Source organism: Monodelphis domestica, chromosome 4, assembly GCF_027887165.1.
Source record: "Monodelphis domestica isolate mMonDom1 chromosome 4, mMonDom1.pri, whole genome shotgun sequence".
NCBI classification, from domain to species: domain Eukaryota; kingdom Metazoa; phylum Chordata; class Mammalia; order Didelphimorphia; family Didelphidae; genus Monodelphis; species Monodelphis domestica.
The window spans coordinates 435,866,870-435,934,714 of NC_077230.1; the positions used below are offsets into that span (position 1 = coordinate 435,866,870).

The 67,845-nt window shown below is 42.5% G+C and overlaps 2 protein-coding genes and 1 pseudogene across 6 annotated transcripts in view; 1 reads left to right on the forward strand and 2 right to left on the reverse strand.

The window, feature by feature from the left end:
* Positions 1 to 5,421: 5,421 nt before the first annotated feature.
* On the reverse strand, positions 5,422 to 7,414 carry LOC130458838 (inositol monophosphatase 1-like; annotated as a pseudogene).
* Positions 7,415 to 10,967: 3,553 nt separating this feature from the next.
* LOC103099874 (zinc finger protein 383-like) lies at positions 10,968 to 41,728 on the forward strand. Of its 2 annotated transcripts, none has more exons than XM_016422393.2 (5): positions 10,968 to 11,155; positions 12,602 to 12,710; positions 33,063 to 33,189; positions 38,559 to 38,654; positions 39,635 to 41,728. In XM_016422393.2, the coding sequence occupies exons 1-5, from the start codon at positions 11,124 to 11,126 to the stop codon at positions 41,113 to 41,115; spliced, it is 1,845 nt and encodes a 614-aa protein (XP_016277879.2). In that variant the 5' UTR covers positions 10,968 to 11,123; the 3' UTR covers positions 41,116 to 41,728. The 2 variants fall into 2 exon arrangements, with proteins under 2 accessions (XP_016277879.2, XP_056681745.1); XM_056825767.1 differs by lacking the exon at positions 10,968 to 11,155 and adding an exon at positions 11,793 to 12,337.
* Positions 41,729 to 65,617: 23,889 nt separating this feature from the next.
* Positions 65,618 to 67,845, reverse strand: part of LOC130458837 (translation initiation factor IF-2-like) — a 9,573-nt gene continuing 7,345 nt past the window's right edge. For all 4 annotated transcript variants that reach the window (XM_056825771.1, XM_056825770.1, XM_056825768.1 and 1 more), the window contains one exon: positions 65,618 to 67,845. This exon is cut by the window's right edge and continues 256 nt beyond it. In XM_056825771.1, the coding sequence (XP_056681749.1) occupies positions 66,879 to 67,805 (927 nt within the window). In that variant the 5' untranslated portion in view covers positions 67,806 to 67,845 and the 3' untranslated portion in view covers positions 65,618 to 66,878.

The window sequence follows — 67,845 nt, forward strand, 5'->3', positions numbered from 1 at the left end:
TCGCAGTGACCCTGGGCAAGTCATTTAACCTTCTATCTGGTTTTCCCTGTCTGCACAGTGGGGTGTTAGGAGCTCCTACCTCTCAGGGTTGAGAGGAGGATTAAGTGAGAAAACATTTGTACAATGCTTTGCAAGCCTTCAAGCGCTGTGGAATGCTGGCTTTTGCAATGAGTATCATTCCTTGGAATTCAAGTGGCCTAGTAAAGACAGTAGGAGAAAGAAAACACGTTGACACTGTAGTGGCCTCATTTTTCATTCAAATTGATATTCAAGAAAGAGCAGAGGAAGTAACCAATGGACAGGGCCCTGGACGTAGAAGTGGGGACAACCTGGGTTCACATAATGCTTCCTACTGTTATGCTTGAAATTGTCTTGAGAGACTGACTTTGGGACAGAAGTATCAGTTTATCGATTATACCGGCTTATTAGTTAGACCATCATCATTCCTATCAGGTGACAGGTCAGCAGCCCTCTTGAATGACCAGAGAGCCCAGATCTGGCTCAGGCAGTTTAACAAATAGTTTGAAGAGTCGTTATTCAGCTCCTTTGGACATCCTGAAACATCTGTCTTAGAACGACATGTATAATTTGCAACTCCCATTAACTTCCTCTCACTCTCTTCTGAACTCTACGGGCTGCTTTTGACCCCAGTAAACTGAAACGACTTACCAGTGATCTTGGAATCCAACGGTCTAATGGCCTTTGCTCAGTCCTCGTCACTCTGGAGGGCTATGAAGCCTTTGATGCTTCTCTCTCTTTGTGTTCTCCTCTCTAGTACTTTGTGGCAATACTTTCTTATGCTTCTCCTTCTACCTATCTGACTACAGCAGGTAAATAATGGTATGGGCATATCTGTGACCATCAAGGGAAGTAATTTACACTGGCATGTCTGAGTGGTAATAATGTTGTGGAAGCAACTTCAGGAGAGATTGAGAAAGCAAAGTATGTGTTATACTTGCTTATAAGGGCTAAGTGTTTGATGTAGTCCCTGAAGGAAAAATAAGGTCATTTCATACCCAATCATGGTGGTTTAGAATCACTGCACAAAGAAACCTGTTAGACTTCCAATATACATATGCTTGTCCCAGAGAGGAAAATATATTGGCAACCAAACTGCGCAATTTGTCACTCCATGAGTTGCTGTTAAAGAATTTCAAGCCAGAACCCTTGGACATTATCATGAACTTCCAAACATCTCATGCACCTCTAAATGCACATGGTTCAAGAGGACCGATGCTGAGTCATGCAGTTTACTTCCTGAGAGAGGGATGATGGACTGACTATAGAGTATGAGAAATAATTCATGAGAGATGATGAAATAATTTGAATATTGAATATGTGTGCAGCAATTGCAATTTCTTTGCATTCTAAAAGAAAAGAAGTAAGTTTGCATATAAATTGCCAAAATTGCTGCAAGACAGTTAAGAAGAGTAACCTATTCTGAGCTTGGAATATGGAATTTCCAAGAATAGCCATGTGATGGCACGTCCAGAATAATCAGCACAGAATGTCAAGGAAGTTACCTGAGACTGACAGAATTATAATCAACAAGAGGCATTGAAAGGAAAGATAGAAAGGGTAGTGGAGAAAGACTGTCTAGTACAATGGACAGAGCATGCTCAGTCATAGAGTTTGAGTTGTAGTCTAGCTGCAGGGAGTTTGGTCAGGCCATTTCTCCATTCTGAGCTCAGGTCCTGAATTGTGAAGGGAGATGAGAATGTTCAGCCTGCCTGGGCCACAGGTGTGTTGTGGGCATTCAGTGTCATTGTATGTGAAGGCATTTCTAAACTAAATAAGCCTGTAGATGGGACCAAATCTTGTTTTCAAAAACCAAGTCTGCCTACTTGAGATTGAAAACTCTTCTTGACTGGAGAAGCAGAATAAAAATCAGGTTACTTATCCATCAGAGGAAAGAACTTCTGTTTCCATTGTGTATGTTTTTCTATGTATATATTATTTGTTTTCTTCAGATTCAGAGACCAGGTTTGAAGTAAATGAGATGACAAAAGAGCTGAGCGTTTTGTGGAGGAATCTGGTCATCAAAGATTCATGAGTGATGTTTCCTTGACTTCGGTTTGGGAGAAATCTATGATTAATGTCAGCATAGAAAAGTCCAAAGAGTGACTGTGAATCTGATGGAACTGGAAAGAGATTCAGACAATATTCAGTCCCAACTCAGTATGACAGTGACGTCAGGGAGTGACTCTCCTCAGGATAATGAATGTAACAAGTTCTTTCCTGAACAGGTGGAGCTTCTTCAGTCCCCTGGGAAACATCCTGAAATGCCCAGGAATCAGGAAAAATATAAGGGAAACAGTGACTACCTGGAATGTAGACCTCATTAGATGTCAAGAAAAATTCTCCTAGTAAAATGTTTCATGTGAGTAATAAATGTGGGAAGGTTATTAGTCAGAACTCTGAGCTTGCTGCATATCCCATAATCCACACTCAAAAGAAATCTTATGGATGTAAAGAACGTAGAAAGGCTTTCACATAGAGGGACAGTCTTATAGCACATTGGAGACTCCATTCTGCAGAGAAATCTTATGAATGTAAAAAGTCTGGAAAGGCTTTCCAATGGAACTCCAGTCTTATAAACATTAGAGAATCCACACTGTAGAGCAAGGTAAGGAAGAGAGAGAAAGTGGGGTTGAGGAATGGGGATTGGGAGCTCTCAGAGTGAATGTGGCCCAGATGGAATTCTAGCCCTGAGGACCAGTTTGGAGACCAGAATTCAGACCATTCCAGAGTCCAAGGCATTCCCCCCATTGGAGGGCAGGGTTTGAAGAGGAGAATTAGATGGGATCCTGAAATCCTGCTCTGGGTGTGATTGCTTCTTCCATTGGGGCTGAACTCTCTCTGTCTTCTGGAAGGCAGCTCTATGTATTCAGGTAGGTCTGAGGAAAGACTCTTCCTTGAACCCTGCTTCTGCTGGCTGCCTTTTCCTTTGGGCCTTATATTGCCTATCTTACCTCTTGGTCAGTGTCCTGACAGTGTCCTGCCAGGAGCAGGCCTCCTTTCTAGGCCTGGATCTTGGGTCTGCATCCTGCCCCTGCTACTTGTCCAGGCTCCTCCTCCCATCCCAAAGGTCCTGCAGTGCCATCCCCACCTTGACCACTTGGCCACAGTTGCCCATTTTTTATGTCTCACCCACAGTATTACAGGGCGATCTGAATCAGGGGCCATTGATGTTGGAACTAGTCTCATTCCATCTGGGATCCCAAGCCCTTTCTGCCTCTTGCTTCTATGTAGAAGTTGGGGAATGAAGGCAGAGATGGGGTTAGAGAAGTTAGGATGTCTTTTTCCCATTCATTACAACTTCATTTACAAGTCTGACTCTCCCTGATCCCCTCTTGTTGGGTAGAGTCTCCTGAGGCCAGGGGAAGGACTGTCATAACTCCTTTGGGATTTCCTTTTCTGTAATTTCCTGTAGACATACAAAGAGGAAGTCTCCCCAACTTGGGGATCCCACTTCCTGAAGAAGGCCAAAGACTGACACAAGGAGAGACCTGGAGCCCAGGGAATCACCCCTCAGACCCAGAGACTCCCAGCCCAGATGAGTGCAGTCCATCCCCAGCCCTGGCCAAGCTCCCCCAAGGTGGAACACAACAAAGCTGAGGAAGCTTCATCCTGTTAGACTCAGCATGGCCTTGGCAGCACTGTCCCAGAGCCGAAATTGTGCTCCGAAGTCCCTCCCTTTTACCATTTCTCTGGTCAAGTCAGGAAGCATTTAGCAAGTGGCTGCTCTGTGCCAAGCACTGTGCTCTCCTCCTGGGCCTGCAAAGGAAGGCAATAAACCCAGTCTCTGGCCTCCGGGAGGTCACAGTCTCATGGGGAGAAGCCACATGAGCATGTGTGTCCAGAGAAGCCCAGGGCAGTGTGGATGGGAGCCCTCTAAGATGGCTCAAGCACTTTCAAGAACCCAGGAAAAGCTTGGAAAGGGGCCGAGTGAGGAGATGGGGGGTCTTGGCCAGGGATGAGCCAGCAGCCCAGTGACCCAGGTCAGAGAGGAGGTGGAGGGGAGGAAGGTGGAAGGAGCTTGGAAAGAGGGTTCCAGGCTGACTATGTGGTGTCTGCTCTGGGCCACCAGCCCTCTCAGGATGATGGTGTTTTGTCCTGTAGGGAGAACTGTCAGGGTTTGGAGAGATCTGCCAAGCCTGGAGGTAGGTTTATTTGTTTTTTTATTTTTTAAATTTCAATGTTTTTTAGTGATGTTTTCACAAAGTGAATTTTTTAAAAAACCAAATCCATCTGGGAATAATAACGTACATGATGGTTTAAGTACTTTTACTAGTCAACTGTGTAAGTACAGAATTATAATACTTATCCTTCAGAATCACCTGTATTCAACATACATGACAATGAATGAATGAAACTCCCTTCCCCGAACACTTTAAGCATTGAAACACACTAAATTAAGAAAAAGCTTCTATATTCCATTTACATTCCAGGCGACAGCCTTCAATAAATTAATTCTTTTAAAGTATTTCTTCATCGGTGCAATTTTACTCTTTCTGAATGGAAAAGATTGCTGAGGAAGGTTGAAGCTACAGGCTCTACTGGAAGTGGAACAGAAGACACCAAACAGGTCAATATGTGTCTATTTGCACTGCAATGTTCAATACATCCAATATGACTAGAATCAGTCAAAATGCTGAACTGGATTAAAGGCTCTTTGGAAGATCAAAATGGCATCAGATACCTAATCCAAGCGATTTTTCCTAATTTTTCCATTGTTCATTTTGGCATCCTTTAAATATAGTCGTATTCCAGCAACTGCACTGCAGTAGGATAGTCAACAAATAGTTAAAATAAATTCTCCCTGTGACTGTGTGACAAGGAAATCACTTTAAAAGACTGATATATATTAATTTAAGGTCGCCAAGGAATTCCGCTATGTAATTCCTAAATGAAAACTCAAGTCAGCAGTCAATCTTTTATGGAGTTTTTAATTACAAACAGGAGGAAGAAAGGTATTAGAGAGAGAGAGAGAGAGAGAGAGAGAGAGAGAGAGAGAGAGAGAGAGAGAGAGTAAGTATAGGATTTCTCCCGCCTGGCCTTTGCCAGGGGGAGTTCAAAGACCTCCACCATGAAGTCTCTGAAGAACATTAGAGGCTTTCCCAAGAGGATAGAGTTTGGAAGGTAAAGGAGAAAAGAATCAGCCTAAACTCCAAGAGAGCTCAGTGAAGATGCCTCACCTGAACTAGGCTACTCAGCTTCTCCCAGTATAGTATCAAGGAAAACTCACTGCCAAAACCGGACAATAGCTGCCATCACGCCAAGATGCCAAAATGCTCAACAAGCTGCCACCAGCCACCTCTCCACTGAAAGAGGCCAGAGAGGGGAAGTGAAGAAAAATATATAGACCATTTTTACATCACTTCCTGTGTCTCACATGTACCAATGGTAACTGAAGCTTGACTTAGGACAGCCCAGGGGTCTGTCAGTTGTTTCTGATTTGTCATTTGCTAGCACATGTCTGTCATAGGCCATCCTCCTAAATACTTAATCCTTAAGTATGGGTGTAGATATTCCTGTTTTTGTTAGACTAAGTAGGATGGAGTAATCTAAAGTTCACAAAGTGACACAGGGAAAAGCAATCTACAATTAAACCATACACTCAAATCATTGCAATTACTCTTCATCATCTCGCTGAAGAGGTATTAGCTGAATTTCTTTGGCAATTCTTTCTGCTAAGACTCTGATGCTTGCAGCAATTATTCTTCATGACATCAAGTCAAAAGGTCCCCCTGTTATATCCAAAAACACTCCACCAGCTTCATTAATGATAACACCAGCTCCTGCCGTATCCCAGCAGTGAATGCCCATTTCCTAACATGCATCTGCTCCTCCAGTTGCCACCAGGAACAGATTTATTGCTGCTGTACCAGCACCCCTTATTTCATGAATAGGAATATAAAAAAGTATCTCCATATTTGAAAGAAAAGTTTTTACCACCTCTGGTTGTCGGTTAACTACCAATTCTGTCACCAATTTTAGCAAAATCTTTTTGTCCTGACACATGAAGTTTTTGATCATTGCAAAAAGTCCATTTTCCTTTCCTGCCAGTGTACATTTTATCTTCTATACAACTGTATACAACTCCAAATTCCATCTTTTTGCCCACATCAAAGCCAATGGAAATAGCTACAAATGGAAATCTGTGCACGAAGTTAATAGTTCCATCAATAGGATCAATTATCCATGTGGGATTATCAGTCAAGACACTGTGGTCCCCAGCAGCCACTGATTCCTCACCAATGAAACTGTGAGAAGTGTGGAAAGGAAAACTAAAGCAAGCTCTGCACTTTCTGCCACTGAGTTGGAACAGCAGTTGGAGTGTTAGAGAGAAAATATTGACAAAACTGCCAGTTAGTGGAGGAAAGGGCAACTGGGAGGGGCAGTTGGTCTTGTGACTCTCTCTCTTCCTGGCCCTGGAACTGAAGGAGCCTCTCTCCCTGTCTCTGGATAGAAGTGCCTCTATTCCTGAGTTTACCAACTGTGTGCTCTCCCTGTATTCCTGTGATCGTGTTCATCGGACAAAAGGACTTAAGGGAAGGGACTGTAAATCCAGTCTTTAGGGGCATCAGCCTGAAGAAACAGGCCCAACCAGCTCTTAAGGTCAGAACTTTCTTCCTCTTGCTGTCTACTGCTAAGACTTTGAACTTAAGAAAACTAGCACAGATTAGCATAGACAGGAATAACAGAACCCCTTCACCAGCCTGTGAGGCCTGGCCTCAGCTCAAAAGCTGAGACTCAAACCTCATCAAGGGACATCCCTCTTCCCTCTTTCCTGATACCTCCCCAATCCAAACTTGTTATTAAAATTTATCTTTATTTGAACATCTCAGTCAGATAAGAGGACTAGCATTTCAGGGGACATAGAGGGAACTGAACCTCAGGATAGCCAGTCAACTATAAACAGCCCTTATTGGATCCCTGCTGGGCGACTAAGTCTGGGGGGGGAGGCTTGTCCCTCAGGAGGGTCTGTGCTTACCTACTCGGGGGTATCTTCCACATCAATTCAATAGAGAAGACGTCACCTGAGGCTATCATAAGTGGCCCATTTCTCTGGAACCCCATTTTTCAAAAATAGTCTCTTGGCAGGGGGCATCTCTCTCCTTTTACCTCACCAGCAGCCATATTCTCTCTCTTCCTTCAACTCCTCCGTTTCCTGTAACAAAACCTTCAGTATCCCTTGTTCTTCAATCCTACCATGACACCTATAAGTATTACGGAAGGAAACCTCTCCTTTATGGCAGAAAGCATCATTTTTTCAATGTTTTGGTCAGTGGCTGGAGAACTCTTCAACATGACAGTCATCTCGTTTTTTAGAGCTTCTCAAACCATCTCTTCCTGCTTTTCTTGCTAAGGATATTGCCTAATCCATACATTCTTGCCAAGGATCAGCCATTTTCTCCTTCCAGTCTTAAGCTCCTGGCTGGGGCTCTCTGGAGACAGGTTTAGAAGGAAGTTTGGTGTCAGATCAGTTGGGGCACATAGAGGGGAAAAGGTACATTTTTACAAAAAAGAAGAAGAAGAAGAAGAAGAAGAAGAAGAAGAAGAAGAAGAAGAAGAAGAAGAAGAAGAAGAAGAAGAAGAAGAAGAAGAAGAGGAAGAGGAAGAGGAAGAGGAAGAGGAAGAGGAAGAGGAAGAGGAAGAGGAAGGAGAGGAAGAGGAAGAAGGAAGAAGGAAGAAGGAAGAAGGAGGAGGAGGAGGAATTTGTTAGGGTCAGAGAAGTCTGTGAAGAAGGCCTGTAATAACTCCAAATGTAGCATCCAATGCGGCCAGCTTTGTTCTCTCCAAATTCACTTTTGACATTGGCTCAGTGGTAAGTTCTGGGGGATGTGAATGGGAAATACATGATTGGGCTTCCCTGAGTCCAAGGAGGAAAGAGACCGGGAGGCCAGGCTTCATGAGGACCAGAGCAGCATCAGGGGAGAAGGCCTGGGCCGGTTGAGGAGAATTGACTGCAGCGAGGGGGCAGGTCCTCTGGATGGGAGCCGGAGACCTCAGTGAGGCAAGAGCAGGGCAGGATGGTGGCCTCAAAGAGCACGTCTTGTTCTTGGAAGTCAGAGTCCAGGGAGGCCGCCTCTCTGGTCCCGTCCCTTGGCTCTAAGGTGGAGCTCTCAGGTCAGCAAGAGGCAGGACACAAGTCCCTTGATGAGCAAGAGGCAAGAGGCAAGATGCAATCTTTTTCCTCAGGGGGTTGGTGGAGACAAAGTTTTGTTCATGGGCATCTCATGCCCTTGTTAATAACCCACAATGCCTTGGGGAAACGTCCTCCTATTCTTATTGGTTGAAATCCGACCGCTACATAACAAAACAGTTCTACAGGCTGACAAAGTCCTAATTGCACCTGATAATTGCTGACCATCTAATCAGAGATATTATTCCCCCCCTTTTAAGAAAATTTTATTTGGTCAATTTAGAACATTCTTCCTTGGTTACAAGAATCAGATTCTTTCCCTCCCTCCCTCCCCTCCCCATCCCTTCCTGTAGCCCTGAGGCCGCCCCTCCAGACCAGGAACTTTCCCAGCCCAAAGCCCCCTCAAGGCTCTTCTCAGGAAGTTCAGCAGCTGAATGCAGGGAACATCTCTTCTTCATGGTGGATGTAGCCGGCTGTGGGCATCTCCTTGGCTCTGGGCAGGAGGAAGAACCTCATCAATGATTTCTATGCAGAAAAGGTCCCACCCCCTCCCGGTCCTCTCCCTTGGGCTCCCCCTTCCCCCCCTCCCCACCCCCAGCCTCCTGGGAGGATCCTCAGACACAGTCACACAAGAAGTGGCAGATCCAGGATCTCCTCTGAGGGAGGGAAGGAGGTGCTGGTTGTCCTGAAGGCTGTTCCCCATGAGAGATTCATTCAGAGGCCCTGGGTTCAGATTCTGCTCTTCTGCCTCCTGGCCTCCCTATCCCCGTCTGACCTCTTGGCCAATGTCTACCAGTGATGCCCAGGTCAGGCCTCCCCACAAGGCCCAGCTCCCAGCCCCTCCCTGCCCTTCTTGTCTAGGCCCCCAGCACACCCCAAAGGCCTCCTAACCAGCCTTCCCCATTGGCTCACAGCTGTCCCGCCTTCTTATGCCCCATGAGTCAGGGGTCATGTAGGCTCATCCTGGCCTCAGCCCATTGGGGGTCCCCAAGCCTCTTCTGCCTCCTGGTCTCTGGGGGAAGATGGGGGAGTCCCCTGAGGCCCAAGAGAATGAGGCTGAGATGGAGGCCAGGCCTCCTCCTGTTCACTTACTTCATCTCCCAGCTGGGTCCCTCCATGCTGCCTCCCCTGAGGGCAGGCCCAGTCACCTCCCTGGAGGCCTCCCCCTCTGGGCCTCCCTTTAGGGCTCCCTCCCAGCTCAGCCTGGACAGGCCCAAAGCCTGGAAGAAGAGTCTGGAGTCCAGGGAAGACCCTGGGGGACCCCCAACACCCCCATCCCAGGGGAGGGTAGGCCATGCCCATCCAGGCCTGTGTATTCTCTCCTCCTGAGCCCCAGAGACAGCAGAGAGGAATCCAGAGCAGCAGCCCCAGCCCTGAGGCCAGAAAAGGAAGAATTGTCCAGGCAGAGAAGCCCTTCCAGGGCCTTTAGCCCCTCAGAGCCTGCCAGAGCTCAGGGCCTGGAGTCAGGGAGGCCTGAGATCTCCCCCTGAGAGACCCTGGACAAGTGACTTTACTCTGTTGCCTCAGTTTCCTCCCCTGACAAATGAGCTGCAGAAGGACATGGAGAAGCCGCCCAGCCTCTGCCCAGAAAGCCCCAAAAGGGGGGAGTCAGACAGGCCTGAACAGCCTGAGCCCAGCAGCCCTGCAGACAGACACACAGACACCCCCAGACTGTCCATCAGGGCTCCGAGCCTGGTTCAGCGGCTGTTGCTGCCTTCTATGGCCTCCTCCAGGGCAGGAGGGGTTCCTGGGCCTCCCCCAGGCCTCTGGAGGGTCTTTGGGCCTCTGGGCTGGGGCGGTGCTGAGAGACCCGGAGGAAGCAGCTCTGTTCCCCCCACCCCCATCCTCTCTGGACCAGCTTCACCACAGCCCCCCCTCAGGCTCTTATTGTCTGGATTTCTTCATGGGGGAAACTGAGGCAAAGGCTGGGGAGGGCCTTGGCCAGGCTCCCCCAGCTGGGCACTGTCTGAGGCCACGGTTCAGCCCAGATCTTGGGGGTTCCAGGCCCAGGAGGGCAGCTCCTGAGTCCCCTGATTCCTCCTCTGGGGAGAGGGTTGGCCCCTCTTTGGGGGAGCCCCTGAGGACCCCTAAAGCAGGAGGAGCAGCAGGAAGTTCAGAGAGATCCCTGGAGGAGGGGAAGCTCTGGGAGGGGGCTGGGCCTGGGCCCTGGAGGGTCAGCGGCTGCCCCGTGCCTCAGTTTCCTTCTGTGTCAGGAGGGGGCTATGTGTTGCTTTCATAACAGGTTTTCTGAAAGTCTGCAGACAAGCAATATGGGAGCTTCAAACATGCTGATTAGTAGATCGTTCTGTTTCCTCCTCTGATCCGGGGACCCACTGCCAGGCTGTGAGGAGCACCGATCCATGGATCAATCAATCAATCAATGGGCATGTATTAGGCACCTGCTGTGTGCCAGGCTCTAGCCTGAGGCAGCTTCCAGCGTAAAGAAACAGCAGGGCAGGGCTGGAAGCAGAAACCGGAGGAGAGGGAGAAGGCTGCGGTCCCCACGTCGGGGAACATTTCCTTTAGTACTCCCCCACCCATTGCGTGTCTAAGCCCAGGCGGGAGGACTCCATTTCCCAGAATGCCTGTGTAATGACAGTAAACAATTTTTGGCCCGCCGCATGAAGGACTCCATTTCCCAGAATACCATTTCCTGAAAACACTCGTCTTGGCTCCTCCCCACTGGGGCAGCCCCAAGGCATGCTGGGAATCTCCTGTGGTCAGTCTCAGCCCCTGGAAGGTGCACAGGTGTTGTTCTTGGACTTCTGTGGGTCAGCGGGATAGGGGAGGGATTCTAAACTAAACTAACACTAAACCGAGGGGTCCATTTCCCAGAATGCCTCGGTCATGATCTCACGTAAGCCATGACCCTCCCCTGTGGAAGACTCCATTTCCCAGAAAGCTTGCTATGTGACGTCACCCAAATCTTGGCTTGTAGTTCTGTGGCAGCCGCAAGGCATGCTGGGAAACTCACATGGCCAGTCTCAGCTCCTGGAAGGCTCACAGGTGTTGTTTTTGACCCTTTGCTGGGTGAGCGGGGGACAGGAGGGAGTCAGTGGACCGGCGCTGGGGAGCTTTGGGGGAGAGAGGGGACCCCCTGCTCTGGCAGCTGAGACTTTCTGCTCCCTAATTCCTGGGACATTGGAAGCCTGGGGTGGACCGGTTCCCCGTTAGTAAGCCGGGGAGTGTGGGCGAAAGCGTGTGCGCATGTGCCAGTAGAGCGGATGGCCTGGGGTGGTGTGCTGAGGTGTAAAAACTGTGTATGGGGGGTGGGGAGAGTCCGTGAGTGTGTGTGTTATTAGGGGAGATCCCAGCCCCGCCTGCCCAGGCCATGGGGAGCGGCGGTCCCTTGATCGATAAGTCAGTCAGTCAGTAGACATTTATTAGACACTTGCTGTGTGCCAGGCTCTAGAGGCAGCTTCAAGTCTAAAGAAGCATCAGGGCAGGGCTGGAAGGGGAAACTGGAGTGGGAGGAAGAATCCCCCCCCCCCCCCCCCCCCCGCTTCCCATTCCTGTATAGTCTTCCCGCTCCACCACCCCAGTAGCCCAGGCAGAACTCCATTTCCCAGAATCCCTGTCATGACCTCATGTAAACTATGCTCCTCCTCCCTCCCCGTGGGAGACTCCATTTCCCAGAATTCTCATCTCCCACCCTTGGCTTGTCCTCCTATGGCAGCCCCAAGTCATGCTGGGAATCTCCTTTGGGCAGTCTCAGCCCCTGGAAGGCTCCTAGCTGTGCTGCTTGGACTTATGCTAGGGGAGAGGGGGAGAGGAGGGAGTCAATGCGCAGGCGCGGCCTCGGCTCTCTTCTCTGTCAGCTGAGACTCTGCTCCCTAAATCTTGGGGACCCGGAAGACTGGGATGGACCAGTTTCCCCTTTCTTAGCTTGGGAGCAGGGCGTGGCTTGTGCGCATGTGCAACAAGAGAGGAGGGGCAGGAGCTCTATACCACAGGGGAAATGCTGGGGGGGGCGTGTCTCCATCACTTTAAAGGACCTAGAAAAAGGGACAAACCCGGAAGTGTCCCAGTAGACCTGGGAAGCTCCTTGTAGACCAGGAACCTTTGCGGGGCTTTGCTTTGGCTCCCTCACCCCCCCCCCCAGATCTCCAGAATAAAGCCGCTGGGGGAGGGGTGCAGTCTCAGGATGGGGAGGGGCTGGTCGGGCTTTTCTCCAAAAGGGACATTCAGGTCAGAACACAGGGGAGCTTGGTCAGGGGCCAGCGGGGGTGCCCGTGCCCTGTGCCGGGGAAGGAGCCACGATGTTGGGCCCTGCACAAGTGCCAGCACTCTCTCCCCAGCCCCCACCTGATGCCCGGCTCCCCCTCCAGAGAGGATGGGAGGCTTCTTCCCGGACAGTCCCAGGCCCTGCCCAGCCTGAGACTCCGGGTTCCCCCCTGAGGCCAGGGAAAGCCTGGCAGCCCCCCTGAACCCTCCCCCTCTCCCCCCCCTCAGGCGCACACAGAGGACGTCTCCCCCCTTGGAGCTGCCACCCCCTGAAGCACCCCAGGGTGGCCCCACAGCCAGAGGAATGGCCCCCGGGACCCCGAGGCCCCCCTCCAAGGTGAGTGCAGCTGAAGGAAAGGGCTGGAAGGGCTGCAGAGAAGGGCTCCAGCCAAGCCATGGGGTCAGCTGCCACCGGGCCTTTGGGCCTTATTGGACAGTGAGATGGGGGGGAGGGGCCGGGGGCGGGGCGGGGCGGGCGCTGCTGAGCCCATCCAGCACCTTGTTATGTCCTCCCAGGGCGGGCCCTGAGCTTAGTCCCCGCTCAGAGCCCCTCCCCCCTGGCCACAGGAGAGCCTCCCTGGTGGGGGATGGGGGATGGGGCGGTGACAGCCAGCGTTGGGCTTCCCCAGCCCCAGGAGGAAGAGCCTGGCAGGGCTGGCACCGAGCTGGGCACAGGGTTGCCAGGGGAGGGGGCTGGGCTGGCCGAGGAGAGCTGCCCCAGGGAGGAGAGCAGGCCTGGGGGGGAGCCGGGGAGGCGGGGCCTGGCACGAAGGTGCCATCAAAGGGCTCTTGACAGGGCGGCCCCCTGAGCTGGGTGAGCCCCGGCTGTGCCCGGCTTGGGGGGTTCCTGCAGTTCCTCCGTGTTTGTTCCCTCCGTGGAGAACATTGCGAGGGTCAGAGACGTCTCTGGGCCATTTTTCTGAGCTCAGAATCTTAAATCTCATTGTGGTCAGTGGCAGCTGCAGGTGGCCCCCAGCCCACCCCCCAAAAGGGTCCCCAGAGCCGGGGCAGGTGTTTGCAGGTGTCTGATGGATCCTCAGCAAAGTCATTGCCAGGCTGCAGGGTGCAGAGGAGGGCAGCGGGCGGGCAGAGGGGTTTGGTCAGGGTCGGAGCCTTTGATCGAGAGGAGGTAAGAGAAGAGAATGGACTGAATCCTGCAGAGCTCTCAGACTCCGGAGGCCGGAGGAGCCTCTCCCAGCCGCAGTCCTGGGGGAGCTCGAGGTTGGCCTAAATCTTCCCAGGCTCGAAGGGCCCCTGATGGGCCAAGCTTGTCTGCAGGATCTTCTCAGGCCAGTGAGTCCCGCCATTCCCGGGGAGCCCAGCTCCTCTGCAGGGCCTTCAGCTGGGATTCCACCCCCAGAAGCCTTTGATGTCTGACACCCCAAACTCCATCCCTTCCAATAGTGCTGTTGTAATGGACGTCTGCTGCGTGGCTTGTGCCCTCCCTGGGCTGACTCTTTCCAACTGCAGTTACTTACCCAAAGGCTCCTCCTGTGTGATCACTGGGTTCTTGGTCAGTGATATGCAGGCAGTGCACAACCCCCCTTAGTCAGCATCCTGTGAAGCCCTCCGGAGGGCGCAGATGAGGAGTTCTTCACCCAGAGGGCTGTCCAGGACAGGCATCGCCTTGCCAGGATACAGAGCACAAATACAGCCTCAATGATAATGTCCAGTTAGATTATTTTCAAGTCAAATCCAGTTTCTCTCCTCGATTCATGGCTTGATAGAATGATGGAGCTGCCTTTGGCTGATGCACAAGTGTTTTCTAGAGCGTGTTAGCTTTCCTTTTAATCATTTTTAAACTTTAAAAATTATTTATTTATTTGTTTTTAGGGGCCTCACCTTCCATCTTAGAATCAATTCTGTGTATTGGTTCTAAGCCAAAGAACAGTAAGGGCTAGGCAATGGGATCAAGTGACTTACACAGTGAAATAAAAAATGTAAACTGAGGGAAACTATTACTTGGTAAGATAGAGAAGGTAAACTTAGGGGAACCTGTTTCTTCACAATGACTGTTGTTCTCTGGCTTGTGATTAGAATAGCTGCTATAGGGACCTGAGGCTGCTTATTAGTAATGGAGGCAGAGCAGAGACATGATGGGGGATACTGCCACACAGGGAAACTACTCTGGATAGATACTGGGGGATATTCTGGGGTTTGCCTACTGATCCCTCTTGATCGCTGATGGATCAATCTATTTCCTAACTTCCTTCCTCCCTCACTCCCTCCCTTAACCAACCTCTCCCTTTTGCCTCCCCTACTTCCCAAATCTTCTTGAAGCCTTTGGCTCTTTCCCTCCCTCCTGAGTTGAACTATAATGATACTCTAGTTGCTTTCTCAGTGAAGGGGTTTATTGGGATAACAGGATGGGAAACTGACATAAGAGGAATGAGGAATTTCCCTAATCTAAATGATTTAAAATTGAGGGTTTGGGGAGTCACAAGTGTGACTCTTAGACAGTTATGAAGATGGAGGACAATAGCAGTTCAAAATCTTCTTTCTTCTTCACAAAATAGCCAGATCTCTCAGCTTAACCCCAGGAAGAAACAAAGTTCAAAGTCTCTCCTTTTCTCCTGGCCAGCTCAACTCTCTTATAGAACACTCAAGACTTCTCCCCTGGTCAGCTTCCACTGCTCAGAGCTAGAGATAAAGGCCAAAAGCCAAGTCAGCCTCACAAAAGTCTCTCAGCCAGCTTCAAACCTCCAGGGAGAGAAAGTGTGTTTCTCCCAGTCAGAGACAAAGTCCAAAAGCCCAGTCAGGGTCCTTTAAGCCAGCTTCAAACCTCCTGGGAGAGAAAGTGTGTCTCCCAGTCAGAAACAAAGTCCAAAAAGCCAAGTTTCTCTCCTCAGTGTGTGGCCAGCAAACCCCCAACTGCCCCTCCTGGGGACCTTCCATTGGAACCCGGGCTCTTGCATTCTTTGCATCTTGGTCCACAAGTCCTGCAAAACCTCTCCATGTCTCTATCACAACAGTTAGGAAGTACCTGAGGTGTAATGATAATTTTAGTGTTTTGACTTAAAATCTAAACAAGTGGTCACCATGGGAAATTCCCAAATATGAAAATACCCAAGTCAACTGGGAATTTATGGAGATTTTAATTAATAAAGAGAGAAGGAATTAAGGGAAGGAGAGAGAGAGAGAGAGAGAGAGAGAGAGAGAGAGAGAGAGAGAGAGAGAGAGAGAGAGAGAGAGAGAGAGAGAGAGAGAGAGAGAGAGTGAGAGTGTTAATTTAAACTGCTCTGGCTCAGGCTGAGCGAAGCAGTAGTTAAAGGCCTAGGCTAAAGTGGCCTCCCTGAGACTAAGGGAGAGGGAGCCAGTCTTATTACTCACCACAAGACTATCTCCAAGTAAGTTCCAGTCCTCCACTGAATCTTCTGAACTGAGTTTTGAATCCAACTCCACACGGAACTGAATTTAGCCAACTGACTTTTTACCCCTTCCTTTTAAAGAAAATTTCTCTTATGTCACCTCCCCTACATTTTTATGTCTACCAATCATAGTAGACACTTTTTTCCAGGACTGCCCATTCTTAGTTCTCATCTTCTTTGGTTCTCCCTTCTCTGGTTAGATTATATCTTCTGAGTACTTCACACCTCTTTGTTAAGCTTGCCTTTTGTAAGTTACTTGACCTTTGTGTGATTAATTTAACCTTTGCAGATACTTAACACCTTTTTGTTTTAGATCTAAAAATAGACCTATCTTAAGGTTCTAGCTTTACTATAAGGTATGAGTTAAGTACCTTCATTGGTCAATCAGGAGTTTACAACTTTATCTTCCCCTAAGGCATTGTCTGAGTAGGGTGGAGTAATTTTAAAAGTTCCCAATACATTTCTGATTCTTGTTAGACCAAGTATCTCCATTGTTACAATAAGGGAATAGCTAAATGAAATCTTCTAAGGTACAGTTGGAGTAGTTTTTAAGATTCACAGAGGCCAGATTTGAACCTAGGACCTCGCATTTCTAGGCCTGACTCTCAATCCATTGAGCCACCCAGCTGCCTCTATTTATCAATTCTTAAGTATTTTTCCATAGTTATGTAATTCTTTTTCTCTCCCTTCCCTTCCCCCTTCCCCCCCCTCCCGGGCTATACATGTATTATCACTCAATACCTATTTCCATATTATTCATTTTGTAATAGTCCTCTTTTAAAACCAAACCCCAAATCCTATACCCATATAAACAAGAGAGAAATCATATGTTTTTCTTCTTTTTTCTAACTTTAAAGCATTGAAACAATGGCTTCAAGGCCCTATTTTTTAACAAACATGTCCCACAGCCTCTGGAACCAAGGACATTCCAAATTTAATACATTTCTTTTTCTTTAAAATTTAATCAATCAATTAATTAATTAGAGATATTTTTCTGTAGCTACATGATTTGTATTCTTTCCTTACCCTCCTCCTTCCCCCTTCATGCCAACAAACATGAATTTAATACATTTCTTAAAGAGTTGAGCTGGACATTTCCTATTATTGGGAATACTAGGGCATTCCTCAAGTTTATTACACATAAATGAATATTGTTTCATGGAATTCCTTTCTAAAAGGACATTCTTCATGATATACAAACAAATGCTCCTCAAATCCAAATAGCAGGACACTCCCCACAGACCTGATAAGGTCCTGCAATTGATGGATAATTAGGTATCACATCAGTACTAGAAAACTGAGATGCTCTATTAAATGAGGAGGAGGTGAAGTCTCTACTGGATATAGCTAATGCCTGTGTTTGGGTACCAGGTTTAGTCAACACCTGGCAGCTTGAACTGGACAGACTCAGGAAAGAATTCCTCTTGCAAATCAGAAAATGAATTCCATGCTGAGGGTCTTAGTCTGACATAGTCTAAAAGAACACACAGAGTTTGGCTAGAACCAACAGGCACTGGAAATACAATACTCTGGTCTATGACCCTTATGTGGATTAGAATCCAATGTGTCATACCTGGGTGTTCCTATTCATGCCAGACAACTTCATCAATGTCATCACTAGTTACAAGAATCTGTATAAGAGAGGCTTTTCAGTGTTTTAACTGACTTCAGGCAGCCTTATAAGATTTGGTTAGGTTGATCAGAAACCTGCCATGGCAGTGATAACATCTCAAAACAGGAGGTTCACAGAGAATGAGTAACTTGCCATGACTAACAATTTGGAGATATCAGTTTACAGTGCAGGATCCCAAATATCAGGTAAATATATTTGGTTATAAGTTTTATATAGATGAATTGAACCCTGGCCAGCTTTCTTCCAGGGCACAGACAGTGTGGACAATGTTAGGCTCCCTGTCAATGGGCAGCAGCTGCTCTGAGATACCAGCAACTACTTAGGCTGAGATGAGCAGGGATGCTATTGCTTTAGGTGGCCCAGAGTAGGCTGCAGAGGTTCAGGACTCACCCTTCTGCTTATACCCTTAGATGGAGTGACTTACATCCATCTGGGAGGTCAGAGGTGGAGAGCAAAGATTTCTTTTGAAAATGTCAGAAGTAACTAGTGCAGCATCCTTTACCATGGGCAGGATGGTAAATGAGAAAACATGGGTTAAGTCCTCTTGCCAGTGAAGAACTTACTCACTTGGGCCAAACAGGTTGGGGTTTCTTTTATTTTTGAAACACTTACCTTCTATTTTACAATCAACACTGTGTATTTGTTCCAAGGCAGAAGAACAGTAAGGGCCATGGGGGTTAAGTGACTTGCCCAGGGTCACACAGCTAGGAAGTGTCTGAGGCTAGATTTGATCCCAGGAACTTCCGTCTCTAGGTCTGGCTCTCTATCCACTGAGCCATCTAGCTACCCCTGTGTCTTTAGGCCAATAAAGCAGAAACAAGAATATCATTTGCAGTCTTGTCAAAAATCTCAGTTCCAAATGCTAAAGTTTCAGAAGGTTCACATTGTGTAGTGTAAAATTTAAAATTATATCTTAATAATAAAAATAATATGGTTTTGCAGTTTTATTAAATGATCATTAGAAAAAAAAGGAATAAAGAGGATACAAAATAAAAACCACATGCCCATGGCTGGTTGGCCATTTTAAAAATCCCTACTCACCATCACCACTGGCTGCATTCCAAAAAGAGGTAGAGCAGAACTTTCCCCTGGATATGTATTCCCTGTCTACAGGAAGTACGTAATGACAGGAAGTCAGTGGGCTCTCAGGAAATGTAGTTCCCCTTTAGGGTAACAGATTTTCAGTTATACATTCCTCCTCTGAGAGCCAAGGAAGACTAGTCTCTCCAGTGGGTCTTATAAACATACTAACTTTGAAATTACAATAATTTGAGGATAAGAAGAAAAGAGAACAAAACCAATGATTGCTAGGCACGTTGACAAAAAGCCAGTTGGGGGACAGTCCCCTTTGGCATAAGAGTATACATGCAAAACAAATGCATTCAACTTCACACAGTTCAGATCAGCACATCCTAAAGTTCACTCTGGATCTTCTGGTGCAGTGTGTGGCCTGTGGAGGCATCTTCACAGTGCCCTCTCCAAACAGTTCACTTTCTGGATTCAGAGAGGTAGCAAATTTCTTAACCTAAAATTACTCTCAAAAAGAATGTGAACTTTGCAATTTAGAATAATTATACATTCCCTCCTGAAGAGGGTGTTGAAAGACACAGGGATCACTTAGGAATGAATGGCTTAGTTATGAGGTGTATGAATCAATTGGCAAGAGAAATCAAAAACATCAAAAAAAAATCCAAATAAAAGAGAAAGGTAACTTCTGGATGAAATATAGATTATCAAAGTCTTATGTGTAAAAAATTCAAGTAAAGGAAAATAAACCTATAATAGGTCCTTGAATCAGGGCCCAATTTAGCAAATTTCTAACAGGCCCTTATAATAGGGTCCAGTTAAAGTAATTTCTATCCCACAAGTCTGTAGGACAAAATGCAGTAATATTTCACTTACCCATTTGCAGCCAAGACTACAGGAAGTTGTCACATTATGAAAGACAGAATAGGGCCTAGATTATAGGAACCAGATTGGAGATACTTGGTAGAAGGTGGGACAAGGAAGACCTGCCTTTGACATATGTCAAAATAGCTGCAACCTCGAATCCCAAATAAGTTCAAGTCCTCTTGTCTTGGCTCAAATTTTCATCAATCCCATTGGGATTGGTTGGTCTCTTTGACCTTGTAGTCAATTGGCACTCTGTAGTTTAGCTTTGTGCCTCCTTGGCATTGTGCAATGGTTCTTTTTGTATTCTCTTGTCGTGTAATCAGACAATCATTAAGCAAAGTCCCATAATTTTTTAAAACAATCAATGGCATCATTTTTACAGTCTAAAGCTTTTTGGGTATGTATTGACATTAGCAAATATATTTTATACTTATATTACTGCAAAATCAAAAAAGTTAAAGAAAATTTCAATACTGGTGACATGTGCTTCACATACAAAAAGGAGAGAAAAAATAAAACTGAAATAGTATATTGCACATGCAAGCAAGAACAATAATAAAAAAAAGTTTTAAAAATAAAAAAATGTATAGCTTATAATCATTGACACACTTTTTCAGCTAAGGAAAGGTAGAATACAAAGATTTCTCACCAAAAATGAGATCCATTTACTATTCAAACCTGGCCACGATCCTCTGTGAGTGCAAGCAAATGATTTTCACAAAGTAACAATTTTTTATAAAGAACAGTAGTACAGCATGTAATACACATTCAAAAAGTATCAAAAATCTCCAAAGTTATAATAGCCCATTTAATGACAATAGCAAACCAATCCACTATCATATTTTACATGAGTCTGCTGTATGACATTTAAAGAAAAGAAAAAAAAACCTTAGAAGCTAATGGATACTTGTCAGAAGTTTTTTAGGTGTAGCAATGTTTCAACCTTGATTATTTAAAAAAATTATTACTGCCATCATTACAAAAATGTGGCAAAGGAATCTAGGAAAAAACCAAATATCTGTACTGTTGCTGTTGAGTCTAAAAATATCACCATGAATCTAGATCATTCTGGTGAAAGGTAAAGTTAGATGAGGAGTTACAAATGGGAGATTGCACCTCTTTTGGGAGCCATCCAGGGGTACCATGCCCTGGGATCAACTTCCCAGCTCCTTTGGTATGAAACTAATGTCCCATTCATTTACATTTTTACAAGTGCAGGAGGTGGGGATTATAATTGTACTTCACTTCAGCTACTAAAATGGACCTTACCTCTTGTTACAAATAACTCAGGCAGGCAAAATGATCAGAGTTGATAAAAAAAAATCTAAAATTCCTGTTTGAAGACCCCTTAAAATCAATTTGAGATGTTTAGCTCATTAAATTTTCCAGAGGTTGTTATACAATTGTAACCAGTTTTGATGAAGTACATCTTCTTTGTGACAATTTACAAAGCCAAAATAGAAGAAAAAGCTGTTTTTTTTTTTTTTAAATATGGGCTTAGTCAATAATATTTGTTCAGTATAGTTATAGGGAAAAGGTAACAGAATATAACAGTAGTTAAAACCCAGTACATCAAAATGATTCAGTAACAGAATAGTATTGAATGCATTAATATATGAACTTAAAACCACAAAATTAAATCTTAAAACAATCAGCAAAATGCAATAAGATTCAGAGACTTTCATTTTTAAAAAATGGAGTCTGAAAAGGCTTAAAAATTTTAACTTCCAGGCTCTTTAAAGTTCCTTCTTCTATCCGTTCAGATCCCTTTTGTCACTACTGTGGGACCTCTCATAGCGAGGGAGAACATGGGTTTTAGGAATCTCAAACTGGGCAGGCCCAAAGGCAAAGAGTTGAAGGGAGATGAAATCTCCCCTGAATCTCAGGTAAGATAAGTAAAAGGATCAGTGCACTCCTGAATGGTAGAAGCTGTTTGAAATAGGCAATACACTACTCTTTCATAGACTATGCCATGCTTGTAATCAATTTCCTATTTGGAAGAGTAACTTCCTTCTTCCCTCCCCCCACCCCCACCCCAGGTCCCCTGCCACATGGAGGCTCATTGTTGCCTAAGGAAAGAACACCCCAGTTTTTACCAGTTGGCTTGTGATTCTGAAGACATGGTGGCAGCTACCAGCAGCCTAAGACCTGGGGCTAGGGCTGGGCGATCTGGGTCAGAGGCCAGCGATCAGGAACAGAGTTGCTAGGGGCTTGGGGTTGGGCCAAGGCTGGGTGAGCGATCTGGGTCTAGAAGGTCAGAAGTAGATGGCTGGGACAACCCAGGAGGCAGGATTGGGCAGCAGGAGCAGGAGTAAGAGTAGAAGCAAACTGCTGGGATTTAGCAGCAGGAGCAAGCGGAATCAGGAGAAGTGGATTATCTCTTCTCCACCAAGAATTCCCCAGCTAAAAGTAGCTTGGCCAGTAGGGAGAGCAAGTAACCAGGCAAAAAGCAGGTAAAGAAAAAGGCAGCAGCTTCAAAGAGAGTTCGAGGTCTCTTGGTGTTTGCGAGGGTGGGTGGGTGGAGAAGCCTTGGCAGGAGAAATGTGGCTAAAAAAAGTTATCTAGGCTATTAAAAAAAAAACAGAGTTTTTCTCATCCCTTCTGGTTGCCAACTGTAAAATGTAAAATTATAGCTTAATAATAAAAATAATATGGTTTTGGAGGTTTATTAAATGATCATTAGAAATCAAGGAATAAAGAAGATTCAAAATAAAAGCCACATGCCCATGGCTGGTCAGCCATTTTTAAAATCCCCACTCACCATCACCACTGGCTATATGCCAAAAAGGTAGAGCAGAACTGCTCCCTGGATATTTTTTCCCTGTCTATGGGAAGTATGTAATGACCGGAAGTCAGTGGGCTGTTGGGAAATGTAGTTCCTCTTTAGGGTAACAGATTTTCGATTATACAGCAGGTCACTCAAGGGAGAGTTGTCAACAAGACAGAAGCAGAAGAAAATTCCAAAAGAATCAAATGAAAGTACACAAAAGTGTTTTAAAAAATAATCATTAAAAAGAAAAATTTGAGTTTCATCACATAGATTCCTTTTTCTTAGAGAAATAAAGACAAAATATGAGGTCAGCAGGAGTGGGTTTGGCCCAAGGTATTACTATGATGTTCTTAAATGTTCTGTTTATCCTCTCAACTTGTAAACAGAAGAAATGAGTGTACAGAGAGACTAAAGCAAAGGTCTTCCAAGAGCAATTGACAACATTAATATCAGGCTTCTTTGCAATGAAGTCGTCCATCCTCAATGTCAAGAAACTGTCTGAGATCTGAGATGCCCCAGGTAGTTGTTTGAAGTTCAGAAACCATCTTAAACAGTGAGGGACTGGTCTCCTCTTTAGTAGATTTGCTTCTTTGGTTCTCTGTTGCTTGTAGAGATTCTTTAGATGTTCCACTAAAATCTTTTACAAAGCAGATCTCAGGACATAATAGTATGACTTTTCAAATGTTATTAAACTATCAGGAACTTTGAGTGTACTTAAAATTCAGAAACTTTAGGTATTTCCATGTTCTGTTAGAATCATTTACATTGAACATAACAGGATTATCTAATATTTTTTATTTCAATTCCTTTAGGAGGATGAGATGCATTTGGGGTCCTAACCTATAGATAGAAACATAAGCAACAATCCTATTTGGCTCATAGATTTCTTCACCACCATTCCCACCCCCCAACCTCCAGATTCTGTGATTCCAAAAATGAATCGGCTTACAAGAGACTAATTATACTCCAATTAAAACAAAAATGTGGGTGGAGTGAAGATATACTTCAGTAATTCCCCATTGTATATAGACAAAAGTGGTTATCCATTGAGTTGCCTGTAGTAGAACATATTTGGTTGTTGATTACATTCAAATGGAGAAGATATTACACATTAATTATATTGAGGAAGAAGAATGAGATATTCCCTGGGACTCCATCTCATATATAATTTCTATATCATTTTACATATGATTATCATTAACAGGCAGTTCAATGACCAATTCACTTGGTTGTTTGGGATATGCATTGACCACATTATATTGAAAACAGTTATATATTAAAATTGGAATTAGGCTCTTATTTTCCACTTTATAGCCAGACTCAGGAGTAATCAGGTGGGAAACATTCCTTTTCAAAAGGAATGGGCAAAGTGGGGATACTGAGTCATAAAGGAATTCTACCCTCAGATGTGCTAAGAATCATCCCCTTCAGTTCTGCCAGATAAGAATCTTCACCTTTGACTTTTCCAGATCACATTCCTTCTGAGTAACTTGTGGCTTTTCTCTGGAATGTTAGATTACTGACTTCATGATCAGTGATCCATCAGACAAATATAGCCAAACTCAAGACTGAAAATAATTATTAGTGGCAGTCACAAAAGCTTTTACCGCAAATGGCAAATTTTAACAACCACTGTTTGGAGCAGGAAATTTTTGAGGATACACATGCTGAGAATATAGTTCACCCCACAAATTTTTCTGATTTTCTTTTAGATAGAACTCATCCTGGCATAAAGATCGATTAGTAGAAATCATTGTTTTGAAAACTCTTCCTTGTTTTCTTGTTATTATTTAATTGAAGAAGTAATCAGTGTACTCTTAATACACTATGAAACTCCTTAAGAACTTCATTAAGATGCTTGATTGTAAGACTATGTCAATTCCTGCTTGTAAATTATGACATTGTGAGACCTGGCAATTTTATAAAATTAAGCCTTCCCAGGCATCACAAAAGTTCTTGTGATTTAATTTTGAATTTTCACCAGCAGAATTATGTTTTGCATCCTCAAGGGTTTCTTAAGATCACATTTTCTAATAAATTCACTAATAACTACTTTCTTTATCAAGAACTTTCCCTAAGTGTGATAATTTTGTGGTTCAATTTTAGATTTTTGATCATCTTTTTTTGGTCAGTACTATGTTCAGATTTTCTGTTTTGATGTAATTTAGGAATGTTTTTTCTGTTAATTATCTTTGCAAAGTGTATCACTTTTCGCTATTGCATATTTTCTATAAGTTTGACCATAGTGACATCATTCATGCTCCTATTTATTCTTTTTTTAAAATACCAATCTGGTAATGACAAAATAGAGAAAAATATATGCAAGTCTGATCCAAAAAGAGAGTGAAATGATCATTTCTTCCTAGGGTAGAATTTGTAACAATAATGAATCTCCTGTTAGAGAAGAGATTAAGTCTGTATCTTTGAAGATTTAAGAAATAAATAGAAAAAGGTAGGTGAAAGCTAAAGTCTTTGAAACTTCTTTCCATATGATGATTTTAACTTTTTGATGTAGTGTGGTGTGTCTATTCAAAAAAGTTTCTTATTTAGTATTGTGAGGAATGCTTTTATCATTGACATTTAATTGAATAATATGGTTAAATGAATTAAAAGACAGAAATCCTTAGACTTAATCTTCAAAGAATCATAGTATTAACCCCAGCCATTAAAAGAGTTTAAGTTGTTGAACATATCTTAACTGGTGTCCATCTTGGTAAATTAAAATTAGTCTTGGCCGATGTTGAATCATCCCTTAGTAAAATATCCAGTCTCCTTATAAGAGATGTGTGAGGATCAGCAATTTAGACAACAACCAAGCCCTGTTATCAGCATAGGGAGGGAAAGTTGTTTTGAGATCAACAAGCAATTAACTTTAGCTATTAAACCAGATAAGAGCAAGTCTGGAATCACTAACTGCTGAGTTAAATGCATTAATTCAACAGTCTGTAATATTAGAAATTTATTACCATCTTTATAGAAAGAAGAAGCAATTAAGCAGTAAGATTTTTCATTCATGGAAATGTTTACAAGTTCCTTTACTTATTTAGAATACTGACAATAAGGGGGAAGCTGGGAAGCTCAGTGAATTGAGAGCCAGCCCTAGAGTTGGGAGGTCCTAGGTTCAAATCCGACTTCAGACACTTCCCAGCTGTGTGACTCTGGGCAAGTTACTTGACCCCCATTGCCTAGCCCTTACCACTCTTCTGCCTTGTGTGAGATTTAAAATGATTGAGGTCTTAAACTGTAGTGATTAAAATAGTGGAAGATATAAATTGTGATAGATATAAGAGAGGGTGAGTAAATTTTACCGCAGAAAATATGTTTCACTACAGTGTATTGGTTTTAAATAAAATATAAGGTGGTCGCCAGGGAAATATTCCCAATTATTCAAATACCCAAGTCAATTGGTTTTTATAGAGATTTTAATTAACAATACAATGAGTAATCAAAGAAAGAGAGAGAAAGTAAGAAAGGAATAAGTATGAAGGGCCTCAAGCCAATATGGCCTAGACCTGAGCCTTAAGAGAGAAATCAGTCAGTTTTTTAACACTCACCACAAGGTCTGACTAAACAAGGATTTTAGTGACACCAGGCCAGCTCCATCTTAGCTGACTTCACCAGAGAGAGCTCCCAAGCGATCCTCATCAGAGATCCTCCAAAAGGATTTCTCCAAAAGGATATATCTCCTCAAGAGATTCTGCTTTTTCTTATATAGCGGTTTTTCTCCCATGTCACCTCCCCTAAGTCCCTACATCTACCAATCACTATAGACGCTTTCCAAAGGACTGCCCATCTGAATTCCTGCTAAGTCGACAAATCTCCTCAGTAAGTCTGAACCAGTGAAAACACAGCTGAGTCAACTAATCTCATTAACATAAAACTTGCCCGACCCTTTTAGGTACCTAGCATCTCATTGTATCAATTCTAAAAACAGGCCTGGCTCAAAGAACTCCTTGCCCCACCATAAGCATGGATCCAAGTACTTTCTTTGTTTAGCAAGGAGTTTTCTGCCCTAAAGCAGTCTTAAGTATGGGTGGAGTACAGGTCCTCCCATTTCTGATCCTGGTGAATTCTCACATCAAAATGGGGAATGTTTCTCAGTAGGGAATTTGTTCCAATTAAGAATTCCCCGATGGGGAAATTTTTAACATTCACAAGTCTAAGAGATTTCAAGATTTACAATCCCCCCTGATGATCATTGGGAGACTAGTCTCCCCATTGATCATTTAACATAATCAATTTGTAATCCTAAATGCACTTCTAACTATAGATATACACGATATTCAAATTTCTAAGAGGAATTAGAATAGTGAGAGAGGAATAGTAAAGAAAAGAAAGCAAAACCAATGTTTTGCTAGGCACATTGACAGAAATCCAAATTAGGGGCAGTCCCTTTTGGCATAAATGTGTACATTTACAATAAATGTTCAATCAAAGTTCAGTTCAATCAATCATATCCAAAGTTCATTCTTGATCTTCTTGATGAAGTGTAGGTTTTCAGCATCTTTCTGCAACAGTTCATTCTCTGGATATAAAAGTTTCAAGCTTCTTTCTTGAAGATCTTTTCTCAAACAAAATCAAATCTTGAATTTTTATAAAAGTACAATCTTAAACAAAAAATCAAAATTCTTGGATTTTTATAAAAATACAATCTCAAACAAAAAATTCAAAATTCGAAAATTCTTAGATTTTAAATGAAAATACATTCCCCCCTGAAGTAGGTGTTAAAAAAAACATTCAGTTCAACTCAGAACGCAATGTTGAGTTATGGGGGTGTATGAGTCAATTATCAAAAGAAGAGAACAATCAAAAACATAAGGGAAAAAAATTCAAAATAGGCCTTTCTGTAGGTCCAATTTAAAGTAATTTCTATCCCACAAGTATGTAGGACAGAATGCAGTAATATTTCACTTAGTCAATTGTAGCCAAGACTACAGGAAGTTGCCATAATATAAGAAAGAAAAGTAACTTGAATTCTATTTTGATAGGGAAATGTCATTCCCTTGTCTGACTTTTTTGTCATTCTCAAGGATATAGGGAGCCAGCATGATAGTCAAACTTTGTACTTGTATGAGTACTTCGTAAAGAGTATAGATACAAGGAAGTCCTACGACTTAACATATGTCAAGTGTCGCAACCTCGAGTCTCACATTAGTATTTCCTGTGTGTTCTTTTTTTGGCACTTTTCAGGTTAAGTCTGTGCTCCTTGTTTTTATCCCATTTTCTGGAATCAGATGCAAACATTAATCACAGTCCTATAATATTTTATCAATGAATGTCAGGTTCCCATAGTTTAATGCTTTTAGGTATATATTGATATTATACCAAGAATATATATATATATATTAACTTCTATTACTGCAGGAAAAAATATTAATATTAATTATGTGTACCTTCAGTAAAAAAATGAGAAAAAAATCAAATATTCTAATCAAAATAAAGAAAAGAAATAATAAAAATAAGGAAAAAATCAGTAATTCAATGCGTTCTCAAAAAAAAAAAACAGCATCCACTTGTCTAAGGATTATTATCTCTAATGCATGCGATAGGTTTCAGTCAGTCAGTCTCAGCAGAAGATGCTTTCTTCACATGTAAGCAGTGAATCCAAGAGTCCTTTTCTCCAATCTTTATGGATGTTGGAGTAGTTAACAATATTTGGAATGGTCCTTCCCACGAAGGCTGAGTTGCTCCAGTACGCTTGAAATTCTTAATATAAACTTTATCTCCTGGGTTCAGGTCATGCAGAGAAAAGTCTAATAGTCCAGCTTGTACTGCAGCTCCGGATTCATGAAGTTCACGTAGTTTGTGCTGTAACTCCTGTATATAGGAAGCAATAGTAATATCTCCCCCTAATAGCAATGTATAAGCTGGGGAGAAAGGCTTAGCCTGTATAGGCAGATGTCCAAAAAGCATCTCAAATGGTGAAATATGTAAGTCTCCTCTAGGCCTGCTTCTAAGATAAAATAGGGCCAGAGGGAGAATTTCAGGCCATTTTAAATGGGTCTCAGTGCATAATTTTCCAGTCATAGTTTTAAGTTCTTTGTTCATCCTCTCTACTTGGCCTGAGCTCTGGGGATGATATGGAACATGAAATTTGGGAGTTATTCCCAAGCAATAATATATCTGATTTAGAACAGAATCAGTAAAATGACTCCCCCTATCGGAATCAAAACGTGCTGGCAGGCCAAAACGAGGAATAATTTGTAAACCTCAAATTTCCTTAGACTTATAAATGTTGGAAATTTCACCATTGGGATATTTCATACTTGGAAAATTTCTTACTGATAGTCTATTGGAATGGGAACTCCATTGGCATGGGAGGTTCCTTCTCTTCCCTTCTTAAGATTTCTTTAGGACAGAAACCCTTTGCTGAACAATGGAAAGGACTTTGACCTATGCTTGAGCATAGAACAGGAATTTCTTTGAGTCTTGATTGATTTTAGAATTGATACAATGGAGATACTTGGAATAAATCTCCACCTTATTCAGTCCTAATAGGATTGAGTAAGGGCTGCAGCCTAGATCAAAATTTAATTATTCCAATCTCTACCATACTCAAGTTAACAGGATTTAGAAAGGGCTGTAGCAAAGGAGTATAGATTTAATCATTTGAAAATATGACCTTCAACAGACATGTGCAAAAGCCAGAAACCTCTGGGCGGTCCTGAGTTAAGCGAGAGCCTCCATTGACAGGGAAATTGATGAAGAGTGATTGGTAGATGTGAGGACTGAGGGGAGGCAACTTGGATGGTGTCCTTAAAGATAGGAGGGTCTGGAGACTCGGGGGGGAGAGGATTGAGTTTTGGTCGGTGTGGTTCCTGGGCTCTGAGGAAGCTTGCTCTGAAGGAAGCTGAAGGTGGGGGCCTCTGAGACTGTTTCTCCATTTTGGACACGTGAGTGAAAGGGACTGATCTCTTTTCTTTGCCCCAGCTATCTAAGGGCTTGGGCCTTTTGGGCCCAGCCTAAACAGAAGGGGTATTTAAGCCCTATTCCCTTCTCTCCCCTTTCTCTCTCTCTCTATATCTCTAATTCCTTTCTTACTCCTATTGTAATTAAACTCCAAAAAAAGCTGACGGCTGACTTGAGTTTTTCATTTAGGAATTACATAGCTGATTCCTTGGCGACCTTAAATTAATATATATCAGTCTTTTAAAGTGATTCCCTTGTAACAAATTTCCTTTAAAAGTATCTTTGCAACAAAATCTGCCGTGGCTCGGGTCGCAGGAAATGCTTCCAACCATCTGGTTAGTTGATCTACAATTACTAGACAAAATTTATAACGTCCAGCCTTTGGCATCGTTATGAAATCTATCTGTAGATGTTCAAAAGGTGTGTAAGCCAGAGGACGTCCACCAAAGGCTTTTCCACGAAATGCATGTTGGTTATATGCCTGGCAGGTAGAACAGGCTGAACATACTTTAGAGGCTATGGTAGTTATACCAGGGGCTATCCATACTCTCTTAACAGAGTCCACGATGCCCTGGGTGCCAAAATGACCATTTTTATAAATAGATTGGCAAATTTGGTTATAGAAACTTCTAGGGAGCAGGGGTTTTCCTTCAGATGACACCCACACTCCATTAATCTGTTTTGCTTTGAATTTTTGTTTCCATTTTTCCACTTCCTTTTCATTATAGGAAAGTGGTAAATTTAAATCATTAGTAGTTGTTAATGTTAAAATTAATTCAGGCCCTTCTATGTCTGCTAGCTTTGCAGCGGCATCTGCTCGATCATTTCCTCTAGAGACAGGGTCAGTGCCACCTGTATGGGCAGAACAATGAACTACAGCTAGGGCTTCAGGAAGCTGAGAGCAGAAAGAACTTCATTAATAATTTCTGCATTAGCTATAGATTTTCCAGCTGAGGTTAAGAATCCTCTCTGGAGCCATAGCATCCTGACTGAGTGACAAATGCCAAAAGCATATCTAGAATCCATATAAATTGTTACCTTTTTATCCTTGGCAATTATACAAGCTTGCTTCAGATCTATGAGTTCTGTTCCTTGAGCGCTAATGTTAGAAGGTAGTGAAGCTGACCATTCAGTGGCAAATTCTGAGACTACGGCAGCTCCAGTGTAACGTATGCCATCCCTCATAAAAGAGGAACCATCGGTAAATAAAATCAGATCTGCATTGTCTAAGGGAGTGTCCAAGAGATTATCTCGAGGCTTTTCTGCCATGGACACTAATGTTTCACAATTGTGTAATGGTTCTTCTGAAGTTGGTAAATCTGGAAGCAAGGTGGCAGGGTTAAGAGTAGTACAACATTTTAAAGTAATGTTTTCACTATTTAATAAGGTTATTTCATATATTGTAATTCTCTGATCTGAGAATGCCTGTGTTCTATGTTTTATCAATAATGCTTCTACCTCATGTGGGCACATTATTGTGAATGGACGTCCCAATACTAAATCAACAGTGTTTGTTACTAGTAAGGCTGTAGCAGCTACTCCTCTAAGACATGGTGGTGCTCCTGCTGCTACTGGGTCTAGTTGGGCAGAATAATAAGCAATTGGGCGCTGAGAAGGTCCCAAAGTCTGAGTTAACACACCAGAAGCTACTCCTCTTTGCTCATGCACATACAAAGTAAATGGCTTGTTGTAATCTGGGATGCTTAGAGCAGGGGCAGACATGATAGCCTTTTTTAGATCTGATAGAGCTGACAAGGGTTCAGGCTCTAATTTGAGGGGTTCAGGAACCAAATCCTTTGTTAATGCTATAAGGGGTTTAGTAATTTCTCCATAGCAAGGAATCCATTGTCTGCAAAACCCTGTTGCTCCTAAAATTGCTCTCAACTGTTTCTTAGTAGTAGTAGCACTTAAATTTTGAATATTTTCAATTCGTTTTGGAGAAATATAACGAGCACCTGCAGTCAAGATGAATCCCAAATATTCTAGTTTAGGGAGACACCACTGAACTTTATCCTTCGAGATTTTATGTCCTCTTTTGTACAATTCCAAAAGAAGGTGTTTGCTATCTTCTTGACATGTTTTTGTGTCTGTTGAAGCCAAGAGTAGATCATCTACATATTTGATTACTATTTTTAAATGTTATATTGTCTGTGTCTTGGCTCAAAATTTGCTCAAATAAACTCGGAATTTCCACATAACCCTGTGGGATCCGACTCCATGAATATTGTGAGCCCTTCCAGGTAAAAGCAAAAATATGCCTGGAGTTCTCATGTATAGGTATGGAAAAGAAAGCTGAACACAAGTCTACTACTGTAAAGTATGTAGCTGTGCTAGGAATAGAGGAAATAATAGTATTTGTGTTAGAAACTACGGAGTGTCTCTTTATAACATGATTATTCACTGCCCTCAGATCCTGTACAAATCTATAGAGGTGCTTGCCATCGGGCCCTCTTTTTGTTTTTTTAACTGGCAGGATGGGCGTGTTGTATTCAGATTTGCAAGGGATTATTATTCCCTGTTCTATTAATGAGTTAATAACTGGTGTAATACCCTCAATTGCTTCCTTTGAGAGGGGATACTGAGGGATGGAAGGAGGTGGGCTAGATTTAGTTTTTATCTGCACAGGAACAGCAGATTTAAGTAAGCCTACATCGGAAGAAGATGTGGCCCAAAGAGACTCCGGTATATCCTTAAGTATTTCAAAAGTGGAAGGCTTTTTTTGCCTCCTGGTTTTCTGAGAGAAGTACAGGAAGTAAATTTAAAGATTCCTCTGGTACTTCCAATGATAAAGAACCATCTGGTAAACAAGTTATTGTGGCTCTGAGTTTGCATAGAAGGTCTCTCCCCAGCAAATTTAAAGGGGAGTCAGGCATTAAAAGAAAGGAATGTTGTACCTCTAGGGGTCCTACAGACACCATTCTAGGGGCAAGTTTTTCAACTCTTTGGGGTATTCCTGATACTCCCATTACACTTTGTGAATCAACAGAATAACAATTTAAATCTGGTACATTCTTCAATACAGACCTGATAGCTCCAGTGTCTAATAGACAATCATAATAAGTATTACCCACCTTTAAGGTAACATGGGGTTCATTAGTATGGGGAGGGCAGTGGATAGGGACAACGGGTAGTAGGACATCAGGGTCCGGAAAATCAAAGGTTGTATCCTCTGATTCCTGTGCCCTAGCCCCCCCCCCCCAGACGCCATCATTGTGTTTGGGATATTCCTTGGGCACCCCCCTGAAGGGCACCTCGACTATTTTTTGGACAAGCTCCATGTGCTCTGGAGGCTTTGATTGGATTAAAATCCAGCAGTCTATGAGGGAGGGGTGTTGGAGCTTGAGCTTCCCTGACCTCTGAAGACTGTTGATGGGATTAGGTCCTGTTGGTTGGGCTGGATGTGCCCCGAGGCCAAAACCTCCTGGAGGGGGGGAACAAAATGGAGGGTCTCCGCTGCTGCAACCAGGCTGCCTGCTCTGCGCTCTCTCTCCAGCTCCTTCCCCACCACCTGTGGTCGATGCTCTGAGCATGGCACAGCCCTGCCCACAAGGTACTCCCTCCAGACAAATGCCTTTGCCCACCTAGAAGTTCTAGCTACTGCTGGAGGCTTAGCTCTCGGGGGTGGGGGTGGGGGGCTCCTGAGACCTTTCTTCTCCCTTCCCCTTAAACCCGAGTGTTTTCGAATTCCGGCTTTTGGGGGGGCATACCTTTTAAATTGAGTACAGCAGGAGGGTTCCTTGGCTCTCTCTTGTTGTTAGGTTTGATTTTCAGTCCCCTGGGAGCATTTAGTTTGTAATTGGTAAGGAAGGGTTTTCAGAGGTCTGAACTTTCACTGCCTCCACGCCACCATCTTGACTCCACCCTGGGAAAAGCATTTCAGAGTAAGACACTTCCCCACATTCACAACATGTATCTCACTTCAGACATAAAATGCCTTTGTCAGTATTCCATTGGATTCTGAATGACTGGTCTCCAGTGCTGGCTCTGCCACTCTTCAAGGTTAGGAGCTTGGGAAATACCTTGTATGCTTCAGTTTCCTCCAGTGAGTTAATGAGGGTTGTATTACATGAATTGTGAAAGTTCAGCTTTTAAATCTTGTGACTTTTCCTGGTTTAGGGGTCAATAACATTCAAAGAGGTGGCTGTAGACTTCAACCAGGAGGAGTGGTGCCTGTTGGACCATTCTCAGAAAGAGCTGTACCTGGAGGTCATGCTGGATAATGTGCAGAATCTACTCTCTGTGGGTAAGGTCCATTTCCTCTTTTAAATCTGAATCTGCCATTAAGGGAATGTCTTCATTCCAAGCTAAATGTACAAGATTTTGAGCCTTTGTTAATGATTTTAAAAAACCAAAGTGCTGATCTCTCCCCTGGGTTCTCATCCTTCATGCTTATCATAAAAATAAAACAAAGTCTTTGAAATATGTGATTGGAAGCTTGGACTTTTCTTTCTTCCTTCTGAAATGTCTCTGCTCTGTTATAGATAGCTTTAGGTGAAAACTTAAACCTATGTTATACATTTACATTCCTAAAGCTAAATCACAGAAGTCATGTAGTCCACCCACTAATTACACTTGAATTTTGCATGCAAAATCTCTGTTTATATCTAGGCAGCTTGTACTTGAAGGTGAGCATTGAAGGGAGCCTTATACCTGCCAAGGGAGCTCCTTCCCCTTTGGGATGGGTCTAGTCTTTAGAAAGGATTTCTTCTTGTTAATGGGGGAGGTGAAGCCAAGAAGGTAGCATAGCAGAAGCAAAAGCTGGAACCACCCTGAGAATCTCAAAGCAACCTTAAAATATGCTTTTAAATAATAAGAGTCATAGAATGAACATGGATAAGAGTGAGCTTTCTCTCCTGAGGAAAATAACTTGAAAGTTAGGCAGATAGGATCTCTTTTGGAGGATGAGGGGAAATAAAATTGCACACAGAGGAGTGCAGACAATCTATCCCCCATCTATTACTCTAGGTTCCAAACCTGGGCACAAGCCAACTTTGAGGTCTGGGCATTCTTTAAGCCTATGTTATTAGGGCATCCCACACCCACCCCTTCAAATACAAAGGCCTGGCACAAGGCTGTAGTGAGGCCCCAACATCATTTTTCCAGTTCAAACCTATGGTGAAACCTCTGGCCCCAGGGCAAAGTAACTGCTAATTTTCTGATCTCTGCAAGCAATCAGCAGTCCCTAGAGGAGACTAAATCACCAGCTTTCAGAGTGCCTAGCCTATAGGCCATGGTACTACCTTGGAAGAAATAAAATTTGTAGAAACGCAGAAGTACAATTGAGGAGAGTAGAAAGGAAAAACTGAAGTTTAAAAGAATGAGATAGAAGTCAAAGTAGAAAAAAAAAGTTTGGGAAAATGAGGAAACAGAAAAAAAAAATCTAAGTATAGAAAATGTCTAAGGAAACAAAGAATAGCAAGACAAAGACTCAGGCAGGGATTGGGATAGAAAAATAGCCATAAACAGAACTTCAAATAATAATGTGACTTGATCTTAGGTGCTGAAAGTGTTAAAAAAGGAATTTCAAAATCAAATGAGAAAAGTAGAAGAAAAATTGGGGAAAATAAATGAAAGTAATGCAAAAAGAAAATAAGAGCTGAAAAAGCAAAATTGGTCAAATGACAAAAGAAGCATAAAATCCAAAGGTGAATAGAGACCAATAAAAAGTAATTGACCAACTGGAAAAAGAGAATAAAAAATGTAATGCAGGAAAGAGTTTCAGGAAAAGTAAAATGGACCAAATGGAAAAGGAGAAGAAAAAGTCATGGAACAATATAATTTATTTAAAATTAGAATTGGGTATATAGAAGCTAATGACATGACTTAATGAGACATCCAAAACATTATAATATCAAAGGACTTAGAAATAGTAGAAAATATGAACTATCTGACAGATAAGACAACTGACCTGGAAAAAAGTTCCAAGAAAATATTCTAAGATTTATAGAGTATCCTCCCCTCCAAAAAGTCTAAATATCATATTGGAAGAAAGTATCAAAGAAAACTGCCCTGATAGTTTTGATTGATAGGTTAAAAGAGAAATTGAAAGACTCTACAGATCATCTCTTGCAAAAATCTCCAAATGACAACTCCCAGGAATATTATAGCCAAATTTAAGAACTCCCATGTTACAGAGAAAGTATTGTACTCAGCCAGAAAGAAATAATTCAAATATCATGTGGTCCCAGTGTTTATTACACAGGATCTGGCAGTTTCTATGTTAAAGGCTAAGAATGCTTGGAATATGATATTCTGGAAGGCAAGAAAACTTTGCTTATAACCATGAATCACCTACCCCTCAAGACTATATTTTATAATATTTTTATATTATATACATATATATATATATGTATATATTATAAAATAGGGCATATCTAAGCATTCATGATGAAAACACAAGACCAAAACAGAAAAGTTGATGTCTTTAAAGGTTAAATTTAATGGTTGGACACAGTTTATTTACCAAAATAAAGGGGAAACAATAAAGTAGAGAAATGTTAAAAAGGTTAGAGAAAATACCTATACTAGTCCTCAGCGAGGACATCCAGATGCAGCCTCCTCCAAGATGGAAGCTAGTCTCTTAGGAAACTAGGAAGGCAGTCAGCCCTTTCACTCACCCAACCAAGTAGTCCAGGAGTCAGAGTCTAAGTTGAAGTCACCATCCACGCTGCAGTCTCCAATGATGTTTCCTCTGTGAAGACAATCTCCAGGCAACACTCAACTTCACCAGACTCCCAGCAGAAGGATTTTGTGGCTTTTACGGTGGTTTCCTATCCCTGCCCCTCTTCATAAGGACCAATCACAGTTTCCAAAATTGTCACACCTTTCATCTTCTGAAGGTGGCAACTCTTATCAAAGACCTCTGAAGGTCAATTTCTCATTTAAAAAGTTTATAGTTTCTGAGGGTATGAACTCTTAAAAGAATTCACAAATTTATGACTGTTTGAGTTAGGAAAAAGGGTGGAGCTCTTCCAAATATCTTGCTGGCTTCTCGCCTCTAAAGGTGTTAACTCTCCTAGGAGTAAGAGTTTGTGGTCTTCCCTTACTTTAGGGTTAAGCATGGGCATATTCAATTTTGTTGATTAATTCAAAAGTAAAAAAAAAAGAGTTAATCCTGTCTTCAGTCTAGTAAGGTACTAAATATTGTTATTCCAAAGTTATTGTTATTCCAAAGTGTGAACTCCATCTAGGAAAAGAAAACAAAGGATTCCCTTTTCATAAGGGCAAACTCAGAATAGAGAAAGAGTACCAAGAATTTCCTTTCACATGTCCCAAGACAAAATTGAAGAGAAGCATAAAAAGATAAATAAGATAGAGAAAATTTACAGAACGCAATATGGTCAAATTGTTTATATGTCTAGTGCAAAGATGACATTTGTAACTTCTTAAAATTGCTATCCTTATCATAGTAGTTAGAAGAAGTATACAGAAACGGAGAGTGTGATATTAAACTGTTTAGAAAGATGTGCGAAAAAAAAATCAAGTGGTAAAAAGGATAGCACAGAGAAAAACGAAGAGAAAAGTAGTATGGGGTGTTATATCAAATAAAGAGGCACAAGAAGAAAAACTATTCCAGTGGATGGGGAGGATGATGGTAGTGATGGCAATCAGTAAAACTTATTCTCATCAGAATCTTCTCAGAGACGGAATACCAGCCAGATTCATTGGGGTATAGAATCTCATGTTACACAATAGAGGAATAGGAGAATAAGAAATATGGTGGACATAAGGAAACAATATAAGGGAGGTGGAATGGGGGAGTGATTAAAAGGCCATATATAGAGAAGGAATAATATAAGAGAGGGGAAATGGGGGAAGTGACTAAAAGTGAACCACGTGGAGGGACAGTGAAAGGAGAAAGTGAAGAAGTAAAAGAAGAAAACAAGATGAAAGGGAATAAAAATATGAGAATCATAACTGTGATTGGAAATGAGATGAACTCACCCATAAAATGAAAGCAGATAACAGAGTGAATTAAAAACCTGAATACTATGATATGTTATTTACAAGAAATACATTTGACATAAGTAAACATACAGAGAGTAAAGGTAAAGGGTTAGAGCAGAATCTACTGGGCTTCAACTAAAATAAGAAAAGCAGGAATAACAATTATGATCTCAGATAAAGCTAAAGGAAAATTAGATATCATTAAAAGAGATAAGAAGAGTAATTATATCTTGATAAAAGGCAGCATAGACAATGAGGCAAAATAGGTACTTAATCTATATGAACAAAGTGGTTTGGCTTCCAGATTTTTAAAGTAGAAACTACAGGAAAATAAGGAAGAAATTGGTAATAAAAATATACTGGTATGGAACCTCAACCTTTCCCTATTAGAACTACGTAAATCTAACCAGAAAATAAACACAAAAGGAGTAAAGGAAGTTAATAAAATTATTTTTTAAAAAGTTACATTTAATAGATAGATAACTTGTGAAAATTGAATGGAGCAGCAATGGGACATAAGTAAAATTAACCACGTACTAGGTCATAAAAACTTCACAATGAAGTTTTACAAAAAAGCAGAAATATTGAGACCTTTTCAGATCATAATGCAATAAAAAGTATAATCAATGAGTTAATGAAAAGTAATTAAAATTTTATTGGAAACTAAATTCTAATTCTTTAAAAGGGGTGCAACCTTCAGCAAAGGTTGCACCAATGAAGCGTCCTTCAGGAAAGGAAGGCCTCTCAGGAACCATTCTCTCCAAAAGCCAGGAAAGGAAGGCCAGCTACTCACCTAGTAAGCCAACATAGGATCCATGGGAAAAGTCTACCAATGGAGCCTCCAAAGATGAACTCCAAAGGAGCAGAAGTTCAAAGAAGTCCCTTGAACAGGAAGTTCAGGAGTTTTTATAGTCCTTTTTCCATGTCACTTCCTGTCTCTTCCCCACTTTACAAGAACCAATCAAAGTCTTTCAATTTGCCTGTAACTGCCCATGGGCGTGTCAGTCAACTCTGGAGTTGTCATCCACACTAGCAAGTGACTTGTGAACTCTTATACTTAGTGACTGGTAAAGTACTAAGTAGTGGTATTTGAGTTTTGATTGATTAACTTAAAAGTTGCTGATTGATAGACAAAGAGAGTTTAATTCACTCCACACTAGTCTAGCTAGTTTATCCTTTTTCCTCCTTTCTTCAAATTCCAGGCTAGATGATGGGAATGGAAAGGAAGAAAATAAGCATTTCAGAATACCTGCTCTATGACCTCTTCTGGGTAAAGGAGTTCATAATTACCATTAATTTCACCACATCCCTATGAGTTTTATATTCTTATTGTCCTCAATTCATAGTTGAGACAACTGAGGCAAATAGAGGTTAAATAGCTTGCCCAGGGGCACACAACTTTTCATCTCTCTGAGGCTGTATTGAATTTGTTTTTCAGACTCCAAGTTCTGATCTTTTACACCTTCACTACCTCTTGCCTTTAATTTCTAGATAATGAAGGTTGTGGAATGTGCCTATCTTTCTATTACAAGAGGTAAACAAAGATGGAATTTTCTGATTGCAAATGAAACACAGAAAGTATTCTGTAGACCTTGCTCACATGCCCCCTTTCAGAGGACTAATTTTTTTATTTTTCTCTTTTGTTCCCTTTTTCCTTATGCTTAGGGTTTCCAGTTCCTAGAGAAGATTTTATTTCCTGTTTTCAGCAAGGGAAAGCACCATGGCTACTAGAGCAAAAAGGCCCAAGGAGCTCCTGTCCAGGTGAGTGAGGTGAAAGCAGGTGTATAATGACTGTTATCCCAAAAGCCTTTTATCTGTTGTAGTGAAGGGAGTGCTAGACTTGGGAGTTGGCAGACCAATGCTGAATCATGCTGTTCGTTTCCTGAAAAATGGATGATGGACTTAGTATGGAGTATGAGACATAATATATGGTAGATCATAAAATAAGATGAATATTTAGTATATCTGTACTAAATGGCATAATATCTTTGCATCTGTAGAAAAAAGATGAAAACTTTTGTTCCACTTCGAAAATTACTGCATGAAAGTTAGAAAGAATGAAGTTTTTCAGCTTAGCATAAAAAATTTACCAAGAATGACCATGTGATAGTGCATCCAAAATTATGAGAACAAAATATCTGGAAGGTTACCTGAAATTCACAAAATGACAAGAATAATTGACAAGTGACTTTTAAAGGAAAGATTGAATAGGCAATGGAGAAGGACTGACCAGTACTATTGACAACACATGCATAGACACAGAGTTTGAGTTGTAGTCTAGCTGCAGGGAGATTGGTCAAGTTACTCCTCCATTCTGAACTTATGACATGAGTTGTGAAGTATGATGATTTGGGGTCCGACTATGTCACAGTTCCATTGTGAATTTCCATTATTATTTGTATGTGAAAGTCTTTCTAACATCATCCATTTTGCAGATATGACCAAATGATATATCCCAAGATTGGTTCTGCTTTTTTAAGTTTGAAAAGTCCTTCAGATTAATCAAGAACAATTCTCCCTCCCAGACCTGTCTCCAGGGGCTGCTCTCTGCTTCTGCTACTGTTATAGGAGAGTGAGTTTTGTTTTGGGAGTAGGAGTGCTGGTTCTGGCCCAGAGAATTGCAGCTCAGGGAAATAGAATAAAAATCAGTTTTCTTTCTGCCATCAGAGGAAAGAATTTATATTTCTGAGTGTATGTCCTCCTTCATTATATATGTTTATATCATTCTTTGCTTTCTTCAGAAGCAGAGACCAATTTTGAAATGAAGGAGATGTCTACAAAGCTGAGCCTTTTTTTAAAGCGATTTTACCTCCAAAGATGCATGAATGAGGGTCCCTGTGACTTCATTTTGAGAGAAATCTGTGACACTAATATCAATCGAAAAAAAAATCCAAAGAGTGACTGTGAATTTGATGAAACTGCAAAGAAATTCAGCCAATATTTATTCCTAAGTCAGTATATGAAATTGACCCCAGGAAATATCTGTTGTCAGGATAGTGAATACAGAAAATGCTTTCCTGAAGAAGTAAAACATGTTCTTTCACCTGAGAAACCTCCTGAAATGCCCATGTATCAAGAAAGCATAAGGGGAATGGCCTTCAGCTCTAGTTTAGACCTTATTAGACATCCAAAACGTAAACATATAGGGGTGGTTTCTGTAACTAATAAAGGTAGGAGTCCTTTCAGTCTAAACTCTGAGTGTGGTTCACATCAAGTAATCCACTCTGGAGAGAAACCTTATGAATGTAAACACTGTGGAAAGACTTTCACACAGAGGGGAAATCTTGCCAGACATCAGAGAATCCACACTGGAGAGAAACCTTATGAATGTAAACAGTGTGGAAAGGCTTTTACTGAGAGGAGCCATCTTGCTGCACATCAGAGAATCCATACTGGAGAGAAACCTTATGAATGTAAACAATGTGGAAAGGCTTTTACACAGAGGGGTGATCTTGTTGCTCACCAGAGAATCCACACTGGAGAGAAACCTTATGAATGTAAACACTGTGGAAAGGCTTTCACACAGAGAGGCAATCTTGCTGCACATCAGAGAATGCACATTGGAAAGAAACCTTATGAATGTAAACAATGTGGAAAAGCTTTCACACAGAGGAGTAATTTTGCTGCACATCAGAGAATCCACACCGGAGAAAAACCTTTTGAATGTAAACAGTGTGGAAAGTCTTTTGCAGAGAGGGCCTCTCTTGCTGCACATCAGAGAATCCACACTGGTGAGAAACCTTATGAATGTAAACAATGTGGAAAGGCTTTCACACAGAGGGGTTATCTTGCTGCACATCAGAGAATCCACACTGGAGAGAAACCCTATGAATGTAAACAATGTGGAAATACTTTCACACAGAGGAGCAGTCTTGCTATACATGAGAGAATCCACTCTGGAGAGAAACCTTTTGAATGTAAACAATGTGGAAAGACTTTTAGAGGGAGGGGCTCTCTTGCTGCACATCAGAGAATCCACTCTGGAGAGAAACCTTATGAATGTAAACAGTGCGGAAAAGCTTTTACAGGGAGAGGCTCTCTTGCCAGACATCAAACAATCCACACTGGAGAGAAACCTTATGAATGTAAACACTGTGGAAAGGGTTTTTCAAGGAGGGGCTCTCTTGCCAGACATCAGAGAATCCACCCTGGAGAGAAACCTTATGAATATAAATTATATGGAAAGTCTTTCACACAAAGGGACTCTCTTGGTAGACAGTGAATCCATTCTAGAGAGAAACCTTATGAATGTAAAGAATATGGAAAATCTTTCAAAGAGAGGGACCATCTTGCTGCATATCAGAGAATCCACACTGAGGAAAAACTTCATGGCTGTCATCAATTTGGGTAAGCATTCATATAAAGCTCCACAGTTGCCTTGTGTGAGAAAATCTACACTGGAGAGAAACCTCTTGAGTGACACTGAGCTTATCGTCACCACTTTTAGATTATTTAACAGAAGAGGATCCACACTAGAGAAAAACTTTAGGAATATAATTAATGTGGTAAAGGCTTCAGGGAGTAATCATCTCTTACTCTCAACTGAGAATTCCTTTTGGATAGAAGTCTTGTCACTCTCATGAATGTGTCATGAGCTTGTTTGTTGTTTTTTTTTTTACTCACAAGGAAATGAGATTTACATAGAACTCTTCAATTTTCTCCTTTCAAATATAACCAATTAAATTTTTGATGGGTGTTATCATTATCAATATTGTATAATTTTAAATGACAATATTATACATTATATTATGTCATTTTATAACAAATTATGTTATTGTATAATTTGTGCTATTATAGATTATAATATGACTGTCATTAAACATATACAATACTAAGTAATTGGTTTAATCATTTTCAGAAGGGATAGCAAAACTTCTAAATGATAATGGTGAGGGGCAGAGAATGACTGTGGACCAGGAGCTGAAGTAATTGAAAACAAGAAAACCACCAGGGGCAGCAAGTAATACTCCAGAAACTGTATTGGGAGCAAAAGGTGGCTTGAAGGAAACTCCTAAAAGGAGAGGTTACTGGGTAGTGGAGCTGGGAGGAGAAACTGGAGGTGGAGAATGTATCATCTGGGGTTGGGAAAAATGTGTTGGCATTTCTTCAGCGCCTAAGATTAAAGCTCCTTCCATGCATGGTGTTATAGGTAAAGTTAAGTATGTGCATAGAGCAGAGGCAGATTGACAGCAGAGTGAGAAATTCTAGAATTCCACTAGGGAAGAGTCAGTTAACTTATACTGGGATTCATTCTCTCTTTACTTGGAGAGAGACTGGATACCTTCCTTTTCTGGCTATGATATATCTAGATTTCTCCATCCTACCTGCTTCTCTGTTCCTGATTGAACCATCTGTTGAGCTTCTTGAGTGATCCTGTATAGATGAGCCATCTGTGAGATTCTGGTTTAGATCTGTTAAGGGTAAAATTTAGGATTGTTGACTGAATATATTATATTAGTGGTTGCCAGGGATTAAAATTCAATCCCAATGAAATACTCAAGTCAGTTTGGGATTTTATGGTGGTTTAATTACAATATAAGGAAGAAATAAAGAAAAAGGGAAAGGGAAAGGGAATTAAAACTGCTCCAGCCTGGGCTGAGCCAGGCCGGAGTTGAGGCCTCGGCCAAGGGGCCTCTCCAGAAAGCCAAGGGAAAGGGGAGTCAGTCTTCTCACTCACCACGTGACCATCTAAAAGGAAGCAGTCTGAAGAGCTCCTCTAGGCTCAAGTTCCAGGGCCAACTCTGCCAAAGCTCCCAACACCGCTGAGAAAGCAATCACAGGAAGTGACTTGAAATATAGGCAATTCTTTCCATCACTTCCTGTGTCTCACATGTATCAATGGTGACTTAAGATTGGCTTAGGACAGCCTAGGGGGTCAGTCAGTTGTTTCTGATTTGTCATTTGCTAGCACATGCTGATCACAGGCCATCCTCCCTTGCTGGGAGCCATCAGGCCTCGATGCAGGGTGGAGTAAGTCTAAAATTCACAGATCCTGTTGGATCCAAACCATCTCCTTGAGCCCTTTCCTGCCTAGCTGCTTAACTACCTCCTTTACCACCAAAAGGGGCATTTGTTTAGGGTTAGTGTAGGATATTTATATTAGATCTGGGTCCCTAGATAGATAGGTAGGTGAGCTTAATGTAGCTGTTTCCAAGAAGATTCCTGGTAATAGGACATTTAGATCTGGTAGGGTTTAGATAGGTACTATTAATTTAAGATTTCCAATTACCTTCTTACCTTTTCCTAGTTAAAATTAAACAATTTTTATATATTATCTTAGTGGGTATTGTAAACCTTAAAATTTCTTAGACTTATGAATGTTGGAAATTTCCCCACTGGGAAATTTCATACTTGAAAAAATTTCCTACTGATAGTAAGAACTCTATTGGAATATGAAACTCCTTGGCATGGGAGGATCCTTCTCCTCCCTACTGAAGACTACTTTAGGACAGAAACCTTTTGCTAAACAATGGAAAGGGCTTTGGCCTATGCTTAAGCACAGAACAGGAATTTCTTTGAGTCATGATTGATTTTAGAATTGATACAATAGAGATACTTGGAATGACAGAACCAGGTCTTGGAAACTACAATCTCCACCCTACTCAGAGTAACAGGATTTAGGAAGGGCTGCAGCAAAGATCAAGATTTAATTATTTGAGAATATGACCTTTAGCAGACATGTGCAAAGGGGGCAGACCTCTGGGCGGTCCTGGGTTAAGCTAGAGCCACCATTGGCAGAGGGGAGAGATTGACAGTGATTGGTAGATGTGAGAACTGAGGGGAGGGAACTTAGATTTTTGGCTTAAAGATAGCGGGGTCGGAGGACTGAGGTGAGGTGGATGCTCTGAAGGAGGTCTGAGAGGAGAGGGGTCCTGGAGGGAGAGCTCCTGGAGAGGTCTTGAAGGAGGCTGTGAAAGGAGGAGTCAGGAGGAGAATTCTCTGGAAACATTTCTTGAAAGGAGGCTCTCTTGAAGGTTGAGCCTGAGGTTGGCATGAGAAGCCTTACCTAGAGAGATCTCGGGTGAGTGATAAAACCAACTGACTGATTTATCTCTTAGGACTGAGGTCTAGGCCTTATTGGCTTGAGGCCCTTTATTCTTATTCCTTTCTTACTTTCTCTCTTTTTCTATTGATTAATCAGTGTATTATAAATTAAATTTCTCTATAAAACCCAGTTGGCTTGGGCATATTCATAAATTGGGAATATATTCCCTGGCGACCATCTTATATTTATATAAAACCAAGACACAGTAGAAAACATATTTCAGGGGTCATAATTGTTATATATTTCCCTTGCTCCCAAACATTTTAATTATCACTTTTTATGGCTCCCACTCTCTTATCTCTTGTCTACAACTATTTAACACTCAAAACTATTTTAAATCTAACAGTGTATGTCTTCTCAGGGTCTGGCTCTGTCCGCTCTGTGCTTGGGTGACCTTCCCAGAACCAAGGGTTTACTTCTGATACTGGCCTAAATACCATCATAACCCATCACCAAAACCCCCTCTATTTATTTCAAAGGGCATCTCCCAGCTGCCTCCTGACTCCAGTCCTTCTGGTTCATTCATTCATTTTAAAGAAGGGCCCAACTCAACTATCACTCCTTCTGCAGACAGAGCCACCATATCCTGACAAGAGCACTTCCTTGTTTTTCCCTGTTCAGCAGTCCTTTTCAGTGATCTACACAGACTCTCACACAAATACACAGACACACAGACATACACACACATCACAAATAGACATAGTCACATGCATATACACACATAAAATCTTTAGAATGGAAGGTTTCCCAAGTGTCCATCTCCTACTGAGGATGGGTGTCAACCTCTTCAGTGGATACAAAAACTGCCCTGGGTCTCTCTGGCTGCATCCTGGACTGTCTGAGTCTGGCTGTTCCTACAAGAACCCTGACAATTGAACCAACAGGACTAAATGACAGCCTACTGAGAGGGCTGGTGGCCCAGAGTAGACACCACACAGCCAGCACCAGTCTCCTTTCCAGGTTCCTTATACTCTCCTCCTCTTCAACTCTTCTCAGGCCCAGGGCCACTGGACTTCTGGCTGATCCTTGACCAAAACTCTCCATCTCTTCACTGCCCCTTTCCAATGATTGTCTCTCATACAGGAATTTTCTCCCTTCTCTGGCCTCTTGGCTTCCTTCCTGTCTCAGTTCAAAGCTTACCTCCTGAAAACAAGTTTTTCCTGTTCTTTGACACTTCCAGGGCCTTCCCCCTCTGAGGGCTCCCGTCTACACTACCCAGGGCTTCTCTAGACACATATGCTCATGTGGTTTCTCCTTATTAGACTGTGGCCTCCTGGAGGGCAGGGACTAGATTTATTTCCTTCCTTTTGTAAGGGTTAAAATAGGGGTTTTGACAAAATAAGAGAGCAGCTTTTAATAACTTAAGTTTTAATGAGAATATAATAGAGTTGTAAATTAATATTGGCCCTTTAAGTCAGAGAAAAGAAAACTTCTAGGAGCTTTTAACAATCAATCAACAATTTAGCTTAATTTAAATAGAGATAGTAAAAGAATATAGTAAAGGAGGGGAAAATAGAGATTACTAATCTTATTCCCTATAAATATAACTAAAATTCCTAATACTAAATAAAATTTCCAACTGTCTTCAAGAACAGGTTTTTTTTTTTTCCCTGCCTGGCTAGACCAGTCCTAATCTAACCTATTCCACCTAAAATTGATTCACTAACAACCTATCTACACTAATAACTAAACAGCCACCACCCACAACCGCCTTAAATAGGGTTTATCCTTCAACTACCAATGTTTAACTGCCAGTCACCCCTTGCCTCAGAGACAGACTCCTGCTCCCTCAAGGTCCAGAAGCAAAAGACCCTTTAAAGGCTTAAGCCAAAACCCCCCTTAGTAAGCTCAGGCTTGCCTTTATATGCCAGCTACTCAACGCCAACCACACCACCAGCAACCAACCCTCCCCAATGACCAACTCATGCCCAGCAGCCAACTTCCCTGCAATTTTCCTAATTGTCCTCATTTACAGTCTGCAACTCCCACTGACTCAGGAGGGGGCTCCCCCAGTTCCTACTTCCTATCACTGTAGGCTGTTAATCCCTCCACATCTCTAAATGAAAGAAATTAAAGAATTCCTTTTTACATTTTCCATCCCCTGGGTTAGCACAGTGCTTGGCATAGAGAAGGGACTTGCTTAAGGCTTCTCAGCTTGATCTAAGAAATGGTGAAGGGGAGGGATTCAGAGAGACCTGGAAAGCCTTGTATACCCTGAGGTAGGAACAAGACAATTTCTGTTCTGATGACAACACTGTAGGGGACAGCCTGAGACTCACAAGATGAGTGAAGTTGGTCACTTCTGGGGATGGGCTGCATTAGCCTAAGCAGGGGTCTCTGTGTCCCAGGGGCCACTCTTTCTGGCTCCAGGCTTTGGTCTTCTCTAGGCTGAGTTGGAGAGGGAGGTGGATTCCAGAGAGGGAATGCCTTTTTCCTTCCTAGACTACACACTGGTCTACCTTGAATGACAGAGGTTTTGTAAATAAAAATTATTTGGGCAAAGAAAAATGCATCTGCAAAAAGCAAAGGAGCTCAGAACTTTTGGAACACCAATCAATGGAGATAGGAAGATAGTTCCAATAGATCCTTGGAAAAAGCAGTTAAGAGGCTCCAGATGCCAGAGACTTGATTCCTGCTTGGATGTTTCTATCTGAAGGTGGAAGACAGACACCTTCGTCTCCTCTCTAGCCATTGCCTTCCACCTAGACTGTGAGCTGAAGAGAAATTTGGTTTAGCCCAAAAGAGACTTGTCAGCAGTACTGTTGGTATCTACCCGTAGGGGAAGATAATTTTGTTTTCTGAACTGACTATATCTCAAATCTTCAATCAACAAGATAATTTAGAAATTAGGGAGACCCTAAATTTCCCTCTTCCCCTCTTCAACTCTACTTACGCCTCTCTCCAAAGAATAAAAGACCCTTTAGTTAAAGGACTGGTTGTGGGATTTGGTTATTAGGGGGAAATCTTCAACTTACCATCTGTGAGAAGATCATTACTCACACAGTTGAAAGAAAACAGGAAGTAGTGTAGGGGAGGGGCTCAAGAAGACAGTCTCTTCCTTGGCTTGCGTCCTGGTGCAACTTCTATAAAATTCCCTACCACTATAATTCATCAAGTTTAATTATCTACTACAATTTCAGAGGAGCTACCTGGCCCTGCCATCAGGGGAGAGACTCCATCAGCTAGGAGGACAGCAGGGAGTCTCAGGCTGAGAAATGGAGCTTTTCTGTAGAAGAAGACTTCCAGCTTCTCTAATTGTTCCTCATTGCTCTCATCCATTCTTCCTTCCTTCAACAGAGACTCAGGAGGCAGAAGAGACTTTGGCATCTCGGGTGGGGTGAGAGCAGGCAGAGCCCTGGTGACCCCTGACTCAGAGCTCTCCCTCTACCGGCTCCTATGAGAGATATATGAAGGGTGGGGAACTGTGACCCAAAGGTAAAGCTCGGGATGCCCCCTCCAGACTTTTGTGATGTGATGGGGAGTTTGGACCAGTGGCAGGGGCAAGGAGAAGCGCAAAGAGCCAAGTCTAGGAGGAAAACTTGCTCCTGTCATATCTGAGGGACCCTTACCAAGAGGTCAGATGGGGAAGATGAGGCCCCATGGAAGGGCAGCTGGCAGCAGCTTGGGGAGCAGCTTGGTGGCAGGAGGAGTCCTTGCTCAGATCTTCCTGGGACCTGCACCCATAGAGCTGACTTCTAGAAGGCAGAGAGACCTCAGCCACAGGTCCTGCTTCCATCCAGCCCACTCTGAGAGCCCTTCCTAGTCCCAAAAGCTTCCCCCCTTCCCAGCCCCTGAGGCCTACGATGGACCCTTTTCTCTAATCACATGCAGGGCCTCGATCTCAGGACCCTCCCTGCCTCTCCTCCACACCAAGGGAGATACATGGGTGGCCACCAGCATCCTCCTTCTTTCCCTCCCACCTCTTCCCAGGGAGACAATCCTTGTTTCCTAACAAATGGGATCTAGTTAGAACAGATGGAAACAGCATGGCAGTTGGACAGAGAAGCACCAAAAAGCATTTTCCCAGGTGAAGCTTAGCTAAGTGGGAGTCGAGGCAAGCACCAGGTGAGCAGAAGATGACATCTACTTGTCCTCCAGCACATGGGGCAGAATTATATATGCAATGAATGTACAATATTTCTATTCCGGAATCGGGAATATTCCACACAACATATGTTTTGTAGACACGGACCAAATGTGTGTCCATTTAAGTTATAAACAACAAATTCCCACACAGAATATGTATGCAGACATATGTATATAGAAGTAGACATATTTATATACATGTATATTACTCATAAAGTATATGCATGGGTTATTTATGTATATTGAATGTGTGTGCGCGTGTACATGTTTGGTGTATTGGGATATTGTTTCTCTTGCTTTCCCAGTGTGTCTGGGGGAGGAGGGGACAAGGGGCAGAAAGGGGAGATGGGAAGGAGAGGAGGATCTCCCTTTGACAAAATACATTTAGTTTCCAAATAAAGCGAGAGCTCTGCTCATGTCTCAGAGGCTTCCAGTGCTCAATGGACTCCAGGGAGGTCTGGATGCGAGGCTGTGCCAGAAGCCCTCTCCTATCCATTGTTGTCTAATCCGGGACCTCCCTCTGTGGATTATTTCCAATTTATCCTGCCTGTAGCTTGTAGGAGACTAGCTGGATCCATGTTCCATAAGACTGTGAGCTCCCAGAGGGCAGGGTCTGTTGTTTACCTTCCTTGTCCCCCCAGCACTGGGCATGGAGTCTGCCCACAGTAGGTGCTTGATAGATGCTTATTGGCTCACTGACTTATTCCCCCTCAGGCAGCAGCTCTCCCAGCTTTCTGCCTTTAGGCTCCCTCCCATCTCCAAGAACCTTTTGGACTTCCTGATGCCTGAAGCTTCCCCTTGTGCTCAGCAACAACACCCACAGCCCCTACCTGTGCCAAGGTCATTTCCTCTTGGGCTCATTGGGCACTTCCAGCCTGGTGCCTTTTCTTCCACCTCCCTGGGTCCCTAGGTGGACTCTATCCTGTTTGTTCTTTCTGAAATAACACTGATCTACTGTGACAATACATGAACTGGATCCACCAAGGCACGGAGATATTGATGAGAAAATTGGAGGGAAAAAGGTAGGGAAAGGAAGGGGAGATTGCCAGGGGTCCCTTTCTGCTCTGGTAGCCCTGATAGGGAAATTGGCCAGGCTTTTCCTTCTAGCCTATAATTATGCTGGGGATTTAAATTAAAATTGAGCTGGACTTCATGGATCTTGTTTTGCTTTGAAAAGTTAAAGAAAATTAGATCTCCTGCAGGTATGCAGGGACCAAAGACTCTTACCTGGGGCAAGGCTCTTCTCTAAAAGAGGCTTCAAAACTTGAGCTTCTCCCTTCTTTTGATATCTTCTCAGACACCTCCCACAAAGGAAGTGGGATGTGTCGGAGGAAGTTGGAGTAGAGGGTCCTGGGAGATGTAGTCTCCCAAGGTTGAGAGCCATTACAAAACATACAATATACTCCTGTGATCCTTTGGGAGACTAGTCTCCCCAATGGATCAAAACAAACAAACAAGTTTACAATCACAATCAAATACAGAGTATATACATCAATACAAGGGGAAATGGCAACAATTTTTTACAACAAAATAGAATTAAATATTTGGCACTTTTTTCAAAGAAATCAGGGGCAGTCCCCTTCTACACAACAATATCTATAACAAAGGAATTTTTTAATCAATCAAATCAAGTGAATTTTTAAACAAAAACAAATGAAATTTTTAACCCCCCAAAAGTTTAATTTTATGTATCTAGGTTTTTTCTCAGGATCTCCTGGAGTAGTGTGCAGTCTCTGTGTGGTCTCTCCATCTGAATTCTAGGAGGCAGCAAATTTCTTTTCCTAAAATGACTTAGAACTTTTCATTTGAAATAAAAACACATCCCCCCCCCCTGAGGAGGATATAAAGAAAAACATTTAAATGAGGCATATGAATCACTGCCAATTAAATTCATCTGAAAAAATATAGCACATAAAAGCCAAATAACTATTGGATGAAATTTCTAAACATCCAATCCTAAATTTTATATGAAAACTCTAAATAAGAAAAAAATACAAAATTACAACAGGTATTTGAATAATGCCTAATTAGAGTAATCCATGTCTAACATCATTCACTTACCACTCAGCAGCCATGACCACAGCAAGAAAGTTAGAAAAAGGGACTAGATTTTTATACCTTGGTCTGAGATATTTCTTCTTTCATCATTTCTTCTTTCATTATTTCTTCTCAGGGATAGAATATGGAACCAGAATAGCCAAGTGTTAGGTACTTGATATAAATTTTACAAGGAGTGTGGTACAAGGAGTCCTGTGTCTTAACATATGTTAAGCACCACAATCTAGATTCTCACACTAGGTTCAAGTCCTTTTTTTAATGGCGTAGAAGTTTCAACAAATCTTAGCAATCCTAGCAGAATTGGTTTCTCTTTTTGACCTGTGTGCTCTTTTGGCACCATTCAGGTTAAATATATGCTTCTGCGGCACTGTATAGATATTTGTGCTCCTTTGGCTTTGTGTAGATCAAGTCTGTGCTCTTTTTTTTTCCATTTCTTCAAATCAGACATATGCACTAAGTCCTGTAACATTTAAATACTAATGGTAGTTTTAGTAGACCAAGACTTTTGGGGCAGGCAGTTGCAGTTAGAACTAATGGACATAGTAAACCTACACTAGTGTAATAATCTAAAATCTTTCAATTTATATAGATAACGTGTGCTTAGGAAAATTAAATTGCACATGCAATTATAAGAAATATGCTATAATTTCAAAATATATCTCCTATAATCAGTGACAATAAAAATATCTTACAATCAATATCTTTTAAGAAGGGGTAGAATATAAAAGTTCTTATCCAAGAATTTAGATGCATTTTCTCTTACCTTAACCATAGTCCATAGTATGAGTGCAAAAGAGAGATAAAACCAATAACATTTGTTATTCATCGATGAAAATACAAAAATTTTCACAAAAAGGCACAAAATGCAAATCAAGTCAATACAGGTAATTAATGCAGGTTTTCTGTGAGGTAATATATGTCCAAATCTTCCAAATACACAAAAGTCACAAAATACAAGTTTTCCAAATACAAGTTGTTATGAACTTCCATTAAGGCAAAAATATAGATAAGAGTCAAATCAATTAAGGGGGTAGACAAGTTCTTCTTCTTTGCTATGTTTAAGGAGACAAAACTAAAAATGGTTAATAGCAACAAAACAATAAAAACAATAGAGTTTTAAGGGGTACCATCTTCTGTCCCACATGAAGGGGCATTAGCATCCTGAGCAATTCATGGATGAGCTCCACTTAAGAGATATTGTTGTGATGTCATTTGGTTTGAGTTATCTGTCTGATTTATGTTCCCAGAATTATCATTCCTTAAATTGCGATTCCTGAAAATATACCTGTTAGTATTCTGATAGTTGTTGTTCCTAAAATTGTTTCTATAGCTGTTGTTTCTGAAATTATTATTAGTATTATTATTCCAGTAGGTATTATTTCTAATTACCTGGAATAGATTTCTACAATTCATCATTGCATGGGCCTTCTCACAGAAGTGGCAGGTCAAGGATTTAAATTTAGGTTCTTGAAGAGAGGCAAATGATATTGGTGTAGTATCATGCCCTCTTTCCTGTTATCTATTTTGTCATGTAAAGTTTTCAGGTTCTTTTTTATTGTTTCCAATAAATCATTATTTTCTGCCATTTTTTCTGCATGTCCTTTTGAGACATACATAGCAGTCCTTCTCAACTCTTCTAAATCCATTTCTGGCCATTTTGGACAATGTGTTTTAAAATAGTCTTGGACCATTCTGCAATAATTATTAACAAATTGACACCATATTTGTCTGATATCCCTTTCAGTAGAAAGGTCCAGATCCACATACTGACCTCCCAGCTCAATGAGCTGATTCATAAATTGGGAGGTCATTAGATTGTGTAAGGAGGTCAAATTTTATCTAAACATCCGGTCTTTCAGCACAATGGCTTCCCTAACATTGTTTAATTGTAAGTATTGTGCAAGAACATTATAGTCCCAATGAGGTTCTTGAGGTGGCCAGTGTACTGCATTGTGCCCTCGGGTTTTGTTCATCCGAGAGATGATGCTATTTCTCTCATGTTCTATTAGAAAAGCCTGAAGTAATTTTACAACATCCTTATAAGAAGGATCATACTGAAAGAATATATCAGCCATCATTTTTATTACAGCTATCGGTTCATCTTCAAAGCTAGACAGATCTCTTTTAAATTATTTTATGTCCTGAGATGTGAAAGGATTATGTTGTCTTAAATTTACCACATCCCCAGTTCATCCTATTGTTGGCACTTTCCTTAAGGGGAAAAAGTAAATCACAGGACACAGTCTGTGTTCTCTCTTTCTTTTGATTTGTTTGTATGCTGACCAAGGCAGTATGAGTAGGAACTGGTATGGTCATTGTTTGTGAGCTTACCAAGGCAGTATGAGGTTTTCTCAGGGCTGATGGTGGTTGTGGGCTGGGAGAAGGGACAGGGCATGACAAAGCATCAGGAGAAGAAGCAGGGGAGTTGGGAGAAGGAGTAGGGGAGGGAAAGTTGACCAGGAGGTGCACAACTGAGAAAGGAATTTTTCCATTTGAGAAGGATCTGTCTCTATTTCTGGAGAAACAGGATCTTCTCTCAGTAATTTGGGAACAGATTCGCTCAAATTTGAATTTGAATTAGACATTACAGGCTTGCAAAAATTCAAATTAGACTTAGACAGTTCAATAGGATCCCCCTTTTCCACTGGACCATAAAAAGAATGTTTAAAATTTCCCAATTGATTTTGTATTGCTGCTTGTATTTTGGCTTACATTTTCCAGTCTTTTGCTTCTTAATATTAAGAATTAGGAACAGCAGATTTCCTAGCAGCATTGTGAAAAGGAGGCATTCAGAAACCTTAAAGGTTTCCAATTTGGCAAAAGCCCAAAGACTTTCATATAAGGTAATGAACATGTTCGTGTATTTATTTATTTAGTTGTTTATTTAGTTGTTTGTTTAGCTGTCTATTTGTTTGTTTATTTATTTATTTGTGATGGTGTAGGAGGGAATTTTTTTTTTTTGCTATATATAGTTTTTATTACTGTTGTTCTCCAGTGGCAGAAAGGCAGACTACAACTCAGCAGAACAGAATTTTTTTTTTTTTAGTGCTCAGTTTTGGCCTCTAGTGTCTGGAGGAGCAAATTGCTAATGGGGGAATGGGAGTTGAAAAAGGGAATTGTGGGTAAGGCGGTGGAGTTAAGGCACTGCGTGGTGCCTTGAACCAAAATGGAGGAAGGGAGTGCAGTTAAGGCACTGGTGGGTGACTCCTTTTAGAGGTAAGTTGGGTTTTGGTTTTGGGGGTTTGAGAGTTGCCTGCTTAAATCTGGAGCAATTCCAGAGGGAAAAGTTGGAGCTAGGGGCAGTCAGGGAGTTTTTGACGCAGGCTGAGGTTTGTGGAAGAGGGAGAGAGATGAGGGTTTTTCCAGACCCCTCCCACTTGCTTTAGGTTGAGAAGGATTAGCCTAAGGCTCCTGGGCTGGGTATAGGAACCCTTTTAAAGTCATATTTAAACTGCTTAATAGTGGGGGATGGACTCCCCTGTCTGGGTGTTTTTTTTGGGGGGGGGGATGGGAAGTTTGTTTTTTTTTTACTTTCCTGATCAATACTTGAGGCAGAGCAGCAAGCTGAGAAGAGTTGTAAGTTGGCGTCCTTCTGGGTATCCAAATAAATATTGATGGGAAAATTGGAGGGAAAAGGTTAGGGAAAGGAAGGGAAGGTCCGGGGCCCCCTTCTGCTCTGGTAGCCCCATAGGGAAATTGACCAGACTTTTCCTTCTAGCCTATAATTATGCTGGGGATTTAAATTAAAATTGAGCCGGACTTCATGGATCTTTAGATTGGTTTATTTTTTCTCTGAAAATAAAGGTCTGGAAAGTTAAAGAAAATTAAATCTGCCGAATATGGGGACCAAAGGCTCTTCCCCAGGGCAAGGCTCTTCTCTAGAAAAGGTACCAAAGGCAGCCAATGGAGTCCCTCCTGACTTCTCAGCAATTCCCTTTCTCCCTCATTGCCTGCTCACTACTATGTAAAATCAGTCCCTGGTGCTGAGTCCTTCTGGAGGGACCCCACATCCCTGCTTGCCTTGGGAAGGTGGTGTTGCAGGAGAGAGCTGTGGGAAGGCCATAATGCCATCTCCTTCCCATGAAGATGTGGCCCCAGCTGCCATGCAAGCTCTCTCACTCCTATGAAGTCTGGGCAATTCCACTGAGTTTTACAGGTGTCTGGTCAGAACCTATTTCCATGCTGATGTTTGCACTAGGATGTTCATTTAGAGTCTACATCCCCAGCCATATTCCCTCCACCCATGTAATCAAGCAGTTGTTTTTCTTCTGTGTTTCTACTCCCAGTTTTCCCTCTCAATGTGGATAGTGGTCTCTCTCATAGATCCCTCCCAGTTGTTCAGGGTCACTGCACTGCCACTAATGGAGAAGTCCATTACATTCTATTGTACCACAGTGTGTCAGTCTCTGTGTACAATGTTCTCCTGGTTCTGCTCCTTTCGCTCTGCACCAATTCCTGGAGGTCGTACCAGTTCACATGGAATCCCTCCAGTTCATCACTCCTTTTAACATAATAGTATTCCATCACCAACATATTATACCACAATGTGTCCACAATGTGGGCCATTCCCCAATTGAAGGGCATCCCCTCATTTCCAATTTTTTGCCACCACAAACTGCGTAGCTATGAATATTCTTGTACATGTATTTTTCCTTATTATCTCTTTGGAGTACAGACCCAGCAGTGCTATGGCTGGATCAAAGGGCAGACAGTCTTTTAGCATCCTTTGGGCATCGTTCCAAATTGCCCTCCAGAATGGTTGGATCAATTCCCAACTCCACCAGCTGTGCATTAGTGTCCCAAATTTGCCACACCCCCTCCAGCATTCATTACTTTCCATAGCTATCATGTTAGCCAATCTGCTAGGTGTGAGGTGATACCTCAGAGTTGTTTTGATTTGAATCTCTCTGATTATAAGAGATTTAGAATACTTTTTCATGTGCTTATTAATACTTTTGATTTCTTTATCTGAAAGTTGCCTCTTCATGTCCCTTGCCCTTTTATTGATTGGGGAATGGCTTAATTTTTTTGTGCAATTGATTTAGCTTTTTGTAAATTTGAGTAATTTGACCCTTGCAGAAGATTTTGTTGTGAAGATTTTCCCCCAATTTGTTGCTTCCCTTCTAATTTTGGTTGCATTGGTTTTGTTTGTTCAAAACCTTTTTATGTTAATGTAATCAAAATTATTTATTTAACATTTTGTGATTTTTTTCTAACTCTTGCTCACTCTTAAAATCTTTCCTTTCCCAAAAATCTGACATGTATACTATTCTGTGTTCACCTAATTTGCTTATAGTTTTCTTCTTTATATTCAAGTCATTCACCCTTTCTGAGTTTATCTTGGTGAAGAGTGTAAGATATTGATCCAAACCCAATATCTCCCATATTGCCTTACAATTTTCCTAGGATTTTTTTTATCAAATAGTGGATTTTGGTTCCAAAAGCTGAGATCTTTGGGCTTTTCACAGACTGTTTTGCTGAGATCACTTACCCCAAGTCTTTCCCACTGATCCTCCTTTCTGTCTGTTAGCCAGTACCATATTGTTTTGATGTCCACTGCTTTATAGTATAGTTTGAGATCTGGGACTACAAGAACTCCATCCTTCACACTTTTTTTTTCATTATTTTCCTGGATAGCCTTGATCTTTTGATCTTCCACATGAACTGTTGTAGTTTTTCCTAATTCAGTAAAAAAGTTTCTTGGTAGTTTGATGGGTATGGCACTAAATAAGTAAATAAGTTTGCATAGGATTATCATTTTTATGATGTTATCTTGTCACATACACGAGCAATTAATGTTTTTCCAATTGTTTAGATCTTGTTGCTGAGATCAAGCTATCACTCTTTGTAGATGATATGATGGTCTACTTAAAGAATCCTAGAGAATCAACTAAAAAGCTAGTAGAAATAATCAACAACTTTAGCAAAGTTGCAGGATACAAAATAAACCCACCTAATCATCAGCATTTCTATATATTTCCAACACATCTTAGTGGCAAGAATTAGAAAGAGAAATTTCATTTAAAATCACCCTAGACAATATAAAATACTCAGGAATCTATCTGCTGAGACAAACACAGGAACTATATGAATACCACTACAAACTACTCTTCACACAATTAAAACAAGATCTAAACAATTGGAAAAACATTAATTGCTTGTGGATAGGATGAGCAAACATCATAAAAATGATAATCCTATGCAAACTTATTTACTTATTTAGTGCTATACACATCAAAATACCAAGAAACTTTGTCTATTTTGTTTTTTTATAGTACCAGCTTCTAGTCTTATTTATTACGTTAATAGTTCTTTGACTTTCAATTTTATTAATTTCTCCTTTGATTTTTAGGATCTCTAATTTAGTTTTCATCTGAGGATTTCTAATTTGTTTACTTTCTAGTTTTTTTATTTGCATGCCCAATTCATTGACCTCTGCCCTCCCCAATTTGTTAGTATATGAACTCAAGGATAGAAATTTCCCCCTAAGTACTGCTTTGAGTGCTTCACATAAATTTTGAAAAGATGTCTCATCATTGTCATTTTCTCAATGAAATTATTTATTGTTTCTATGATGTGCTCTTTAACCGATTTTGGAGAATCATACTATTTAATTTCCAATTAATTTTTTATTTGCCTCTCCATGTACTAATTATTATTTTCATTGTATTGTGATCTGAGAAGATTGCATTTATTATTTCTGCTCTTTTGCACGTGTTTAGAATGTTTTTATGCCCTAGTACATGGTCAATCTTTGTGAATGTACCATATGCTGCTGAAAAGGTGTATTCCTTTTTGTCCCTATTTATTTTTCTCCACATATCTATTAACTCTAATTTTTCTATGGTTTCATTCACTTCCCTTACCTCTTTCTTATATATTGTTTGGTTTGATTTATCTTGTTCTGATAGAAGAAGGCTCAGGTCTCCCATTAGTATAGTTTTTCTATCTATTTCATTCTTGAGCTCCACTAGTTTCTCCTTTAGAAATTTGGATGCTATGCCATTTGGTGCATACATGTTGAGTACTGATATTTCCTCATTGTCTATACTAGCTTTTATCAGGATGTAATTGCTTTCCCTATCTCTTTTGACTAGATCTATTTTTACTTTGGCTTTGTCAGATATCATGATTGTGACTCCTGCCTTCTTTTCCTCAGTTGATGTCCAATAGATTCTGTTCCATCCTTCAGTGCAGAATTCTCCTTCACTATGGGAGATTCCAGAGGTGTGACCAAAAGTAACCTAGATGGATGATGATACTGGAGAGGGGAAGGAACCTTAGAGTATGGAGGTAGATTTTAAGCCTTTTCAGACTCCATTGTCTTATGGAAATCTATATCCAAATTGGAAAAATGCAGTGCCTGTGTCCTGTCACATATATTATATTTGCTGATTCCTTGTTTTAAGAATTTATTTTGTTTGTTAAGTTCTGTTACACTGAATCATTTTAAGCTACTGTGTTTTGGCTATTAGCTATATATTCTGTTACATTGTCTTTATTTGTACCTTTCTCCTATGACTGAATTGGAGAAGATACTATTGTAAAAGTACCTCTAAGTTGTTTGTAACAAGAGATAAGGGTCCATTTAGTAGTTGAAGTGAAGTGCTACAGCACTACTCCTTGCCTCTACATTAAAATGAAGGGAGTAAACCCAAGGGGTTGGTTACCAAGTGATGGGTTATAATCTTATAAAGTTTTCCTAAGGGGCATGTGTGATGATGGGATTAGTTCTCCCCTGCCCATTTTTAGATTTAATCACCAGGAGACTATACACCCCACTTACACTTGAGTGGGGGTGGGGGTGGTCTGTGACCCACACATCTGAAAGTGGATGACAAATGAAAATCACTGACTTCCCCTGGACAGTCCTAAGCAAAACTATAGTTTGTCCATGTAAAAGGAGAGGAAGGCAAAGGAAGTGACGCAGAGTCTTTAAAAGGGGTTACAACTTCCTGTGAAGGAGTCCTTCATTCTTTGTTCGTCAGAATTCTGAGGTAGAGTTGGAGGCTGGTGAAGAATATGCTTATTGGACCTGAGACCTTTGACTTGGTGAGACTGTTCTTAAATCTCTACTTTTGAACTACCATGTAGGTGAATGAAAAAGGCTGACTCCTTTCCTGGATTTTCTGAAGGGATTAACCTCAGGAGAGGCCTCCCCTCTTGAGAGAAGCTTCCTGGCTGAAGGCCTCAGCTCAAGTCTGAGGCTCCTCTGGCTGATGTAGTACCCCTAAATAGCCCCCAAGAGGAAAATTTTCAGCCAAGGTTGAAAGCCATGAGCTTCAGTGGCTATCTGAGTGGATACCAGTGTTGGTCAACACCTACCTCAGAGAAGATTCACATCCAAGACTTGTCCATCTCTGTGTGCATGTTTATATGAACATAAATAGAGGTCAAAAGGAAATCTATTAGAGCTTACCCTCATGGGTATCCCTCCAGAACTCCTTTAGTTGGATCCTAGGGGTTGTGGGGTTCCCAGGAGGAATCTAGTCTAGTCTAGAAGAGTCTGGTCCCAGCCTTTTCCCTAAGAGACTCTCCTAAGGCTGTGAACCCATTCATACTGTTGTCATCCTCATTCCTGGAGGCAGCTTTAGAGGCTAGATGGTCACCCCAAAATCATGGGGGACAGAGGAGTCCTCTGAGGGCATCAAGACTGACCCATAAAGAAGCTGGGCCAAAAGGATTCTGAGCTGTCTTGATCCAGAAACTCCTATTCCTCACCTCAAGAGAAAACCCTGGAGTCCCTTGTCCCCCCCGTCCCCCAACCTCTTCTTTTTGTCTCTAAAAACCTGTCAGGGCCAATGATAGGGTCTCAGAGTCAGATGTTGCTCAGATACCTTGGCCCAGTGTCCTCTCCTGTATCTATCTGTGTGCATATCTTCATATATGTGACCATGGGATTAACTCTCCCCTGCACATTTTTAAAAATTTTAACCACCTGGAATGTATACCCCCCCCCACTGAATCCTTAAGTTGGGGGGAGGTCTATGACCCAAGCATGCTAGTGACAAATCAAAAATGACTAACTGCCCCCTGGGCATTAAAAGCAAAGCTAAAGTTGCAATTGGATCATGTTAAAGTGGAAAGCACAGGAAGTGATGCAAAGAACTGTCCTTAAAATTGGTGGCAACTTCCTGTGACCATTTTTTTCCCCTTTGAACTTGGCCTTGGAGGAGCTCCAGCTTAGGACCAAATCTGCTCTTGGATCTTCCCTTAGGACTGCCACATGGATGAGTGAAAAGACTGACTCCCTTTCCTGACTTTTGGAGATACTAGCCTCTGGAGAGGCCCTTTGTCTTGAAGTAGCCCTTGTGGCTAGAACCCTTGATTAATTTACCTCAGGGCCTCCCTTTGCTAGGATCTCTTAAGCCCTGCCTGGTTCAGACTGGACCAGAGTAATTATCTCTCTTTTCCCCTACTTTCAATCTATTTTTGTAAATAAACTACCATATAACATCATTCTGAAGTGAGTAATAACTTTGGCAACCACACTCTCATAAATTTAGTCCAATCTTTAATTTTTAACCTTTACATTTCTGGTTAAACCAAGAAGGTTGTAACAAGTACTCTCAATTTTCTTGACTCTTCTTTCATTCTTTACTACCTCCTCAAGTCAGCCTTTTAAATAGGCGAGTCTTCAATTCACAGTTGCTAGACAAGGTAGTTCAAACATTTTTTTTTTCTTCTTAAAATAAATAGAATATAGTAGAGCCCTGAAGCCTCACCTGGGGAAGCTGTTTACACACCCCTTTCCTCAGGGTAAAAAACAACCCAATTAACAAATCCCTCAGCTTTTCACCTGGTTGGGGAGGGGGGGACTCCATCTCAAAGCCAAAAATCTGCTGGAGAACTGGCATAAAGGCGGTGAGTTCAGCTCAGTGAGGTTTTTTATTAGAGTGATTTTAACAAAAGTTTTAACCCTTGTTTTGCTTCTGGAAATCTACTTTCCTCTTTTTCATGCCCCATGTATCTCCAGAATTTATTTATGTGAGAAGTAAAAAACTGGGTAAGACCAGCTAGGAAGAACAGTGTCAGAGTAAAAGACAAAAACAAAAAACCAAACCAAACTAATCCTTTTTAGTATGAGAGGCTTTTCAGAGCCCAATTAAGAGGGGAGAAAGCCTATATTAAAAAAAAATAATAAACCTTTTTGCCCCAGGCCAACTCAGCCTTGGGCTAAAGGCTTTGTTTTTTTTGGCCTGCCCTCCACCTAGAAAGTTAATTGGACAAAGGTCTATTTTTAAAAAGACCACACCCTGACTCTAATCCCTAGTCAAGAGAAAAACCCTAGACAATAATGCCATCTACTGACAAAAATTAAAATTATAAGTAATTTAATAATTAAATTGAAAAAAGTGGGTATGTCAATTTAAAAGGTAGGTTTTCAACAACATAATCCAATTTGGACAAACATCGTTTCTCTTCTATTTCAAATAGCTCATAATCCCAGAGAACATTTCACAATGGCTCTATTTAGCACTGTTCCTGGGGATACTTATAATGACAGGCTATGTGGCATTTCATCTGTCTCTCATTAAGAGAAACTTGGCAAATAAACTAAGTATTCTAGAGGCGTGTTTGGGAGATTTATCTCAGCCTCATCTGATACAAGGTATTTCCTGTCCAATCCGACCTCCTACCACTTAACCAATTGCTGAACATAAAGCTCAGATTGACTATAACTTGAATTGACTGGAAAATGTGGAGGAGAGTTAAGAGGAGGTCAAGGCTTTTATGAAAAGCATTGAAAAGAACTTAAAGAAACCCCCAGAGTAAGAGAGATTTATCTCTCCATATTTTCTCATTGTCAGTGCCAATTCAGTCTCTGTCCCACTATGCCCTACACAATCCTGCTTCTAATCAACCCACCCCCTGCCCTACTCAATCTATCCCTCCCCCAACCCTTGCCACCTCCTGTGCTTCCTCCTCTAACCCAGCCCCTTTCCCCCTACCCAATCTACTCCTCCTCCATCCCTGCTGCCTCCTATCCTTCCTCCTCCCTCCCAGCCCCTTCCCCCCCACCCCTGCTGCCTCCTATTCTCCCTCCTCTACCCCATCCCCTTTCCCCTCTGCCCAACTCACTTCTTCCCCCACCCCTGCTGCCTTTTGTCCTTCCTCCTTTGCCCCAGTCCTTTTTCCCACTGCCCAATTCATTCCTCTCCTGCATCTACCTTTCATCCTGACCCTCTATCTGGGCACAGCCCTTCCCCCTCAGCTTATCTACTCCTCACCCTCTCCTTACCTACCCCAGTGAAAATCAAACATGGAGCCTAGAGGCAAAAACTCAAAATAACACAGTTAACAGCTTATTTCTCTTAAAGGAAGTGCTATAACCTTCAATTAAAATGGAGATGTGGTGTCTTTAAGACACCATTCAGCCTTCAAACCCCAAGATCTAAATAGATTCAAACAAGATACCCCTTCTTTTGAAGAATCAATTTTAATCATTAAAAATTGGAGAACATATTCAAAACATTTGACCCCAATTGGGTGGACATTGAAAATCTATTAGAAATTTTTCTGACAGAGAAAAATAAAATCATCTCTCTTCCTAATTAGAAGCAAGGTAGGGAAGCTGGCTGAAAACCCAAAATGGAACCCCAATATTGAGCAAGATTACACAAAACTATGCCAGGCAAGAGAATACTTTTCTGGTAGCCATGAGAGCTTGCTCTGATAGGCCAGCTACATGGCAAAAATTCAAAAGGACCAAACCAAAAAAATCAATGAAAATCCCTCCCAGTTTATGGACAGACTTATTGAGCTGGGAAACAGATACATAGACCTGGACTTGTCCAGAGAAAGGGATATTGGACAAATATACAGACAATTCTTTGAGAATTGTTGCACAATGTTCAAAGACTACTTTAAGACTAGAAGCCAGAATTGGGACTCTATAGATCTTGGGGAATTGGGGAGAGTAGCTATCTGTTTTTAAGGGATATGCACAAAAACATGAGGAAAACAGTGAATCAATGGATGCTTTAAAGGCTCCCCCCCCCCAATCCAAGGAAGTTGTGTCTCCAAAGGCATTCCAGCTCCCCACTCCCCTTTGGAACATAAAATCCTAGGGGGCAGGGTTTGGCTATGTTAAGATATAGGGAAAGTCCCGTCCTGATATAGGGGAGACAGGGAGGCCTGGGGGGAGATGTTTCTCAGTGGAGTTGAGGGGGTCCAGCCTGCAGGAAGGAAAGGACCCCTGCTTGGGGGAGGGGCAGCAGGGTGGTATGTAATTGGAAATCTGTTACCCTAAAAACTGCATTTCCCAGGAGCCCACTGACTTCCTTTCATTACATGGTGACAGACAGGGATATATATTGGTTGGGGTTCCTGTTCTCACTCTCTTTGCTTCCTGGGTTGTGACTGTGGTGGTTTGAAAAGGTAGATTAGTCATGGGCATGTGGTTTTATTTTGTTACCTTTTTATTCCTTTATTGCTAATGATCATTAATAAATCTTAAAAAATGTATTTTAATTATTGTATACTAATTTTAATTTTTACAATGATGGCAGCCACTGAAGTTGTAGAAAGAATTATCAATTTTTTTAACCACATTTCTCCTGCCATGGCTCCCCCTCCTCCATTGCAAACTCAGAGAACCAAACTTTTTTCAGAGCTTCTGCCCTGCTCCTGCCAGTTTTTCTTTTCCCATCTTTTTGCCAGTCACCCTGCCCACCTGACTGCTTTAGTTTGAGTGACTTAAACCAGGTGCTCTTGCCTCTGGTGGTGTTGCTGCCGCTGCAGCCTTCTGCTCCTCTTATTCCCACCCTGGACCCAGCTGCTGTTGCTGTTACTGTTGTGCTGCTGGTTTCTGCCACCACACCTTTAGAACACACAAGCTGGGAGTCCTTGGAGTTCTCTGGGCAGCTGGTAATAACTGGGGTGTGTTTCCCTTAGGCAGTAATTAGCCTCCTAACTGCCTTTCCACATTGCAGGGGAAGCAAGCTGCTCCCTAGCGTTTTACTCCAAGGGGGAAGGGGAAGGAATACTACTCTTCAAAACAGGAAGTAAAATTGCAAGCATTGCTCACCCTATGAAAGAGCAGTACATTGCCTATTTCAAACAGCTCCCAGTTTTAGAATGCTTTTTCTTCCTACCATTCTTCAGTACACTGGTCCTTGAGATTATCTTGCCTGAAATTCAGGGGAGAAATTCATCTCCCTATAACCCCTTGCCATTTGGGCCTGCCCAGTCTCTAAAAGGCATCCAATTTGGGATTCTTCTACACCATGTTCAAGGAATTCTCCCTCACTATGGGATATCCCAGCGGTGTGACAAAAGAAATCTAAATGTTTAGGGAAGGAACTTTGAAGTGTCCAGAGGTGAAAATTTTAAGCCTTTTCAGACTATTGTTTTATCAATGTCTGCATCTTATTGTATTTTGCTACTTGTTTTATGATTTAATTTTGTTCTTTTATGTTCATATATTAATCTGATCAATACTAGTCTGTTAACACTGAATCAGTTTAATCTACTATGTTTTGGCTATTAAATATAGTTACCTTTCCCCTATAGCTAAACTAAACAAAATATTATGTAAACCCATGAACATCTTGCCCAAACCCTTGTCACTAGATCCATTGAAGATCACATGTTGCCTTAAAAGCCTTTTTGCCTTTGTCACATAGATGATGGATAGACTCCATCAACCTGGTTAACAACCTTTGGAGAATTTAATGAGCTAAATATCTCAAATTGGGTCTTAAGACATGAATTTTAGAATTTTTTTTCAATACCTCTGAGTAATCATCTTGCCTGCCTCTGAATTATTTGTAATAAGAATTTAAGGGTTCATTTAGTAACTGAAGTGAAATGCAATTATAATCCCCACCTCCACATCTGTAAAAATGTAAATGGCTGAGACATAGCAGTCACCAGAGGAACTGGGAAGTTGTTCCTAGTGTGTGGTACCTCTGGAGGGCTCCCAAGAGGGAACATCTACTATTTGTAGCTCTTCAGCTTACTCTACCCTTCCTCCAGAATGATCTATAGTCTTGGTGACTTTTTAGACCCAATATTAATAGTACAGAGGTTTGTGTCTTCTCTTGACTCCAAACCTTGTGAGGGTAGCCATTGGGTCGTTGTCGACCCCTGGTGAACCAGGGCTTTGCTCACCCAGCATGTGAAGACTGCTTCGGCCGAACAGACGGAAGAAACCAATAAGAAGGTTCAACAGCTGAGATGGCGACACAGCAAAGCACTATGGAGTGCTCAGGGCGTGTTGGAGCACAAAAGACAACATGGCCATCCAATGCAGCTGAGGAAGTCTCTAGGTGTAACGACTCTTCATGCCACTGGACCCAGGCTTCCAACGCCGAGAGTGGGACTGTCTCTGTGCATAGACTTTTCCACCTAAATCTTCTTCACGCACAAGTGTCTTTGTGCACACTCATCTACATCCCAGGTGAAAGCGCACAAAGACAATCATCCTCGGTTACTGAGAGACTACTACTACTGACTCCTCTGCCACATTTTGTAACAATGGCAGTAATAGATTAAAAAAAAATCTTTCAGCCAAGGTTGAAAGATTGCTACAACTGAAAAAACTTGTGACAAGTAGCCATTAGTTTCTAAGCGTTTTAAAATGTCACACAGCAACTCATGTGAAAGATGATAGTGGGTTTACTTGATATTGTAATTAACTGGGCTATTGTGAATTTGGGGGACTTTGTTAACTTCTTTAAATGTGCATTATCTGGCCAAAAATTGGAAAATGAGGAGATGCCCTTCAATTGGGGAATGGCTGAACAAATTGTGGTATATGTTGGTGATGGAGTACTATTGTGCTAAAAGGAATAATAAAGTGAAGGAATTCCATGGAGACTGGAACAACCTCCAGGAAGTGATGCAGAGTGAGAGGAGCAGAACCAGGAAAACATTGTACACAGAGACTGATACACTGTGGTACAATCGAAGGTGATGGACTTCCCCATTAGGGTCAATGCAATGTCCCTGAACAATCTGCAGGGATCTAAAAAACACTATCCACAAGCAGAGGATAAACTGTGGGAGTAAAAACACCGATGAAAAGCAACTGCTTGACTACAGGGGTGGAGAGGATATGACTGAGGAGAGACTCTAAATGAACACTCTAATGCAAATACCAACAACATGGAAATGGGTTTGAATCAAGAACACATGTGATACCCAGTGGAATCGTGCGTGGGCTATGGGAGAGGTGGGGGGGGGGGAGGGAAGAAAAGAAAATGATCTTTGTTTCCAATTAATAATGTTTGGGAATGACCAAATAAAAATTAAAAAATAAAGGAGGTCCAAGCGTAGGGAAAAAAATAAATGTGCATTATCTACTGTACTATTGCTTTATAAAAATGGTTACTTTGTGAAAGTCATTTGCACTCACACAGTGAGTGATTCGTGGCCAAGTTTGAAAAGGAAATGGGTCTCATTTTGGGGTGAGAAACCTATGTATTCTACCTCTCCTTGGCTGACAGTGTGTCACTGTCATTGTGATTGTAAGCTATATGTTTTTTATTTTATATTTATATATTTTTTATTTTTAAAAATCAATTTAAAATATTTTTTAAAAACACTTTATTGTTTTTCCTTGTATGTGCAATATAGTATTTGAGTTTTAGTTTTTCTCTCCTTTTTGTATTTGAAGCACATCACCAATATTGAGATGATTTTAACTTTTTTTGATTTTGCAGTAATATGAGATTAAAATATATTTGCCCTACTGTCAATGCATACCCAAATAGCTTTAGACTATAAAAATGATGTCACTGCTTAAAAATTATGAGATTTTGCTTAATGATTCTGTCTCATTCTAGAAGATGGGGGCTGGCAGGCCTAGGAGGACCCCTCAGAGGGTGCTTGACCCTCCCTGCTGCCTCCCCTGAGGCCTCCCTCTAGGGCTCCCTTCCAGATCATCCTGGACAGGCCCAAAGCCTGGAAGGAGAGTCTAGAATCCAGAGAAGGGCCTGGAGTTCCCCAACACCCCCATCCTAGGCGCCCCTCAGTGCCTGCCAGAGCTCAGGGCCTGGAGTCAGGAAGGCCTGAGATAGCCCCTGCAGGACCCAGAACCAGTTGCTTTGCTCTGCTTGCCTCAGTTTCCTCCCCTGTCCAATGGACTGCAGAAGGACATAGGGAGGCCACCCAGCCTCTCTGTCCAGAAAGCCCCAAAGTGGGGGGAGTCAGATAGGCCTGAATAACCTGAGCCCAGCAGTCCTGCAGACAGACACACAGACACCCCCAGACTGTCCTCTGTCCATCAGGGCTCCGAGCCTGGGCCCAGCAGCTGCTGCTGCCTTCTGTGGCCTCCCCCAGGCCTCTGGGCTGGGGCGGTGCTGAAGGAGATCCTCCTCAGCTGGCCCAGAGGCCCAGGAGAGCCTGAGGAAGCAGCTGTTTCCCCCCAGCCCCGGCTCAGGCTCTCATTGTCTCGTGTGGAACAGGTGGGGCTGGGCTGGGGGAGGCTCGCTCCCAGGCATCCTTACCTGGACAGTTCCTGGTCTGAAGCGGGGAGCAGACAGGACAGCAGGCTTCTCTCTGACCTGGTTCCCCAGAGCCCGAGGCTGCGACTCTGGCTCCAGCTTGAGCCCCCCTTTAGGGCCTTCCCCACAAGCCACACAGCCCTCCCCAGAGCCCCCCCTTTAGGGCCTTCCCCACAAGCCACACAGCCCTCCCCAGAGCCCCCCCTTTAGGGCCTTCCCCACAAGCCACACAGCCCTCCCCAGAGCCCCCCCTTCTCCCCGTGGTGCAGACAGCGTCGCCCCAGATGGTCACGCCCGGCCGGTCGCACAGCAGAGGGGGTCGGGCTGGGGACTGCGGGGTGATCCTCAGCTAGCATGTGGGGGGCAGAGACCCCTCCTCCCAGTTTCCCCTCTTTCTGTCCCGGGGGGGCGCACACCGTTGGCTAGTCTCTGCTCCTGCCATCCCCCCTCCGAGCTCAGTCTCTTTCGGGGCTCCTCGGCAATAGGCCCGCCCACCGCCCTGCGCCTTCCCTCAGCAGTTCTAAATAAGGAGACCATAAACTCCGGGGTGGCTCGGGGTCCCCCCAAGAACAAGCTGGGGGGCTCCGCCTCCCCCTCTTTATGTGAGGGGCCTCCTGCCCGTGCGCTGCCTTTTCGGGCCTTGCTCTCCGGCGCCCCAGAGATGCGCTCGGTCTCAGGGTGAAGGCCTTGCTGCGGGCTCTCCCCTCCCCCCAGCCTGGCGGACGGGCTTCCCAGTCGGGGGAGGACAGTGTGGACGCGGCGTGGCCCCCCCGCAGGGCGGAGGGAGCCCTTCTGGTTCTGCTTCCCTCTACAGCTGCTCCCGGGAGGTCTGAGGGGAGCCACCCACCTAGTCTGAAGTCGGCTCCGGCGTGGCGCGCTGGGAGGCTTGGGGTGGGCCGGCCGTGTGATGGGGAGCGAGCCGAGTGGACCCAACTCAAATCCCTGCCAGCCCCCCAGCCCACAGCCGGCTCTCACCCACGTCATCTCGTCTTCGGGGCTGTGGGAGGCGGGTGCGAGCCCCTCCCTCGGCCGGGGCGCCTTCAGTGTATCGTTCTTCCAAGCTGGAATGCGGCCCATCCTGGCCAGCATCTGCCCTGGGACGCCCGAGGGTGTGGCAAGAGCCCAGGCAGGAGGCCACTCCGGCCCTCCCTCCCTCTGTCCGTCCCTCCGTCCGTCCGTCCATCCCTCCCTCCGTCCGTCCGTCCCTCCCTCCCTCCGGGCCTGGCTCAGTGGGCCCGGGGCGCCGCCCTCCACCTGCCCCGGCAGACTCATGGACGCCCAGCCAATGGGCACTCCCTGGGGCGCCCTCCGG

Excerpts from the sequence above, each read along its gene's own strand:
- LOC103099874 (XM_056825767.1), top strand. The coding sequence starts at position 12,294 with ATGGGGAGGGGCTGGTCGGGCTTTTCTCCAAAAGGGACATTCAG. Across the intron at positions 12,711-33,062 it reads CCCCGAGGCCCCCCTCCAAG|GGGTCAATAACATTCAAAGA; the intron begins GTGAGTGCAGCT and ends TTCCTGGTTTAG. Across the intron at positions 33,190-38,558 it reads GCAGAATCTACTCTCTGTGG|GGTTTCCAGTTCCTAGAGAA; the intron begins GTAAGGTCCATT and ends CCTTATGCTTAG.